This window comes from Phalacrocorax carbo, unplaced genomic scaffold (assembly GCF_963921805.1).
Source record: "Phalacrocorax carbo unplaced genomic scaffold, bPhaCar2.1 SCAFFOLD_54, whole genome shotgun sequence".
NCBI lineage: Eukaryota > Metazoa > Chordata > Aves > Suliformes > Phalacrocoracidae > Phalacrocorax > Phalacrocorax carbo.
The window spans coordinates 131812-202123 of NW_026990395.1; the positions used below are offsets into that span (position 1 = coordinate 131812).

The 70312-nt window shown below is 50.6% G+C and overlaps 3 protein-coding genes and 1 long non-coding RNA gene across 5 annotated transcripts; 3 read left to right on the forward strand and 1 right to left on the reverse strand.

Moving 5' to 3' along the window:
- Positions 1-21074: 21074 nt before the first annotated feature.
- LOC135311159 (uncharacterized) lies at positions 21075-22979 on the forward strand. Of its 2 annotated transcripts, XR_010370980.1 has the most exons (4): positions 21075-21170; positions 21652-21799; positions 21885-21994; positions 22774-22979. It is a non-coding gene; the product is annotated as an uncharacterized LOC135311159 (long non-coding RNA). The 2 variants fall into 2 exon arrangements; XR_010370979.1 differs by having other exon boundaries at positions 21885-22979.
- Positions 22980-29933: 6954 nt separating this feature from the next.
- On the forward strand, positions 29934-31791 carry LOC135311171 (olfactory receptor 14J1-like). Its single transcript, XM_064440308.1, has one exon. The coding sequence runs from the start codon at positions 30877-30879 to the stop codon at positions 31789-31791; it is 915 nt and encodes a 304-aa protein (XP_064296378.1). The 5' UTR covers positions 29934-30876.
- Positions 31792-41831: 10040 nt separating this feature from the next.
- Positions 41832-42746, forward strand: LOC135311169 (olfactory receptor 14J1-like). The gene has a single exon (XM_064440306.1). The coding sequence runs from the start codon at positions 41832-41834 to the stop codon at positions 42744-42746; it is 915 nt and encodes a 304-aa protein (XP_064296376.1).
- A 9438-nt stretch (positions 42747-52184) lies between these two features.
- On the reverse strand, positions 52185-53151 carry LOC135311177 (olfactory receptor 14J1-like). The gene has a single exon (XM_064440311.1). The coding sequence runs from the start codon at positions 53112-53114 to the stop codon at positions 52185-52187; it is 930 nt and encodes a 309-aa protein (XP_064296381.1). The 5' UTR covers positions 53115-53151.
- Positions 53152-70312: the final 17161 nt, after the last annotated feature.

Sequence of the window (70312 nt, forward strand, 5' to 3'; positions counted from 1 at the left end):
GGCGGGGAGTCAGACAGAGAAGAAAGAGGAAGGGAAAAAACAGTGATGGGCTAAAGACAGAGAGGGAGGAAATAAATAACAGGGACAGGGAACTAGATAGAGAGTGATGGGGAGAGCAAAAAGAGCAGTTCTGGGCAGCTGCCCCAGTTCTTGATCAATCTCTAGCGACTGCCTTACCAGGAACCCCAAGAAATATGCTGCTTGCAGAAGCCCTGCCCTGGGCCCAATCCTACACCCTAAAATTAGGGACAAGCATCGCCTTGCAGAGGGGCCAGGGCTGGGGAAAACAAGCCCAGCTGAGGGGAAGAAAAATCACCCAGCTGGTTTTTGCTGGTTTGCTTGTTGGTTTTGCTTCTAAAGAAACCCGAGGCTTTTCACCACTGGCAATAGCATTTCACCCAGAAGGAGGTGGTCTGCGGTGGAAATTTTGGTCTCAGATTGCCTTGTGTTCTCCCTAGCCCGTCTTCTGTGAGCAAGGTCTCTCAGCTCTCCCGTAGGAGACAGGTACAATTGAGAACAAGTGCCCGCATTTCAGATGTTACCACCCTCTTTGCTCTCCAGCCTGGCAGGGGGAGGAGGAGCCACAGCCAGGCAAGCTGAAGAAGGAGGGGGATGAGGCAAAGCTGGGCTCACAAACCCTGTGGCAAAACAACCCCACCCCTATCTGCAGCCAGTTTCTGAGGCAAAAGCAAGGCAGAAGACTGCTGCCCTAGAAGCAGTCATGCTGCGGTGACTTTGCCTCGTTAGATGCCTGAGCAAGAGGACAAGCCTGAGAGCAGTTTTTGTCTGTGCCCCGTACAGCTGTAAGCCAAGCAGCCAGCTTAGCCATGATCATGGTGGTAACTCCCTAAATGAATACTTGCAAGGCTCTGAAATACAAACAAGCATCCTCCTACCCTATAATGGAAGCAGTAGCACACGTGCACCCCTGATTTCCAAGCAGGCAGTGGATGTTCCCAACCGGCAGTAAGGAGAAAAGGCAAGCTTTTATTATCCGTTGTTACTGTGTTTGGAGATGAGGGCGTGCTAAGGCAGCAGGAAAGGCTTAGTCTGGCCAGTCACAAGAGACTTGCTTTTCAGACTTAGCCAAAAGAAAACAGGTACGTCGAGGAAGAAGTTCCCCTCTAGCCCGTGGGGGATTTGCTGCTGCACAGGTTGAATGTGAGCCTGCTTTCCAGCACTTTCTCCTGTGACTGTTTTTTGCAGAAAGAGAGGCAGGAGGGACCAGGCGCTGCATATACTGATGTCCTGGATGGTTGTGTTGGTTGCTGAGTCAGTCTTCCAGATCAGAGGAGCAACAGGTAAAGCCTGAATATACCATTGTAATTTTACCTCAAAGGTGTATATTCTGCTTGGGTGAAATGGAATAGGGCAGGAGTTAGTAGTGTTATCCTGAAAAGCGGGTTTGTTTGTTTGCTTCTGCCATGCTTTTTGCCAGAATGAATTAAATAAAATACCTCCGAACTGTGTGTAGTTTGGCATTTTGCACACTGGGTGAGGGAACCCGCTCATTGGGATAAGAGTAGAAGTTAAGAAAGGATCACAGTTAGGAGTGGAAACTAACACCTGAGAATTTTAACAAGGTAGTATCTAATGCTTAGGCCAGAGAAGAGGCTATTGTCACCTCAGACGTGTCTGTATATGTATATTATTCTTGGATGAAATAGAACAGCGCAGGAGTTATTTGTAGTTAAGGAAGAATCATAGTCAGGAGTAGAAGGTAACACCTGAGAATTTGAACAAGATAATAAACAATGCTTGGGCCAGAGAGGAGGCTATTAGCAGTGACTGCCCCATTGACAGGAACCTCCTAAAAGAACACAAATCAGTAGAACTTCAAGGACTGACAGTGGGAACATCCTGCTACAAAGAAGGGTGTGAAGGGAAGGCCCCAACTCAGTCAGCAGTGATCAAAGGGAACTTCTGGCCCCAGAAGGCCCTGAACAACTGGACATTTGCCCACGCAGAGTCACTGGGGGAGAGGTAATTCCGGCAGCGGGAGATTGCGACCCCCGACTCAACTGAGGGATGAAAGGGCTGACCCCCACCCCACTCCTCTTGAGCACGCGCAGTGAATTAAAATCACACTGTACCTTTAAACTTAAGCGGCGGAGATAGAGACCCATGGAAGAAGGGCGTGCCCGGGCAGGTCAGTGATTATGTATTAGAGAGGTGCGGTGTGTTAACTTCCATGTGTGAATGTCAGAAAGGAACTATGGCAGGTGTGCACGCTCGGAGGAATCATCCCGTTTGCCGTGCGGCAAAACGTCGGGCAAAAGCGCGTTGGTTTGGGTTTATTATTTTTTTTTTTAACTGCCGTGTCTCTCTGACGCGCCTCAGCTGGTACCAGAGTCGCTGTTTATTTTCCAAAGCTCTTTAGTGGCAGGGAGCCCCCTCCCAGCCCCCCCATCTTCGGGACTGCGTGTACCCGGCAGAAAGTTCCCACTGCTCAGGGAAGGGTTTGAAGCCTGTTTGCACAAACGTGCCAGGGGAATGAATGGTCGTGGTGGGGGCTGGGGGTGAGGGCATTACTCCCATAGCCCTTTAGGGTAAACCTGTGAATCACAGCGGGTGTTGTTTTTGTTTGCAAGGAAGTCCCAGTAAAACACCACATTCTTAGTGTAACTCGTTTGGCTCATTTTCCACAGCCAAAAGCCCTGATTTCTGGGTCACCATCTCAGCAAGTTGGTCGGAGCAGATGCGGTCGGTGAGCAGGAGGGAGCGAGCAGCCTGTGCTGGCCCCGGGGTTGGGAAGCGGCAGAACCAAAGTGTCCCCGGTTCTCCCCGTTTTAGGCTGAAGTACGTACTGACGCTGTCACTTGGGGCACAGTTGAACCCCCGGCGGGTGGGGAGCACCCTTGGCGCCTGCCTCGGCAGTCCCCTGGGTTTCACCTGCCGCTTCAGCCCAGAGCTTGGGGTTGATGCTGTGTTCGAGTGGCGCTAAACCCTTCCCGTGCTCTGAGACACCTTTGCACGTGAAGGCTTGGGGATGCTGTTTGCATCCTAACAGGTGGCGTACGCGGAGGTGGCGCTGAGGGAAGTGTCCCTGTGGAGTAATCGCTGGAGGTGATTTATAAATGAAACTTATGTTTTTAGAAAAGTTACAGCATGGAAGAAGCTGTCCGGGTGAAGTGCAGCTGCTATGTGAGGAACCCATTCCACGGAAGGTCCCCAGTAACCATAGATGTCGGCAATGCCAGGAGACCTTGGTGCCCTGACTCTAAGAGGAGTTGTCCGGAGGGTGGAGCCGTGTGGAGGCATCGCGGCCAGGCTCTGTGATAAATGGGAACTCGAGGTACTGTCACCGAAATCGGGAATGAGCCTCCTAACACCAATGTGGTGTTAAAAGGCAGGCATTCTTTATTTGCGGCGCCAGGTTTAATTGTGCCAGTTAAGTACATGCTTCATATCCATATTCATTCACTTTCTGATAAAAGACACACATATTCATTATATGCAGACATCATTTGCGCAGGCCTATCATTAGCGCATGCCTGTTGGTGTCTCCGGGTGGTCGTCAGGGGTCTCTGGATGAAGGACATACTCTTCCTCCCTGTGTCCGCTTGTTAACCCTTGTGTTTGCGCAAACTCAGTTCTGAGATTACGCACGTGCTGCCCGTGAGGGCTGCTCTGTTCTGGTTTTGTGTCTGCTCTGCAGTTCCTTATCTTTATGGCTCTGTACGTCTGCTTTTCTTCAGGCCAAATGTCATCGTGACTTTGTTTAGGTCCTTCGCATCTTGAGGCCTCTCTGACTCCCTAAAGCAACAAGGTTTTGTCACCGTGCAGGCTGTTCTTGTTTCGGCTACCTCATTATCTAGGTGCCCCTTTCCAACATGCTCACAGCTGAGGCTGCCAAGTGCCGTGGATATGATTTAGATCCCTGGATGTGTGAAGAAGGACGTTTATTCCTGTGGTGAATGGGGTATTCCTGGTGTGCTTACCCCAAAAGTATCTGCCCCTTGGCTTGAAGGACCAGGAAGTTTCTCTAATATTAAAAGCAAAAAAAGCCCTGTGAGATTCAGCTGAGTAAAACCTTTGGTAAACTTAGTAGTTAAAATGTGACTCCTTCTGCAAGGCGATACCTCCCATGAAATACCACATTTTCAGGTCCCCAGAATTTTTTATTGCTACCCTGCAAGGCTATTGACTGAAACATTTTTCTATTTTTGATTTCTACATTTCCATGAGAATAAAAATTGGCATGAGGAGAAGACAGAAGCAATACATTTTTCTGTCCTAACTATTTTACTTAATGGCCAAAGAGCAGCTTGAAACCAATGCCACGTGCTCAGGTATTCAGAGCTGCTGTAACTGTGTTTGTTTCATCATCAAATTGTAATCTATGAATATGTTGAAGCTGAAAAATTAGGATCACCTTTCCGTATCTGGTTGCTGTCAGGGATGAGCTCGGGCCACCTAGGTTTGGATCATAGGATTAGGGTCAGACCAATCTGCTTTGAATGACTTTTTGCTTGCTAATTATGTAACCTTGGCATCAAAGTGCCTTGGTCATGGAATGGGATCCTCCGTGATCCATCTTGCACCAACCAAGAGGATGGTTCTGCCTTAGGGGCATAAGCAGGCTTATGGCTGCTGATCCAGCTGGGCTGAGGGCAGGTGTGGAGGGCTAATTCTTCTTTAGGAAATGGGTCTAAAGGATGAATAAACCATCCTATGTCAGGAGTGAGTTTATGTCACTAAAGTGAGCCTGAAGGCCATCAGGCCCAAGAACGACACTTCCAACATGCCCCACGTCCCTCCATGGGGAGACTTGTGAGCTTGAACCTTTCTTTGCATCATTAGCCTATGGGAAAACAAAATCCTCCAGCCCGTGGCAGGGTTCCCTGTCGTCACTCGTGGAACAAACTGCCGCAGCTGGTAGATAAAGTGAAGAAAGAGGGATTTCCGCTTTCATGCTCAGTCTTTGGGGCTGCCCGTCTTTGCTGCCCAGAGGTGTTCATTTATTTCAGCTATTGCAGCCTGCGCCTTCGGTGCGGCCTTCCCCCCTCTTTCCTGCAGCCCACGGAGGCTGCCTTTGGGCCACCCAGGGTCACTTGGGCAATCGGGTTTATCCCCATTTCTGCTCCCTGTATCCCCTCCGTGCTGGGTCTCCCAGGGGTGGTGGACAGACTCACAGAAATAAAGAAATGGAGACCCAGAGGCTGAACTGTGCACTTTTCAGCACACGCGCATCTCTGCCAGATCAGCCCCCCGTGCAACACGGGGTGTTGCGGTGACCCCACACAGAGGCCTGTGCTGGTTGTTGTGACGCACCTGGAGGGGTGGCCATGCTTTGGTCGCTACAGGTTCAAAGCCACCCTGGTAGGTCAGCCAGAGCCCTGACTGTAGTGTGCCCGGCTGCCTGTCTGCAGTACGGCCTGCCTGGCTGCAGGCAAGGCTTCCCCCGGGCAAGGAGGAGCTCTGGGCACCTGGAAGCGTCAGCAGGGCAAATATAGGATACGTTCCTTTTTGAAATGCACTTTCATTCTCTGAGACCTGCTCTTATTTGCTCATTTCCATTTCTTTCTCCCGTTGCAGAATACTTGAGGAACGAGATGACCTTTCTGGGAGGGCTGGTGTTTGGGAGTGGAGATACCGTTGACCTTTCCTGTGACAGCCACGGCTCTTCTGTGTCTGTTTTCTGGTTTAAAGGTGGTATTGGGATCGCACCTCCCAACAGAGCTCGTGCTGGACAAAAGCTGTTGAAGATAATCAGTGTGTCATATGATGGCTCGGGGCTGTACAGCTGCAAGCCAAGGCATTCTGACGATGTCCTGGGAATCTTTACAGCCAGAGTTAGAGGTGCGTACAGAAATACAGCTGTCTCGGGGATCTTTTCTTTATTCTATTTTTAAATTTTTGCCCCTTCACATGTTCAGTACCGCCGGTGCTTTGCGGTGTTCATCGGTACTGGGCAGGCCTCTGCTCCCTGGTGACTCCTGGCAGTGATGAGACTGACAGCACAAACCGGTCGAAGCTTGCTTGCGTGCCCATACCCAATGTTAAAGCTTGACGGTAATGCTGAGAGAGGCTTAGTCACGGTGCTGGTCAGATTAAACCCCAAATCCCCGCTAACACTCAACCAGATGCAGTGTGACATGTGCCTTTGGAGTCTTTTGTGAGTGAGTGAACTGTGGCTCAGGGAGGTTGAGTGAGTGACTTTGTCTACTTCATGTGACAAATCAGTGGCAAAATTGCATGTAAAAGCTGGAGGTTCCTGAAAACTGTTTCGCTGTTGCGGCCGATAAATGTCTTCCCTCCATCCTGGTTATCACAAACTACTAGTTTGTTTTGGCAGCAGCTACTCTGTAAGCTGTGTATATCTCAAATATGTGCTTCACCAAAGGTGCTTACTGAGATTCACACGTAGCAAAGAAGCGCTGTGTCAGCAAAGCACGTGCTGTCATTTGCTTGGCCACATTGTCCATGACGAGGCCAGTGGGAGAGAGCAGCTCCAAGCTGCCCAAGCCCGGATCAGTAACCAGGGAGTGTCAGAAGGGTCTGTTGTCCCCAGGTAGCTGAGCACTGCCACTGAGCTCATCTCCCTGATTTCAGGCTGCGGCATGGGTAGAAGGGTACTCATGGCTGTGAGCAGATAGAAAGCCTCCTGATCACACAGATGAAAAGCCTGATTTTTCAGAAGAATTAAGCCACTGTGCATCCAAACTTTTGAAAACTTTCCTTGCCCTTGCGCTGTTGGAGGTTTTTCAGGCATCCCCAAACAGCAGGTCCTTGTCTCCACAAGTTGAGTTCCCTGGAAGATTAAGGGGCTCTGTCTGAAAATCTAACACAGAGATGTTTGGGATTGTAAATCCCATCCACTCCATAAAGGGCTTTCCCTTTTGTGCCAGAAATTTTGTGTAAGGGAGAGACTCAAACCATTGTGAGAATAAAAGCTTGTTTCAGCAAGAATTTTGGAGAGACAGAGTTTTGGAGACAGAATGGTGAGAAGCCTTTGCTGGTGGGGTGTTGTTTTACTGGTGTGGAGGAGAGAAGACTTGAGTTGGTCGGAGCGAGTCCCCAAACCCCTGGGCCTGTCGCGTGGGCTGCCAACGTTTCCGCAGCTCCCCTCGTCGGGCGGCTGTTTGCAAGGGGTGTGTTTGAGCACTGGGGGTTCAGCAGCCGCCGGGCCCTGGCCCTGGGCAGCCTGCTCTGGGGGACCCTGCCTGCGCAGGGGCTGGACCAGCTGCCCCCAGGGATTCCGGAAGGCCTTTCTCTCCCTTGTGACTCCGTGACTCTGGAACTGGTGCTGCGAGGGGCCAGCGCTGTGGGAGCGCTGGGAACGTTGTCTTCCCTGGGCTCTGCCTCTGTCGGGACGGCTGCGTGTGCGCTCTGCCCTGAGACACTCGGCGCCTGCGCCCGCCTGTCCAGGTACGCCAAGCAGTGTGCAACAGAGCACACTTTCAGGAGTGACGTGAGGAGCTTTTGCTAGCTTGGCCGCGTTAGAGAGGGACTGCAGCTCCTGCATGCAAGGATAGTCGTGTTAGAGAATAACTCGGTTTTTCTCCATTTCTTCTTCTTTGGCTTCTTCCCACTATTTGTCCTGTTTCCTTAGACAATGTGACCCGAGCAGTGTCAGGCAATGGTGTCCGTTCTCTGGTCACCAAGTAACGCTCCCCTGAGATCACTTTAGCTTCCACATCTGGCTGAGTGAAAGAATGGCACGCGTCAGCCTCAGCCTTTCTCAGGGAGAGAGTGAGCCCCTACGAGCAGGAGGGAGTTCAAAGGTGACTGAGTGTGCCTTGGGTGCTGCCCTTTCTAAAAGCGAAGGGGTTTCTTGCAGCTCTCCTTGCAAAGCGAGTGTGTGGTTTCACACGTGCATGAGCTAGCAGGACGGCTTACGGCCACAGAATGGAGATGGGCAAATCCCCTCTCCTGCTCCCCGGTGCAGTGTCCTGCCTCCTTCCTTGTGCCCGCTTTTATGCTTGCTGGCTCTCTCTGCAACCCCGTTTCACTCCCTAACCTGGTGGGAAACTCTCTGCTCTTGTGGGTGCGTTCCCTGTCTGCCTGGGGAGTTAATGTGGCTCCTGAGGAGCTCTAACACGTGTGCAGGTCAGGGCAAGGGAAGGCACAGGAATGCAGGAGTAGAAGTAAGGAGCAGAAGGAGAGATGGGGCGGCAGCAAGGCCTCTCTTTTGGTGGCACTGAAGTCAGCCTGGTTTGTGACATCACATCTTCAGCTGGGACTGACCGTATCTTTAGCTTTTTCTTCAGTACGCCTGTAACATTGTTGGCCTTTGATCTGACTTTCATGTACTGCATGTCAGTCAAAAGTGACATCCCAGAACTGTGATGTGGCTGTATGTGATTCTGCTCAAACATGTAATTTCTCAAGTTAATTTTTTTTTAACTATTTCCCTACTACTTTGATTTCCTGGTAATCCTTGGTTTAACTTAGCAGGATGATGCAAGTACCACACCCTCATAACCAGGTCAGTATATATAGTGTTCAAAATTCATTATAGATTCTATCTCCCTGCTTCCATACTGCCAAGCACATGCCTAGAATAAAATGTTTACGATGCCCGTGGGCTCACTCGGGGGAACCTGGGCACGCCTGATGCGCCAGCAGTTTCACCTGCTTTTATACGCAGTTAATGATGTCAGCATGATGTACTGCTGTAGTGCAGTACTTGATGTGCTGCAATGGGAACTGGTTGTGGAGCCCCTCCAGAAGTGTGGGGAGTGTCTGACAGGCCTAGAAATGGCTGTGAAATATGGCAGAGGTGTGGTAAGGACAGGCAATAGGAAGGAAAGGACTGGAATAGGGATTATGAGGCTTTAAATGTAGAAAAATGCAGTGTTTCAAAGTGCTGTGTTATGTTTCCATCACAACGGTATGGACAACTACTATGTGATTCATGAGCTATGAAAGGCTGTATTGCTTGTAAGGTGAAAATATCAAGAGCACATTTTGTGGAAGAGTTTGAGAATGAAGGTCGTTAAGAACGTCGTATTCCTTCATGCTCAAAATAAACATGCCAAAAGTGAACAAGGCATAAACGAAGTGTGAAATCTACTAGAAGACAAGGGACCATAAGGAATAAAGTATGAGATCAAGGGAAGGGACAAATGGAAAGTTCTCCCTATCACTGAGAGTGATTCTATGCATTAGTATGCCTGACACCCTTGCAAAATGCTTTTGAGGGGAAAGTAATCTTAATTCAGAGCATTTCTTTCCTGTTGAGGTGCAGTAGGACAGGATCTGTGCTCTACAGCCTTGATATTTATTAGTAGTACTTCCTAGAATGGTTAAGAGAAAGCTTGCCTGTTCTCAGAGTAGGTGAGTTACATGTAACATATGGGGTCATATGAGAATGTCTTGTCTCATGCCAGCTCATGCCAGGTCCTTTTAGAGCTCTGAAACTTTAGGAAACTTGGGCAGAACGAGGTACGATCGATTTTCTTTTTTTTTTTTTTTTTTGTGGTGGTGTGTTTGGGGCACTTCTATTTGCTTAGTGGTTTTGTTGGTTGGTTGGTTTTGTTTAGTTGGTTTTTAATTGTAGAGCTGCTCTTTGTCCACAATCCACACATCCAACTGCTGTGTTTGGAAAGACAGGATTTCAGTTAATGCTTGCTTTGAAAATGGTGGTCTCAGAGGTTCAACGCAATCCTGCTGGAGTTTCTGTAGATCTCAAAGGAGTTTGCTGACTCTGTAGGAATCTGTGATGCTAAACGCCTTGCCCACGTGCATGCCATGTCCGCCGTGTGGTTTTGCTGTTGGCTGCACTTGGTGAAGGAATGGAGGGATGTTTCGCCCATTAGACTGTGACGAGGAGAGAGGAGGAGCTGGCAGGAGCTGACGTGGTTTGAGAGAAGATTGTGACTCAGTAAGAAGTTCTCATGGCTACTCCCGAGGGATGTGCTTTCACTCTAGTGGTGTGTGCCTATAGATAACACCTCTCAAGAGAGCTTTAGCTGCTGCAACGCCATGACTTCTCTAACTTCATTGGTTCTGTAATCAAGCCATGGAGCACAGAGCTTTGCCTGCCTACGTATCGCATTATTTCAGATCTCTCTTTGTAGACAACCGTGTAGGTTTGTGAAGAAACCTTGATGTTGCAAGGAATTCTGCAAAACACATTTAGAACCAATAATGTGAGGGAAATGCTCAATTCTGAGAATGTGCAAAGCTTTTAAGGCCAAACTTTCCTGCTATGGTTTAACACTTAGTTCTCTTTGCCATCAGATTAAGCGCCTGGGAGCGATAGAGTACAATATGCATGTTGTAGTAGACATATACATTCTTTCATCCTTAGGTATAATGTCTGCTTTTATCTCAAAATGACCTTTCTCTCTCCTGTTATTTTTCCCACAGCGTTTGGCATCCTGTGTTGAAAAGTACAGTTTAGACCTCACGGGCAGAGCCTTTCCCTTGAGAGGGCAGAGCAGCAAGACCAAACTACTCAGCTGCCAGGCTGTAGAAATCTTTCCCAACCACGTTGGCAGAGAAGATAATGTTGATGAAGGTTTGTTCCTGATGTCCGTGTTTGGTGATTCTAAACGAAATGGTTGTGTAATCTAAGCAATGAATGCTGCTCTATACCCACAGCCTGAAAGTCTTCAATATCTGTGTAGACTAACTTTACACAGAGGTGTAAATTTTAAAAATTATTCTTAGTCAAGTGTTGCATTTCACGAGTGATGTAACAGAATGAAGCCAAAATAGAAAGTGATGTTTTGAAAATATCAGAGATATTGTATTTTCTCCCAATAAGAAACAATGTCTTGTCTTTCACAGTCATATCTCCTTTCACCAGTGTATCAATCTTCAGCTGGCAAGTGAATACACGCGGTCAGGGAAAGCCATCTACTTATGTGGGTGTATTTGACTTTGACTGCTGGTATCATGCTCAAATGCCAGGCTCACTGAGGTAGATTTTGACAAAGTTGTTTTCAATATCCCTCCCCATAATTCATTGGAAAGTCGGCGTTTAGCTTCTGCACTTGTTTTCTTTCAGGCCAGAAGAATCCCTTCAGGACTGCCCCTATTTTGCACGGTGGTCACTGGACACCGTCACAAGCATGACTTCTCCCAACCACATTTTGGATATTGTGGTGCAGGAGCGCAGCCTAAATTGGACAGTTCCTCCTTCTTATCCACTACCTGAGCAGTGTTTTCATCCAAGCACCTATAAATTTGGTAGGTATTTCACTGCTTTGAATAGCGATAAGCTTAAACCGAGCTCAAATGCCAAATTTTGGTTATTTTGTTCATTGGTTGTTACGCAAAAACCCAGTGAAACCAAAAACCCCCAACCCCCCACCAACCCACCTCTGATGACATTGTGGTGACAAAGCGTGTGCTATTGTGACACCTGTCTGACAGTCGGCTGAGCCTGGGGGTTGGGTGCTTCTGTAACGCAGCCCGTGAAGCGCTGCTGGCTATCAAATGAAACGACTCTGGGCTGAAGCTCAAAGCACAGCACCTCGATAGCCCCCGAGATAAAATTTCTACACTCAGCCATTATTTTTCTGAAAAAGGCTGTAAGTGATGTGATGAGGAGAACGGGTACTCAGTTGTACCTTTCCAGATGTTGCTGTGACAAAGCTGTAAACTGGTGCTACCATCACTGTGAGAGTGTGGAATGTTGTCCAACGTTCGTTGTCTCTGCAGATGGCACGTGCTTGCTGAGCTCTGGAGTTGTTCATATGACTTGCAGCGGGTTCCGGAAGGAGGTGAGCTTTTACTCTCTCTTTATTGAGAATGTCAAGAGATGGACCTTTCCTAAGCTTTCTCTGGCGCTGCTTTCAGTGTCAGAGACCATTTCATGCTCCTCCTGCCCATCCACACGCGTAACTGCAATTGTACCCTGCCAGTTGTAGGCAAATGGTAATGTTTGCGGTCCCCTCTTGGGAGTGTAAACCCACCGTTGTCTCCTGTTGCAGCACGATCAGGGCCTGAATGTCTAGAAAGGAGCTCAGCGCTGCTGTAGATGCAGGAAGAGAAAGTCGGGGAAAGCTGTTCCTTCTCTCTCCTCAATGAGTGCAACTGCCTGCGTGGTCCTGAGTTCGGGTTCTGATCCCTGATTGACTTGGCAAAGGAGGGCAGACTGGAGAAAAGGAAGCATCGTTCCCTCAGAACAACCTTCCCCCCGTCAGTTTCTCAGAGCATTAGGTTCAGTGCAGGAGCTGACAATGGGGTGTCTCACTCGGATGCGAGTGGCTGCAAACATCCGCTTGCGGCGCTGTACACGATCGTTTGCTTCCAAGGCAGTGAGCTGCGGCAAGCACTTTCTCTTGGCAGCTCTACCTGATGACTTCCCTTCATCTTCCCTTCATCGGTCAGCTTTTCTGCAGCCTCCCAAAGCAGATCTTCACCTCTGTAGCCTTTGCCTTGTGCTACAGTTGCCCAAGTTACTCCTCTTGGACTGCCCTCTTGTTGCTGCAACACCTCAAGCACCTTTAGTTCCTGACACCCACCACCTTCTCTCTGCTTTCTCCCACCGTAGTGACTTCACCCCCCTCCTTCAGAGGTTTCCCATTGCAGGGCACCAACCTTTCTCTCTCCTCTGAAGGACTTTCATGAGAGATGGAGCCTTTGTGATGAAGAACCCATCTCCACCCAGGCAGGCTCTAAGCGAAATGCTCAGCGAGCGAGTCATCAGGCAGTGGAGCACTTAGTAGGAAGGGGAGAGCGGTCTTTCCCTGCCCTCATCGTCCTGTCTACTGGATTCTCCACCAGACTGGTGGGGGTGCGTTGGGGCAAAGAGCACTTGTGCACAGTGTGGTAGCTAACATGGATTTCTTGGCAAGTGGACCTGGCCCATAGGCTGTTTGTTTTGCAAGCCTGATGTAGGCTCTTCCATTCAGATTGGGTGATCTGATGTCAGCTCCACTTTGGAAATAATTGGGAAATGAAGACATTTTTGAATACCCTTTGCTGAATTGTGCCTCTATCATTCAGAGACTTGTTAGGCATTTGGGCAGGGATTGCTTGTGACTGTTAGTAAGGCAAATTTCAGAATTTGGGACAAGAAGCTTGGTTTGGAGTTTTGTTTGCCACCATAAGTCGTACTCGGTGTGTTTCCTTGTCTGACACCAGTTTTCTGAAAAAGATGGAAATCTTTCGTGTGTATCCTCATGTGTAGAAATGGCTTTGAATGTGATGATTTTACCTAGAAGGGAAAGATACTTTTGAATGTGCTTGAAAAAGCATAGAAAGAAACTAGCAAACAAAAACCCCAGAGAAGGAAAATTTGATGAGGGATCAGTTTTGGGCCCCTCAGTACAAGAAGGGCATGGAGTTGCCGGAGTGTGTCCAAAGAAGGGCAGCAAAGCTGGGGAAGGGTCTGGAGAGCAGGTCTTATGAGGAGAGGTTGAGGCAACTGGGGTTGTTTGGCGTGGAGAAGGGGAGGCTGACGGGAGACCTTATCGCTCTCTACAACCACCTGAAAGGAGGTTGTAGTGAGGTGGGGGTTGGTCTCTTCTCCCAGTCACTAGTGATAGAACAAGAGGAAACGGCTTCAAGCTGCATCGGGGGAGGTTTAGATTGGATACTAGGAAAAACATCTTCACTGCAAGAGTGGTCAGGCATTGGAAGAGGCTGCCCAGAGAGGGGGTGGAGTCACCATCCCTGGAGGTATTTCAAAGACGTGTAGACGTGGCACTTGAGGGCATGATTTAGGAGACATGGTATTGTTGGGTTGACGGTTGCACTTGCTGATCCTAGAGGGCGTTTCCAACCTTAATGATCCTATGATTCTATGTTTCTGTGATCATTTCACGTGACAGAAGTATCAGAACAGCAGCTGCAATAAGCTACTCCTTAACAGTGCACGTCTGTGCCTGCCTGTGCATTGCCCGTCTGAAGGATGGCCACGGCCTTAACACACAGTGTTTGAAGCGCCTGAAATTGAAACCTATTAGACCGTCAATGTTTCGCTTCTTTTCTGTCATTTTAGGAAATGACAACTTAATGTTTGGGGTGTCATAACTCCTTCTTGTCTTCATAGTCTGGGAAGCTGCTTGATCTTGGCTTCACTGCTTCCATGCAAACGTTGCAGAGCTCTGTTTGTTCTGTCCCCTTCATGCACCCCTGATGGCAAACTTCTCTGCACCCCGTGTGCCATGGGCATAAGCAGGGCATGTTGCTGAGAACAGTTAATTGGAACGCAGTAAATGGAGACTATCATGCAGAGGCATGCAAGTAAAGATCAGAATTGGCCTTTGCTAAGTTGGCGTGTCAGAGGGAAGATTTCATGTGCTCCTCAAAGCAACAAGCAGCCCAGCCTGTGATGCCTGAGTGAGTGTAGAGTCAGGAACAAGCATTTACTGTTGATGGTGTCGATGTTGAAAGCAGGTAGGATTCTCCTTTTATTGTGTCTGTTACTTTCAGGAGGAGCAGTTAGACGCGGTCTTGTCAGCTGCTGCTCAGACAGGTTCTGTAGGACTTCTGACTGGCTGCATTAAGCTTTGGACATCTAAAGGTAACACTTCTTATGTTGTTTTTATGTTGCATATTTTTTTCCGTTTGGAATTCTTGATTCATTTCTTTTTTGTTGTCTTTTTTTAAAGAGCTGCCAAGTTCTGCTGCTAATTTACAGTTTGCTCTTGACTGGACGTGGAGCAAAGTGATCTATACACAACACGAACTTGACGACATCTGTGAGTACTAGTGCAGTCACTCTGCAAACATGGAATCATTCTTTCCAGCTGAGCTTATTCAGGAATCTGCTGGTAGATGATCTTGCCTGCAGATCTGGAAGTGCTTTTGGACACTCTGACCTTGCTCTGTAGGCTAACGATTTCATACTTGCTCTTGAAAAGGTGTTGCGCTGTTTGACGGCTCCTGCAGCTCCACTGACCCGCAGAGGTTACAGGCTCTGCAGCACCGCCAGTTGCTTTTGAGCAACCTTAGCACAGTCTTGAACTGTTTTCTAACAGAAGCACAAGAGCTCCCTGGAAAAGGTTTGTCATAGTTTTTGTAACTCTCTGGTATGTTTTATTAAGATTTGGAACGATGCTGGGGCTGTAATTGTGGAAAGAGGAGCTTTTGTTGGTTTTGCTGATTGGCAGAAATTCAGCTGCAGCTGGGAGAAGGGGCTTAAATGGGAGAAGTTGGGGCTGCCACTTCCCAGGCGTTGGGTTCCGGGACAGAGTTTGTTGGGGAGCCCGTGCGAGTGGGTGGGGAGGCTGCGTTCAGCAAGGAGCTGTGTAAGCAACTGGCTTGAAATTACAGCAAGGGAATGTGGCACTGTGAAAAATGCTCCCTTTGATTGTTAGCTAGCAGTGCGTGATTGCATGCAAATATTGGATTGGAAATTACTAAAACCAGAAAGGAAGCCTAAATGAGTAACATGTAAAGTGAGTTGCGTGAGTTTCTGTAGCTGTTTCTATTACAAATTGTTCTTGGCATGTTGAGGAGAAAAGAGAATGTCCCTTTGCTAGAGTAAACATCTCTGCTGCGTGAAGAACTGATGTCTTATCCATGAGTGGATTTAACAGTTCAGGCTTTACTTTTTTTTTATTTAACCTTTAGAATCTTCTTCATTGTAGGGGTTGCTTGTGATTGTGGGCTTTTCCTTCAGATAAGGACGTGATACGGAGTGAAAAATGCAAAGGCAAAGATTTCTACCGTGTTATTTTTCTACTTTCTCTCTAGTGCGATGAGGGGAGTTTTATAAAAAACCAATAGAAATTGCACACCAACAGTCCTCTTAAGCTTTTTTCATGTTTTGCAGACTTAACAAATGGCGGTGACCAGCCTCACAGCTTTGTATGCACGAGTGGTCCTCTGGTTCTGCTGGTCCCGTCTCCTGGCAGAGGGCTCAGGTAAGCCTAAACTGTCCTGCATCTGTAGCAGGAGGTGCTTCCTATGAACACGTGCTTAGCCGTGGTTTTGTCAATGTTTCATCAATACCAAGTCGTGCTGGTTCAGTGACAGCAGATGCTGAAGTTCTGCTGCTGAAATTGAGATTGTCCTGTTTTTTTCAACTACGTAGCATAGAATAATGCCAGCAGTTTCTGCCTGGGATGTTTGTCAGGAATAGCAATAAGCCTCTGACTGAAGGAGTTGCTCATGTCCACAGCTTGAAATACCTGGGATTTTAAACAAGTAACTCTTACAGCACCAACACTGGAATGCTTGATTTTACAGTAAAAGCATGACCTGCCTGTTTTGAAATTTTCATTGATTGCTTAGAGGAAAAACTTCACCTTGGAAATAGTTCACCATTTGGATGGGTGATAAATTCTATTGTCAGCCTGAATTGTCTAACCCATGTTCACCAGACATGTATAAAAACCCATTCCCTTTGAGAATTGGGGGTTTTTTAAATAACGAACTTTGGCTGACACTCCGTGTTCTGGATGTTACATCAACTGTAAGCTTGAACTGGCACTTGAGACAAGAAGGACTTGAGCCTTGTGCCTTAGGTCTCTTTTAGCAAAGGCAGAAAGAGGGTTGGCTTCATTCAAAGTCGGAGGCTTGCCTGTGCTTTTGATGCTGAGCTTGTATGTTCTTCTGTCTGTTTAGTCCAAAACTGTAGGTTGAAAATGTGATATGACTTCTTTAACTCCCTTCTTATTTATTGCCTGTAGGTGATGAGATGCGTTTCTCTAGACCTTTCTACAATTCTCCTCTGATTCAGAGCTACTACGTGGCTCATCGACAGAAACTGGAGTGTTTATCAAGGTAAGACCTACAGGAAAGCTCTGGAACAGTTCCGCTGCAAATTCAGAAGTGGCAGCGAGTGGCTTTTCCATCAACAGCTGCATTTGCTACGCTTCATGCATTTGCCGGCAGCACTCTTGACTTCAGTGATGCGCGTGTCCTGCTGAACACAGAGGTTACTTTCCTGTGTTAAAACATTGATATATCCCTCTGCTTAGTGCCCTTTGTCGGTATCATCAGTTCTTTGAAGTGCACGTAAATCATTGGCCGGTCTGCGTGATTTGTGACTACTGGAAAAGGGCATGTGATGAGGACAAGATCAGTCACGGCCAGGTCAGCAAAGCACGGCATTTGCAGAGCAATTGGTTTGGGCACAGACGAAAGCATGTTTTAAAAAACAAAACTAATCTCTCTCCTTGACGAGTAGTAGATGGCGATAAGGGTATTGGCCCAAATCTCCTGCTCACAAGCGGCTCGCTGTCATTGAAGGAGATGGGCAGAGGTCCATGACGCTGGCACAGCCAGCGCTCTCCTGGCTACTGGATAAAAGTCCCTTCCTCATGGGAACTCCCTTTCCTGGACTGGCTCCCTGGCGTATAGGTGATGTGCCTTGCATTGGATGAGAATAGATTTTCCTTTGGCACCTGCACTGTAAACTAAAGCAAGTCCTAAAGAAGCTCAGGCTGTGGCACCGTGAACAAGGTGCAGCAGGAGGAGTCCAGGTGGAAGCTGCTCTATGTCAGGTGTTGGCTTTCCAGTTCCTCTTCCTGAGCTTCCTTCTCAGGTAACTCTCGTACAGGCTCACGGGCTCCTTAGAAGCACCACCTCCAGCGTGCTGCTTCTGCTCGTCCTCCTCGGGAAATGAAAGGCTGGCGTCGCAGCCCGCAGGAGCCTGCGATGGGCTTCTGAGGAATGCAGTGTTTCACAGGCCAGCCCTCCGTCACTGTGATGGCACGTGCAGAGGCGCAAACGTGCTGCGTAAGAGGATAATGAATTTACCAGCGTGCTCACCTTTCTGAACACGACTTTTTTTCAGTAACAAAAGCGAGGTGCTGAGAACAAAGCCTGACATTTCCGTGCCGTGGTCTCACCGCTGTGTGTTGGCACCCTGCCATTGGGGGCGTTAGATTTGGGTTAGAGAATAGTCCTGCCATTCTGGTACTGTCACGTTTCCTCTGTTAGTCAGCAGGAGAGTGGCTGTTTCTGGCACTTAAAAAGCTTTGTTTACACTTCCTTTGTATTACAAGTAATGCAACAAAACAGAAAACCCAAAATCTAAAAGGTCATTGCAACTTTTCCCTTAATAAGGGAGCTTTTAGGATGGCTATTTGGGACTCCTTTAACAATTCACTATGATCTAATGAACACCCTTTATCGGACTCAGAAATGTCTTTCCAGTCGATTTCAAGTCACGATCATGCCTGTGTGTGTTTGTTCCATTCTTGGACTCGTGGGAGCTTTAGCTGGTTTTGTTTTGGCTGGAGGAAATCCGTGACACCGAGAGGCTGGAATTAGTGTTTTCCTCTGTGCAAATCCTCGCTACGTTTTGTTCCAGAGGCAAATGGGACTCTGACTGCCTGATGGTCGATGGGATGGTTTCCCAGTTCGGAGAGCAAGTTGAGGAGCTGTGGCGGGGGGATGAAGGCGGAACTGGGAAATACCCACCTCCTAGTTTACGGGTGAGTGTTGTGTTCCCTGAAAACAGCCACCACCACCACAAACCCCAGCCCCAGCCCAGCCCTCCCCCAAAGCCAATCATTTCTCAGAGAGAGCAGTTTGTAAAAGCCTTTTCCCTTTTCATTCCAGGCACTGCTGGAGCTCTATTTGCTAGAAGGCGTTGAAGAAAGCCACAAACATGCAATCGTATCCCTTGGAGGTATTTCTATGACACCTTCAGTATACGCGCATCGGTGGTCTGAAATGTCTGTCACCTACGTGTTCGATGCATTTTCTAATTTATGCTTCAACCACAATGCAAGTGAAAACACCTCCTTTAGAATGACGTCATAGAAGGAAGCATTGTTTTATTTCTTTGTATTGTGAGTTTTTTTAGGAATTTATAAAATGTTTTGTTGCAAAGCCTTTTCTGATATGAGAAAACACGTTTACTAAGCACTGTTAAAGGTAGAAAGCTCCCTGAGATCTTCTCGAAATTTAGACCCAGTTTTTCATTTTTGCAGCACCCGCACCTGTAGCAAACGGCTGCTTCCTCGAGCGATGCACTAAAAGAGAGAGAAGAGAAAAGTCATTGGGCAGAAACTGAATTTTTAAGCTGCCGAAATACACTGTGTTACTTCTGTTGTTTGTTGCCTGACCCGAGAGGGGAGCCTAGAGAGCAAGGGCTTTAAAAACTCTTGCACCCCGCAGCTCTCTGATGAGAATACATCCCTAAAAACAGCTGTCAGAAAGAGAAAGTGACACTGCCGATGAGTGACCCACGTGCTGGTTTAAACCCAGTTTTAATCATTCAGGGCTAAGCTGTGTTGTAAGGACACCGTAATTTCAACTGTTTTATATTCCCTGGAAAGGAGGGAAAAAGCCAACTGTAGAATTTGTTTGCTTTAATAATCAAGCATTGGCTGTTCGCATGTTTTGAATGTCCAGCTGTTGGCTCCAGTGACTAAAGAGGGAGCCTGAGTTTCAAATGGAACTGTTTAAATATGGAAAGGCAACCTTTCTGAATTCGTCAGAGAAATCAAAGAGTCTGTCTTTCTGGCTATTTATTCAGACTGCAATTTTGTTGTCAGGACCTGACTATCTTCAGGTTACAACAGCATAAAACGGCAAGACTAAGACATGAGTATTTTCTGAGTCCTTCCACGATTATATCCTTATTTCATTTTATGATTTATTAATATTATATCAAGAATATTAATACTATTATTTCATATGATAAATTGTTGGTCTTGCAAATTTATTAGCCTTAATTAGATACCTGATATCAGACAATTTACTTGCTGCTAGACATCACGCATTCCTCTCCAAATAAAACAGAAACTTCAGTCGACTCCTTCGCAGCCGCCTTTGCCATCCCTATGGGCCTTGTTAAGCTTATTCAAGGTTTTTGGTTTCTAGACCACAAGGATTATGACGTAAGTATGTGACAGTTGAGTTGGGCACACATTGCAATACAAAGCTAGGATCTATCAAATGATGCAAAAAACCCTAGTGCTTAGCTAATAACAGGTGATAAAGCATCGGAAGCGTTTTTTGTAATATGCTTCAGCAGCACCTTCAGCAATACGCGATGATTTGCAATTTGGTTTTAATTGCGTTGACAGGAAATGGATTAAGACAATGAAGAAGTCAAGGTTAATAGCGCTTGCCATGTGAATTGCCAAATCCCTCTGTTTGGGTTGTTTTCAGCAGAGCAGTCGAGCACTTTCTCAAAAGCAGGGGTTTAGGTACTTGAACTATTCAAACTGCCATCCTGGCAGCATGATTTGAGGTGGAAGACTGCAAAAGTGACTTTTCAATCTACTTCCTGTTCCTTCTGATGCTGGAGGCTGTTCTTTGCCTGTCACGATGTTTGTATGACCTGTTTGCCTGGGAGAATAACTTGTCTTTATGAAAGGTGATGTTTGCATACGGAGATTTGGTGATCCTAGAAAAGTGAGAATCACTCCTTTCAAAAGACTCCCTTTGTTCTGGACACTCACTGCATTGTTTTTTCTGCAGATACTTCAGGATTTCTATTTCCCTGTCCCGTATCAAGTCCTTCATTAGTCATCCTCTGAGTTTATTCCACAGACATTCACCCTTACGGAAGAAACTTTTGAATAGATTTGTTGTGTGCGTGTGTGTCTATATATCTTAATCATCCTGATCTGTAACGTCTGCAGAATTCCCTGGCCCTGCTCTTTGAACCAGCTGCAATCAAACCTGTGTCGTGGCAAGACGTGAGAATTCTTCAGTCCCTCATGTGCCAAGGAGAGCATGGGCGAGCCCTCACCTACCTGCAGATGATGAAGCCACCATTCGCAAGCAGTCGTGAAGCGCGGCTTTTCCTCACTGTGCTGTTGTCCAATAGGTAAAGAAATATATGCCACCGTTTTGGCATTCAGATACTGTGAAAGGTGGAGAACAAATACTAGAAATTCAGATCCCCTAAATTTCCTTTTAAACTTGGAATATCAATAATTGTGGGGCATCGTTTTGGGGATACCACTAATATTCCTTTACATGTGAAAAAATTAATTCTAGGTGCATGGCGGAGGCTTGGGGTCTGCTGCAGCAACACACCACTAAGATAAACGTGGAAGAGCTATGAAGAGACATGTATGACATCTGTCGGGAGATGGGACTAGTGGGAGACTTCCTGAAGCTGCCTTTCACAGACTCTGAACAAGGAAGCGTGGGCAAGAAAGAAACCTGAATCCCCTCTTTGCCAAGAGACGAGGCAGGATCATCATGTATGTTTTAAAATGTGTTATTTCTCATAGAAGGGTTTGGAGAAATTCTTACGGAATCATGAAATTGTTTTAATCCGGCATCTGCAGCGTGCCAACTGTGTGCCAGCACTACAGCTGAGCCAGGCGAGGAACGTTCATCTCATGGTAAGCGTAAAAGTCCTGCCAAGTGTGCCAGCTTCTCTCAGGGGTTACTAACTGGTTTAACAGCGCTCAATAAGAATCCTGCTTTCTTTATCACACCCTTCTTTGAACTACTTGGAATAAGCCTCTACACCTTACGTTATGGCTGAACCTAAAAGTTGAACAAAATATGTCACTACTCCAAAGCTTCCCCGTGCAGTTGGAAATTCAATGTTACAGGCTGTTGTTGACTCCACTTCAAAGAGTTTGTTTGTGTCTGAGGATGAAATAAGTACCTCTCCTGTCAGCCACTCTTACCATTCAGTTATTCAGCAACATACATTGTGTAGGGTTCGGATTATGGGAAGTTGTTTGGGTCACTGTGGAATGAAGAGTGTGTTGTATGTCATCCCTTGTACCTTGCACGCAACTCTGGGTGCCAATCCACAGGCAAAATGTACCTTGTAATTATTTACCTTCTTGCTTTACGCTTCTCGTTCATCAGACCGATTGTGATCCTCGCTGGGGACAGGGGGCAGCTGCCAGAAATTCTCTGTCAGCAAAACATGGCAAGATCCTTCCTCGAGGTCAGAGGCAGCTGGCTGTAGAGAGAGCCAAGCCTTACCATCTGCCTTCATCCGGACCAAGAGGAGGTAAATTTTCAGGGGGGAACATAACGCACAACTCCCCATCACTTTGATTACACAAGGCTGATCGTTTTTCCCTCTTGCTTGACAGCTGCAAGACCAAAGCCATTCTCAACAGTAACAGGACAAGCTAATGCAGGAGATGTGCCTCCAAGAGCACCTTTCAGCAGTCGTGTACTGGCCAAAGTTAGAGAGTTATGGGTAGGAAATGAGCAGAAACCCACCTGAGAGAGAGATTTTCTGTTATGTGGTGTTTGTTATGCAAAACACATATGTTTATATTATGGTAAATGTGTTTAGAGAATTTAAGAGAGCTGAAACTAAAACAAGGATTACCATCAAGCTATTGGTGTATGGATCTGGATAGACTTGATTGTGTGATCAAATAGTAACCTTTTCCCACTTGCTGAACATGTTTCTGCTTTGTTTCTGCCTCTTTTAATTAAAAACAGGCAGAATGATAAAGAGCAGAAAGAGGCCAGTAGTTGTCAGATGATTTTCCTACAGGTGGTATGGCCAAATCACCCTCAATTCTGGTATATTTGGACTTGAGGGCAATGAAGGTCAGTTACTGTCCTTCTCTGCTCTCCTTTTGTCACGAGAAAAGACCAAGGCCTTGGACAGGTCGTACTACAAGGACATGCCCAGCGTGCAAATCAGGCCACAGATAACTAAGCAGTTTAATCCCCCATCAGAACTTCTTCTCATGGAAGATGACTCTCAGGGTTGTCAGCGCAGTCAGTTTATTTGCTGCAATTTCATCCCTTCCCATGTAGACAACCATAAATAGCTTCTGGTGGGGAAGAAACAAGCTCCAGGCAGGAGCCAATCCATAGTTTCTTGTGAGTTGTTGGGCCCTGCCTGAAACCTCTTGGTCTAGGCCAATCGGAAAATACGATGAAAGAATAGAATTTCACGTAGTAAGATTGCCTTTGTTTCTTATGTTGTTGGTACTTTTGTCTTCTGTGCAAAACTTGCAGGTTTCCATTGCAGGAATGCTGTTTTCACCAAAGCAGTCAAGAGAATGAGTGCCTCTGCGATGCTTGGAGAGAAATGTTCTGCGGTTCCTTGTGAATTACAGCTGTTCCTCAAATAAAAAGCGTTTTCCAATGCACTGTGCTGTGTGGGTGACCCATACGTGAGGTAGAGGGAAAAATGCAAGTGGCGGTTCCTGATGTGCCTGTTGGTTCAGGTCACCCACTCCTGGGCTGTGCATCACCCGGCGTGGCTCAAGTGCAGGCTTATCCCACAGCAGCCATGGGTGTGGTGTGCCTTGCTGTTGAACTGGGTTTAAACCCAGACTAAAGCACAAATTATTAGTGAAAGCCCGACTGCTGGTAGTTTGATACTACAATTGTAATGTTAATGCACAGAAAGAGAGGGATGCAGGAAGTAGGTGTGTGATTTCTGTGAACACTGACAGCACAAGCTTAGATGACCCTAGGAATCCAGGGCACAGGAAAAGCTTTGCGTCTGATCCAGCCTATTGGTCTCAGAGGAGCTTCCTGAAGGACGAGAACGGCATGTTCATCTCCGCAGGATCCAACAGTGACGTGGGCCAGGTAAGATTGGAGTCAAAGAACCAACTGGAAGCAGCTGTCACTAATACACAGTTGTGGGTCAGTCAGTTCGTTTATCTCCCATTATTAACATTCATGTAAATGTAACGCAAATGACCGGCATTTACCACTTTCCTGGTCTGAAGCATTGGCTAGATTTTATCTACATTTGTGGCATCCTGGAACTGAGTGCTACTTTCAAGTGGGCTTGCACTTCTTGCAAGGCTGGGTGCCTGCTGTGTGCCAAGAGCTCCTCAAAGCCACCCACACTCGGGAGAACAACAAGCAGTGCCAGGTGGGATTAGCACAAAGCGACGCTAATGGAGTAAATGGGTCGCACTGATCACCCAGCGGGCTCGAGTAGGAAACCCCAGTTGCCCAGGAGTCTTGGAAGTGACCATGGACTGGCCAGAAGGCAAAGACTTTGGAATATCACCAGAGGAGGGGGTGCCACGTGCTGAAGAGGCCCCACTGTATAACAAACTGCCAGAAAATGAGAAGCAATACGCCCTGTTCACTGATGGGTCCTGTCACCTTGTGGGGAAGCACCGGAGATGGAAGGCTGCTGTATGGAGTCCTATAAGGCAAGTCACAGAAAGTGCTGAAGGAGAAGGTGAATGGAGCCAGTTTGCAGAGGTAAAGGCCATCCAGCTGGCCTTAGACATCGCTGAACGGGAAAAGTGGCCCATGCTCTCTCTCTGTACTGACTCCTGGATGGTGGCAAATGCCCTGTGGGGCTGGCTGCAGCAGTGGAAGCAGAACAACTGGCAGCGCAGAGGCAAACCCATCTGGGCTGCCGCGCTGTGGCAAGATATTGCTGCCCGTGTAGAGAACCTGGTTGTAAAGGTACGTCATGTGGATGCTCACGTCCCCAAGAGTCGGGCCACTGAAGAACGTCGAAACAACCAGCAGGTGGATCGGGCTGCCAAGATTGAAGTGGCTGAGGTGGATCGGGACTGGCAGCATAAGGGTGAACTCTTTCGAGCTCGGTGGCCCAAGTCACCATGGCAGGTGGCGAAGCCCTGCTTTCCTGGCAATGGCTAAACACCTGCCTGCTGGTGGGAAGCAGTGAATGAACTCCTTGCTTTGCGCTGCTTGCATGCGCACCTTTTGCTTGAACTATTGAACTGTCTTTATCTCCACTCACAAGTTTTCTCACTTCTACCCTTCTGATTGCCTTCCCCATCCCACTGTGAGGATGGGAGTGAGCGCCTGTGTGGTGCTCAGCTGCCTACTGGGGTTCTACCACAGCAGTGACTCCGTTAGACTCGCTCCATCCCAGCACGCTCAGGTTGTGGCGCTCTGTTTCTTCTGGTGCCCTGTCCTTGCTGCCACCTTCTGCACATTTCCACTCTGTGCTCCATGAGCAAGTCCCTGCTCCTCCATGCTGCCTGGCACAGCCCTTGCTTGACTTTCTGCCCACTGCAACGGGACATCCTTGTGACATGAGGAGGGGATCCCTGACAATCAGGCAGCTGCTTGGGGCATCCTTGTCCCTCCAGGATGGCTCCAAGGACATTCTTTAAGGAAGATCCCTGCACAAGCCCAGATCTGGTCTTCTCAAGTCCAGGATGGACTGCCACAGTTTGTTTTGCTCACTTGTATCAGAGTTTTCATCTCCATCGCCCTTTCTCTGCCCAATTCTGGCATGTCACGGCCCCTTAAGGGCCACAGTTGCCTTCACAAGGGTCTTGGGAAGGGTTGCCTGGGTCCCATGTTCTTCACTTGCAGAACAGCCTCTTTCTTCCATGAGGGCTGAGTCAGAGGCCCGAGAGGGGTAAGTTCCCTCCAAATCCACTGCTACAAGCATCAGCCCCAGAGGGCAATGAGCAGCAGGAAGGAGAAGCAATGCAGTGGAGAATCACCTGGTGAAAGGAAGAGCTCTGGGGGTCCAGTTCTTGGGGTAGGGTCTCCAGGAATGAGATACAAAAGGAGTCCCAGCCATGACTCCTTCCCAGCCTGTTCCTGCTGGCTCCCTGGTGTCCTCTTTCACCAAGGGCAACCTCACACCTTTTCTGGAAAATCATCTCTGATTTGCACAGGGGCCTGCAGACCTGCCAAACCGCAGCTTCTCACATCCAGATAAAAATTCTTTTCCAGTTCTGAGCACAAACAGTTTTATAAACAGTTGGGAAAGGCCTCAACCACCGCCTTGTTTCTCATTGCCTTCCCTGAACGCTCTCTGCCAGCCAGACATAGTGCCCGGTGCTGCCTCCCAGCTGGGAGCCAGTCACCCTTCAGAAGAGGCCTGGGGCTTCCTGAATTGTCCGTGTGTGTCCTCCCACCTCCCTGGCTCCCTCCGGAGCTCTTAGGGAGCATTATTGTTCACAATAGGAGCCATAGGACCATCTCTTCTGAAATGTTTCTCTCTTTATCTCTTCTGCGCAGGAACAATAAGCACAGAAGTGCCCCAGATACATCAGAAGAGAGAGTGACGTGCCAGTGAAAATCAGGGGAGCTTCCCTCAGGATGGAGGCTTCCTGGCAAGAAGTGTCTCTTGAGAAGGGATCCAGCTGCTACCACTCTCTGCAGAGGGAAACCAGCAGTGTCCGTGCCACCCGAGGGCTCAGGGTATGAGTCCTGCAAGACCACCCTCCAGCTGAGCCTTGCTAGAGAAGTACTTGAGGATGGGGTATCGTGCCTTCTCTTACAAACACTGATTGAGGTGGCACTGCCTGCAGTGCATTCCCAGAGTGGCTGCCAGAGATGTGTGGCCCCTGCCCTGCACCTCACAGCAGGAATGCATTGGAATCAGTGCTGCTGCCACTAATAACAGTCACCGTGCCATGTGCTTACAGATTTGGTTTTCTTCCTGATGGTGATGGTGATGGTGATGGTGAACTCCAGCTCTCTCATTTTCTTCCTGTCACTCACTCTTACTTGACAAGGCAGAGGTAGTCTGTTGCAGGCCTAAGCAGGCCGGCCTCTGGGACAGAGTGAAAATTGAGTTGTTCTCTGAAGTTTCCACTTTCTCAAACGGCTTCAATAAGACTTTGTCGACGTCCTCACCTGATTCCAGGCACTTACCTCCTACCACGATGTCGCCCCAGCTGGCCTCTCCTCTGACCCTCACGCACAAGGGCTCACGCAGCCTGTCCCCCATCCCACAGAGGCTCTCCCTTCATCCAGGCAGCGCCTTCACACTGCGGGAACCCCCTCCTGGGCTTTCCTGCCTGTCTCTTCTGAAAAGGCTGTACCCCCATTGCAGCACCCCAAGCTGCGTGACCTGTCCCACCAAACCTCAGCAGGTATCGCATCAATGCCATGGACCTGTGAGAGCACGAGGGGCTCCAGCCCCTCCTCCCCGTGCCCCACGCTGAGAACGTTGGTGCACACGTGGGCTCTGTGCCAGCAAGGCCAAGCTCAGCCTTGTCAAAGCTTGAAGGCCCGAGACCCTGTGTGAGCAAAGGCTTTCCCTCAGAGCAGAGACGTGCTGCAGCGAGTGGCAGGCGGCAAGGTCAGGGTGAAAGGGGGGGCTCACAAGGACAGCAAAGACGGGTTCCCCCAATGGCTGAGAGAAACCCAGCTGGGCTCTGCACCTCTGCCAGGAGGGGGCTTTGCTGTCTGTGGTGCCTCTTGCAGCCCCTGGGGCCTGTGGCAGATGCAAAGCTGATCTCCAGGAGGGCCAAGGGGCTGCTGAAACTGTACTTGGCGATGGGCATCCTGTGATGCAGGCACCTTGTGGAAATGCTTGGCCTGTTCCTTGAGTGTACCATCAGGGGTGTGAGCAAAGGATGGGGTGAGAAGAAGCAGCAGAGGCTAAGAGAGCTGGCACACGAGTGGAAACCCTGATGTGACGTGGCTCGTATTCCTGCGTTGCCGGCACCGACTGCACAGGCACGGGACAGACGCTGCCTCGCTGCAGTGGTGGGAACGCGTCACTTGCTGACAAGGGAGGTCTGTCACGTACCGACCGTGAACAGGGACAGCTGCCCGGTAGGGCCCGCACTGCCCTACCAGCTGCACGCTCCGGTTGTTCTGGGCAGCTTTGGTATCGAGGGAACACTACAGGCCTGTGTTTGGCCATGACATGCAGCAGCTGCACTGGGTGGGTGTAGGCACTTCAGGGAAGCCCATGAGAAACCTTCAGGTTCAGTCAGTGGAGACGGACAGCTGACAGACAAGAGGAAGGGAAAGCCTGAGCTGTCCCGGTGGCACAGGACTCCATTTGCTCCGATGAATACCTCTGTCAGCTGCCCTAAACATACTGAGGAGGGACAGGTCTCCCTGTCCTTAACACGGGCCTCTGCGGTCATTCCATTTGGGCCAAAGAATTGCCCACCAGCCCCCAAGGCGACGCCCCCAGAAGCTAACTTGTCCCTAAGAATTGCTTCCTTGCAGTTTGCAGTCACCTGCACGTGTCTTGCACCACCTCTGGCACCTCCGATGTCACCAGGAATCTGTATCTGAGCAAACCACTCCTGGCCTCCATCCCCATTAACCAGCATGGATGCTTAGAGAAGGAGTTCACAGGTGACTTGAGGCAAGAAGAATCCCACATGCTGTGGGTCCGTGGGTGTGTGTTGGAGGAGCTGAAGCCACCTCCTGCCTGAGGGCTGCTACGGAGAGCTGAGACGCCTGCATGAGCTCAGCTGGATCCCTGCCCCACACAGGGGAGGCATGACCCCCTTCCCGTCACTGCCATCATGTCCTGTCGGACAGTGGGGCAGGAACAGGGGCTTCCAAAGGGCAACATCGACACCTCCCACAGACCTGCACACCCTGGTTGGGCAACTCCTGCTGCCGGACACAGTTTGTCCAGTGCTGAGAGAGGGACAGTCGGTGCTGACATCAGTCTGCTTCCAAGTATATTCACAGCAGAGCCCCTCCTGCCCCTCAGGAGCTGTCAGCCCTGGAGCCCCAGGGACACCTGGAGGGAGCCGCGAGGGGCAGAGAAAGGGCTGCCTGGGGCTGGGCCTCTGCTGCTGAGCTGGGCTGGGCTCCTGGGACAAAGGCAGCTGCTGGCAATGAGGCAGCGCTGCCGAGAGACAGCTCTGCCCAGGAGCAGCTCCTCTGCCAAGCGCAGCAGGGCTGAGGGCACTGCCTGCAGGCACCGAGGGCAGAGGAGCCGGGCAGGGAGAGGGGAAAGGCAGCCTGGGCTGGGGGGATGCTGGGAGCTGACTGCAGGGAAGGATCTTCACAGCCCTCTGCATGGTAAGTCTCTGGGTGGAGGACAATGTTGCTGGTGTTCTGGGAGGGATATCCAAAAGCTGCTGCATCCCACAGCACAGGTGACCCTTGAGGAGGACTCTCACAGCTGCCCTTGCACAGAGGAGGAGGACGTGCTGAGGAGCAGCACTTCCCTGCGGCACTGTCAGAAGGACAGGGCACGGTGGCTGCCTTCGCCCGGGGATGCTGCAGGGCTTTGCAGGCACGTGTGCAGGCAGGGGTGCCCAGGGCTGTCCTTGCGAGCAGGGTCCCTGCGCCCCAGGGGTCTGTGTGCTGGGGCAGGGACTCTGCCGCCTGCCAGGCTCAGCACTCAGCCTGCCCGGGGAGCTCCCCACAGCGCTGTGGGGACAAGCTGTGGGTGGAAGGAGTGACCCTGGCAGGGCAGGGTCCTTCTGCTGTCCGGAGGGTGCAGCGTGGGTCAGGGCTGCTCAGGCTTCTCCATCAGCCTGAGGGCATTTGCAGAGGGTCATTTGAAAGATGGAAGTCAAGGTCGGGGGTTTCCTGAAAGGGAAGAAGTCTGTGCTTTGTGTCTTCTCTTCCTGGTTGTCTGGGTGGGCAGTGGGAGATGGGAAGTTGTTTCCCTGCTCTGGCGTAGGCACTGAGACCCCTGTTCACGTTAGGACCTGTCTGAGCTGCTCCTTAGCCCCCGCACGCACAGAGCTGTCCCTGGGCAGTGCCCTGCTGCCAGGAGGTGTCTGCAGGGCAATACTGTAGGGGGGGACCCAGGCATCTCCCTGCCATCCCCTGCAGTGCAGATGCTGTCCCTGGAGCAAACCCTTTTCTCCCCCACTCACAGAGCAGAGCCTCTGCCCTTAAGACCCTGGTGCCATGGCCAGGAGTTGCCCTTCCAGCACCCTGACCACAAAAGTGGAGAAAACCTGCAGTGCCGGCCTGGGTCTCCCTCTCCTGCCTCCCTTGGCAGGGTACTTCGGCACGTGCTCTTCTGCTCCTGGCTGCCCTTGTTATTGCTGTTATGCTCACTGGTGGTGGAGGGTGAGGATTCACGTGTAGCTCAGACACCAATGCTTGATGTATCGTTATGCACATATGTCCGTGGAGAAAAAGCATCCATGTCTCAGCCTGTTCACCTTCGGGGCTCTGGGTACTGCAGTGTGTGTGGCTGGCAATCACCTCAGCCTCTCTTCAGGACATAACAAATGTAGGCGATGGGAGTCTTGCCTTGGGAGGTGCTGCTGGGCTGCAGGCTGCCCCCCAGCAGGGCAAAGCTCTCCATGGCATCTCTGTGCTGTGCAGGAGCCCCATGGAGATGACGCCTCACTGCTGAGGCCATGGAAATGCTGCTGGGTGGCTGTATGTGGGCAGGTGTAATGAGCCCCCTGTGCCCCTGGCTGGGAGGGCAGAGCTGAGATCCTCCTCTCGTACGATGAGGTTTGGAGGGGTTTTGAGATCTGCACTCCGAAACTGGATTCCTCTGCTCCCAGCAGCATCCTGTTTCTTTTGGAGGGAACACCCGAGTGCAATAGTCCTCCAGCTGAAATACCTCATCTACTAGGTGGGTCACCTGGTCATAGAAGGAGATCAGGTTGGTGAGGCAGGACCTGCCTCTCATGAAGCCATGCTGGCTGGGCCTGATCACCTGGTTGTCCTGCACATGCATGGTGCACTCACTCAGGATGAACTGCTCCATATTCTTCCCCGGTACCAAGGTCAAGCTGACAGGCCTGTACTTCCCTGGATCCTCCTTCTGTCCCTTCGTGTGGATGGGTGTCACATCAGCAGTCCTCCAGTTGCCTGGGACCTTTCCTGTTACCCAGGACTGCTGATAAATGATGGAGAGTGGCTTGGCAAGCTCCTCGGCCAGCTCCCTCAGCGCTCTCAGGTGGATCCCATCCAGCCCATTAAACATGTGATTGTCCAGGTGGAGCAGCAGGTCATAATCTCCATCCTCCTGGATTACAGGGGGTCAGCACAGGGCAGCTGAGATCAGGGCTGATGCAAAGGCTGGCTGTCTTCACTTGGCACTAAGGGAAAGTCCTTTTGCCTCTCATCACCCACAAGATTCCACGTGTAGCAGAAATGCCAGGGATTTCTGCATTCAAAGTGCTCCTCACCTGTGGTGGGCAGCTGGAACAGAACACACAAACCAAAATCCCTGCAGCTCTGCTCTACACTCAGGTGAGTTGGGAGGGAAAATTCTAAAAAGTTCTTTGATATCATGATGGATTTAATCTGAGATCAACCCATGGTCCTATTACCCGGTTGCAGTAGGACAGGACTTACTCATGCAGAAGGGCGGTTCTGTAAGAAATGGTATAGTTTTTTCTCAAAGAAGTCTGCCCTAACCTCTCACTTCCTTTATCTCCTTGTTCAGTGCTCCACGCCCAGAGGCAGCAGATGTCCAACAGCAGCTCCATCACACAGTTCCTCCTCCTGGCGTTCACAGACACGCGGGAGCTGCAGCTCCTGCACTTCTGGCTCTCCCTGGCCATCTACCTGGCTGCCCTCCTGGGCAACGGGCTCATCGTCACCGCCATCGCCTGCGACCACCGCCTCCACACCCCCATGTACTTCTTCCTCCTCAACCTCTCCCTCCTCGACCTGGGCTCCATCTCCACCACTCTCCCCAAATCCATGGCCAATTCCCTCTGGGACACCAGGGACATCTCCTACGCAGGATGTGCTGCACAGGCCTTTCTGTTTCTCTTTTTGATATCAGCAGAGTTTTATCTCCTGACGGTCATGGCCTACGACCGCTACGTGGCCATCTGCAAACCCCTGCACTATGGGACCCTGCTGGGCAGCAGAGCTTGTGCCCACATGGCAGCAGCTGCCTGGGCCGGTGGGTTTCTCAATGCTCTGCTGCACACGGCCAGTACATTTTCACTGCCCCTCTGCCATGGCAATGCCCTGGAGCAGTTCTTCTGTGAAATCCCCCAGATCCTCAAGCTCTCCTGCTCAGACACCTACCTCAGGGAGGTCGGGCTTCTTGGGGTCAGTGCCTGTGCAGCATTTGGGTGTTTTGTTTTCATTGTGCTGTCCTATGTGCAGATCTTCAGGGCTGTGCTGAGGATCCCCTCTGAGCAGGGACGGCACAAAGCCTTTTCCACGTGCCTCCCGCACCTGGCCGTGGTCTCCCTGTTTATCATCACTGCCATGTTTGCCTACCTAAAGCCTCCTTCCATCTCCTCTCCATCGATGGACCTCGTGGTGGCAGTGCTGTACTCGGTGGTGCCTCCAGCCGTGAACCCCCTCATCTACAGCATGAGGAACCAGGAGCTCAAGGATGCAGTGTGCAAACTGATGAGCTGATTTTATTTTGAGAAACAAGAAAATGCCTGTTTTCTTCTGCATAGCATTCATAATGAAACTTGTTACAGCCTTAGCCTGCCTTGTGAGGTTTATGGTGTGGTGTCTTTCTTTTTCTTGTGATAATGTTGTGCACAACCAAATTTTATTATTCATCCCACTTCTAGTTCACTGTCTAGCAGCTGAGTTTGTCCAAGAGACTGTGAAATGAGGAATCGTGCTCCGCGTGTATTTCAACAACATAAAGGACCCTGCAGCAAGTTGCTTGTCCAAGACCCTTCCTCTGAAGCCTTCGGGAACTGCAGGGGCCGTGCCTGCGGACAGAGGTGGGGGGAGAAGCGTCCTGGCACAGCAGCACTGCCAGGGAGCAGCAGCATTTTCAGAGCTGCTCTCTTCCCACTTCCACACTCTCCCGTGTTGGTGCAAGGCCTGAGTGCTCTTGGAGCTGGGTCACACTCCTGCTGTGTTTTAGTCCTGTGGCTGCAGGAAGGGACAGGCAAGGAGCACTTCTCTGATACAGCTGACCTCCACATCACCATGTCTGTCATGGAAGGGCATGTCCTGAGCGCAGTATCTGGAGGCATATGTCTTCCTCCAGAGCTGCTCTCAAGGACATGCCCAAGGAACAGCCTCTAAAGAGGCTCATTGGTTTGCTTGGTCTCCATGGCTCAGTGTATTGAGATCATGGACCCGGTATGGGCTTCAAGGGTCTGAGGGCTGGGTCAGGTGTTGTTTGTTGGTGCCAGCACCCATGCAGGTGGCAAACGGTCTCTGATGGACCTTCCTGGGGCTCTAGGGCATGTGACAGGGCTGATGGCAGGTGAATGTTTTCCTGGAGGGACTTGGGAGCTGCCAGGAGAGCAGAGGGGATGTGCAGGGAGGGACAGCGTGTGCCAGGGAGTTAGCAGTGAATGGACCCCACCAAGCACCAGCCTGTCCAGCACGGTGTCACCCAAGGATAATACTCTAAATCTGGGTGTGAACTGGCAAACTGGAGCTCAGCAACCCCAGGGGATGCAGCAGGCACAGGGAAAGGGGTCTGGTGAATGATTTATTTGTCTTACCTTCAGTGAACTTAGATTCATAGAATGCTTTGGGATGGAAGGGACCTTTAGAGATCATCTAGTGCAACCCCCTCAGTGAGCAGGGACATCTTCAACTAGATCAGGTTGCTCAGAACCCTGTCCAACCTCAACTTGAATGTTTCTAGGGATGGGGCCTCCACAACCTCTCTTGGAAATGTGTTCCAGCACTTTAACACCCCCACTGTAAAGAATTTTTTCCTTACATCCAGTCTAAATCTAGCCTCCTTTAGTTTAAAACCATTAACCCCTTGGCCTGTCACAGTGGGCCTTACTAAAGAGGTTGCCCTCATCCTTCCTATCATCCCCCTTTAAGTACTGAAAGGCCACAGTAAGGTCTCCCCAAAGCTGTCTCTTCTCCAGGCTGAACAACCCCAACTCCCTCAGCCTCTCCTCGTAGGAGAGGGGCTCCAGCCCTCGGATCACTTCTGTGGCCCTCCTCTGGACCCTCTCCAACAGCTCCATGTCCTTCCTGTGCTGAGGGCTGCAGAGCTGGATGCAGGACTCCAGGTGGGGTCTGACCAGAGCAGAGCAGAGGGGCAGAATCACCTCCCGCGACCTGCTGGCCGTGCTGCTTTTGATGCAGCCCAGGATACAGTTGGCCTTCTGGGCTGCGAGCGCACATTGTTGGCCCATGTCCAGCTTTTTGATCACCAGCGCTCCCAAGTCCTTCTCCACAGGGCTGCTCTCAATCCCTCCATCCCCCAGCCTATATTGATATTGGGAGTTGCCCCGACCCAGGTGCAGAACCTTGCACTTGGCCTTCTTGAACCTCATGAGGTTCTCACAGGCCCACCTCTCCAGCTTGTCTAGGCCTCTTTGGATGACATCCTGCCCTTGTGGTGTGTCAGCTGCACCACTCAGCTTGGTGTCACCTGCAAACTTGCTGAGGGTGCGCTCGATCCCACTGTCTATGTCATCGATTAAGATACTGAATAGTCCCGGTCCCAGTACGGACCCCTGAGGGACCCCTCGTCACCGATCTCATCACTGATCATCGAGCCATTGACCGCCACCCTCTGGATGCCACCGACCAACCAATTCCTTATCCACCGAACTGTCCACCCATCAAACCTGTATCTCCACAGTTTAGAGAGAAGGATGCTGTGGGAGACCATGTCAAAGGCCTTACAGAAGTCCAGGTAGATGACATCCATAGCTCTTCCCTTGTCCACTGATGCAGTCACTCCATCACAGAAGGCACTAGGTTGGTCAGGCAGGACTTGCTCTTGGTGAAGCCATGCTGGTAGAGTAGACAGTCTGGATGTAGACAGTCTGGAGTGATGGGCCAATAGGAACGGCATGATGTCCAGTTAAGCTTCAACCAAAGTCCTGCTCCTAGAGTGGATGTAGGGTCTGAAACATCATAGGCCAGGCAATGCCTAGGCAGGTAGTAGCTCTGCAGGAAAGGGTCTGCAAGTGTTTGGGTTACATTAGGCAAAAAATGAGCCATCAGCAAAGATGGCCAATAACATCCTGGGCTGTAGGAGCAGCAGCAGAGCCAGGGGAAGCGTTTATCTCTTTCTGCTCAGCTCTTGTTACACCACATCCAGAATACCTGCCCAAGTTTGGGTTCCACACAATGCCAGAGAGACGAGGGCAAGCTGGAGGGCTGCAAAAGGTCAGTGGAGGGCAACAGAGATGGTCAAGGTTGGGGCACTTGTCCTCTTAGGAGAGGCTGAAGGAGCTGGTCTTGTTCACCCTGGAGAAGGGAGGGCTTTGCAGGGAGGATGTAATAGACTTGCATTTTGCATTGCCTGTGGTGAGGCCTCCAAGAAGACACTGTGGTGCAAGGCAGGAGCACAGGAGGCAATGAGCTGAAACACAAGAGGTTCAGGCTCAATATAGGGAGGAACTTTTGCAATGCGAGGACAGTCAGACTTGGGAAGCCATTTCCCAGAGAGCTTGTGCGGCCTCCATCCTTAGAAGTTTCAAAGGCCCATCTGGATAAAACCATGAGAAAGCTGGTGTGAACCTACTTCCAGCAGGATGTTTCCTACAGATGTCTGGGAAGGGCCCTTCCAGCCTGAATGAGGCGCTCATTCCTCCCCCTGAGAAATAACCATCTTGTCAAGGAAGAATGGATGGAAGGAATAACATTAAAGAAATAAAGTTTACTGTCATCAAGAAGAAGAAGAAATTATTTGAGAGCATGTTACTGCTACTGGATTTAGTGGAAGTAGAAATAAGGCAAATTACATGGTAGGTTGCCCCCAGCTGGCAGGTAAGCCCCCACCCAGCTGCTTGCTCGCTCCCCCTGAGCGGGGTGGGGGAGAGCATTGGAAGGGCAAAGTCAGAAGAACTCATGGGTCAGACTAAGGAATTAGTCTCAGTTTGCTTTCCTTCTTCGGCCTTTGCTGAGGGGACTGAATAGCCTCCTCTTTATAGAACCAGAGAGTGGTTTGGGTTGGAAGGGACCTTAGAGATCATCTAGTTCCAACCCCACTGCCTCGGGCAGGGAAAGGGGAACCCATCCCTGGGTGAGCTCAAGCCACCAGCCTTTCGGTTAACAGCCAAACGCGCTGACCAGTTGCCCCACAGAGACTCCCGACGTGAGCTATGTAGTGCTTCCCATGGGCAGGCAGGGGCTCAGCCATTCCCTGCCCCCTGCAGACCAACCACCTGCAATACAGTGCTGGGCACCAGATGAACTCCTCCTGGAGCCTTGCACAAGCACTCTGACCTCAAAGAGCACAGAGGTGCCTCGGGGAGGTCCTCCCCTCACCAAGATGAGCTTCCTCAACTGGTGTTTTTGGGGTTACATGAATGGTGACTGGAGAAACCGGGTCATCCCTTGAGGATGGAAAGCCCTGAGAGCTTCTTAGCTTCTCAGTTAGTTGTTACGATATCGTAAGTCGGCAAATATAAGAACCCTCTAAAACTCCAACTGTAGTTTTAGAAAGCAGGTGTTCTTTATTGCGACACCAGACACGCAGGGGATCGTTCGACCTAGTGTGCGCGCTGAGTTCCTCTGCTACAGGGGTTATATGCAATCAAAACATACATATTCACTGAATTTCTAGGAAATAATTACCATATTCGTACTACTGTTGGAACTGATTAATATACGCAAAATGTCCTTAATGCATGCGCATTCATGTTCACTGGTGGTCTTCCAGGGTCCTCTGGTGGTCGTCGAGTCTTCCTCACTGTGTCTGCTGGTTGAACGCAGTCTCTGGGCATGCTCAGTTCGTTTTTGGCTTGGTTACACAACCCTTACTGATAGTAAACAAGCTTATTCTAGTACCTTTCCCTTATTTATTCTACTCAAGGATATAGTGTCTCCAGACTCCCTCCTATCTAATCAGATATAGCAAGTTCTAAGACTATCTTGTTCATAAAATATTCCAAGTATTTCAAAACCTAGCTATGTTGCTCCAGTTAGAGGAGGCCGTATGTCCTTCTGAAGCCAGTATCAGGCATCACACTCCCCACACTTGGATGGGCCTCAGGAAGCCTTTCGCTGCTCTAGAGGCTGGTTCATTTTCCAGTATCTGCAGTTCAGGAACTTGGCACCAGAGGGCTCATTAACATCCAAAATGCCACTACAAGCCAAGCCGCCCTCCATAATTCCCCCTAATTCTTCAAGTCTTGTGCGGCTGATCTGAGAGATTCCAGGAGTGTAGCCAAAATGAGACGATTTCACTCATAAATTACAATAAACCAGGATTTCTTCTTTCCCATTTTTCTTTAGTTTTCAGCTTACACAACAAGTGATATCAGCCACCCCCGATTCCTACTGATCCAGAGTGTCTCCTGACAAACCCCAAACGCCGAGAAAATGTATGATCCTTTCTGTATGACACTGTGTGGGCAAACTCTGCCCCCTCCCCCCCCCGCCCCCATACCCTCTGCCATGTCTGTCATCAGCCACCTGGGACTGGCATCATGCTTTCTCAAATCTAAGCTTTTTCCACTAAAGTCTGCAGCTGAATGATTCAGCTCACCTGCGTCGTTCCCACCTGTTCTGGTTGGAAAACCAGCTGTGCACAGTCACAGAAGGATGTTTCTTACCTGCCAAGGAAAAAAAAAAAAAAAAAAAAAAAAAGGAAGAAAGGAAAAGAAAGGGATAGTTCAATAAAAAATAAAACACATTCCTCAGCTGCATCTGAAGCCCAAGTTGCCTCCACTGAAGTCCGCTTTCCACAATGGGCAACCTTAGTGGAAAACCTTCAGCGAGATACATAGGGAAGGAGAGGTATGAGCATAATTAAGGATTTGGCTAAAGGGACCATCAGGCAGGCTGCAGAAAGCTGAGATGGGGTCAGTTTAAGCAGGACGTGTGGAAAGATGTGAAAGAGTAGCGAGAGTCAGTGCAGAGGAAAGTCAATATTTCTTCTCCTGAGTGTGGTACACAGGGTGGAAATTTCCCTGCTGGCATCGTGGCATCATGTCACCCACATTAACTGTGGTGATTTACATGTATGGGGCTTTATTGATCAAAGACCCCATCCATGGGTGAGTGACTTGAGACACCACAGCTGTGAGCTGCAACTGCTCACACAGAAGTCTTTCCTAAATTGGTGTTTTGCGATCCATGGATGCTGAACGGAGAGACATGGCTATTTCTGGAAGGGGGGATGGAAAACCCTGCTGGGAAACCTGGCTGCTGCCTGGTGCAGGTCCAGGGAATCACCCTTCATGGATGCACATGATGCTCAGGAAGCTGTCCTGAACCAGACACTAACTCCAAGAGCAAGGAGTACTGTGTCCCCAGGGACCCAGCCTTTCCTTTATGCTGTCCTCAGGAAGTTCTCAATCCAGAACACTGGCTTTCCTCGTTGGTCTCTAACAGTGCTTATTTTTTGTTATCGATAGTATCACCTGTCCATCTGGAAGTTGCATTTAGGCAGACCTACTCCTCCTGTGGGACTCATCATGTAGATCTAAGACATAATATCATAGGATCATAGAATGGTTTGGGTTGGAAGGGACCTTAAAGATGGGCCATGGCCACGGGTAGGGACACCTTCCACTAGACCAGGTTGCTCAAAGGCCCAGCCAACCTGGCCTAGAACGCTTCCGGGGATGAGGCATCCACAAGTTCTCTGGGCAGCCTGTTCCAGTACCTCACCATACTCATGGTAAACAATTTCTTCCTTCTAACCTAAATCTACCCTCTTTCAGGTTAAAGCCATCACCCCTTGTCCTATCACTACACGCCCTTGTAAAAATGTCCCTCCAGCTTTCCTATAGTCCCTCTTCAGATACTGGACGGCCGCAATAAGGTCTCCCCACAGCCTTCTCTTCCCCAGGGTGAACAACCCCAACTCTCTCAGCCTGTCTTCACAGGAAAGGCACTCCAGCCCTCTGATTATCTTGGTGACCCTCCTCTGGACTTGCTCCAACAGGTCCATGTCGTCCTTTGGTTGGGGGCCCCAGAGCTGGCCACAGGATTCCAGGTGGGGTCTCACAAGAGCAGAGTAGAGGGGGAGAATCCCCTCCCTCAACCTGCTGGTCACGCTTCTTTTGATGCAGCCCAGGATACAGTTGGCTTTCTGGGCTGCAAGCACCCATTGCTGGGTCATGTTGAGCTTCTCATCCACCAACACCCCCAAGTCCTTCTCCTCAGGGCTGCCCTCAATCCATTCTCCACCCAGCCTGTATTCGTGCTTGGGATTGCCCCAACCCATGTGCAGGACCTTGCACTTGGCCTTGTTGAACTTCATGAGGTTCCCACGGGCCCACCTCTCAAGCCTCTCAAGGTCCCCCTGGATGGCATCCCTTCCCTCCAGCGTGCCGACCTCACCACACAGCTTGGAGTTGCCTGCAGCCTTGCTGAGGGTGCACTCAATCCCACTCTCCATGGCACTGACAAAGATGTCAAACAGCACTGGTCCCAACACCGACCCCTGGGGAGCGCCACTCGTCACTGGTGCTGTGCTGTCTCTGCAAGCCCTGGCATCTCACGTAGCTCCGTGGGCCTGGATTTAAACATTACATTGAGTAGATACCCTGAATTCTATAAGGCAATGAGGGGACGAACGTGAGGCAGCTGCCCATAGAGTGAGTGGAGACCTAGTAAATACAGCTGGTGGAGAAAAGAAAGAGAGACTGAGCTCCCCCTGTGGCACACGGCTCCAGCTGCTCACATGAATACCTTTAAAGGCTGCCCTGAACATAGATGAGTATGGGCAGGTTCAGTTGCCCTTATTTTGGGCATCAGCTGTCATTTCAGGTGGCCAATGCAAATTCCCAGCAGCCTCTAAAAGTATTCCCCCAGGTGTCGGCCTGTCTCTATGAACGGCTCCATTACAGCTTGCAGTTGCCTGAACATACCTTCGACCCCCACCCCCCCGACACCTTAAACGTCACCAGATGTTCTGTCTGAACAGCCCAGTCCTGCCCTCCATCTTCATTAATTGTCATGGCAGCTGGGACAAGGAGCTCACACGCAGGTGCCCATGTAGTGCCCACCTGAACGCCTGATTCAAGGGGAATCTCACCTCCTGTTGCTTTGCGTTGTGCATGGGAGGGAGCTGAGCCCACTTCGAGCCCCAGGACTGCCAGCCCACACAGGAGATGTGTCTATTTACTCAGCTGCGTCCGTTCCCTCAGCAGGGGTAAGGGAGAGCCCTCCTTGTAGCTGTCTGCTTGTCCTGTCTAGTGATGGGACAAGGAAAGGTGATCCTCATGCCCAAACCATTTCCTCATAGGAGAAATAACAGTGCTGGGAAGAAGTGTCTCCCTCCAGCTGAGGGAGGGAACCTCAGGGATTCATTCAGCCCGTTTCACAGCAGGTTCCCCTGGAGCCCCAGGGACACCTGGAGGGAGCCGCGAGGGGCAGAGAAAGGGCTGCCTGGGGCTGGGCCTCTGCTGCTGAGCTGGGCTGGGCTCCTGGGACAAAGGCAGCTGCTGGCAATGAGGCAGCGCTGCCGAGAGACAGCTCTGCCCAGGAGCAGCTCCTCTGCCAAGCGCAGCAGGGCTGAGGGCACTGCCTGCAGGCACCGAGGGCAGAGGAGCCGGGCAGGGAGAGGGGAAAGGCAGCCTGGGCTGGGGGGATGCTGGGAGCTGACTGCAGGGAAGGATCTTCACAGCCCTCTGCATGGTAAGTCTCTGGGTGGAGGACAATGTAGCTGGTGTTCTGGGAGGGATATCCAAAAGCTGCTGCATCCCACAGCATAGGTGACCCTTGAGGAGGACTCTCACAGCTGCCCTTGCACAGAGGAGGAGGACGTGATGAGGAGCAGCACTTCCCTGCGGCACTGTCAGAAGGACAGGGCACGGCGGCTGCCTTCGCCCGGGGATGCTGCAGGGCTTTGCAGGCACGTGTGCAGGCAGGGGTGCCCAGGGCTGTCCTTGCGAGCAGGGTCCCTGCGCCCCAGGGGTCTGTGTGCTGGGGCAGGGACTCTGCCGCCTGCCAGGCTCAGCACTCAGCCTGCCCGGGGAGCTCCCCACAGCGCTGTGGGGACAAGCTGTGGGTGGAAGGAGTGACCCTGGCAGGGCAGGGTCCTTCTGCTGTCCGGAGGGTGCAGCGTGGGTCAGGGCTGCTCAGGCTTCTCCATCAGCCTGAGGACATTTGCAGAGGGTCATTTGAAAGATGGCAGTCAAGGTCGGGGGTTTCCTGAAAGGGAAGAAGTCTGTGCTTTGTGTCTTCTCTTCCTGGTTGTCTGGGTGGGCAGTGGGAGATGGGAAGTTGTTTCTCTGCTCTGGCGTAGGCACTGAGACCCCTGTTCACGTTAGGACCTGTCTGAGCTGCTCCTTAGCCCCCGCACGCACAGAGCTGTGCCTGGGCAGTGCCCTGCTGCCAGGAGGTGTCTGCAGGGCAATACTGTAGGGGGGGACCCAGGCATCTCCCTGCCATCCCCTGCAGTGCAGATGCTGTCCCTGGAGCAACCCCTTGTCTCCCCCACACCCACAGAGCAGAGCCTGTGCTCTTAATACACTGGGGCCATGGCCAGGAGTTGCCCTTCCAGTAGCCTGAGCACCAAAGATTTGTATTTTGTGAGGCTGGCAGTGATCTCAGCCTCTCTTCAGGACGTAACAAATGTAGGCGATGGGAGTCTTGCCTTGGGAGGTGCTGCTGGGCTGCAGGCTGCCCCCCAGCAGGGCAAAGCTCTCCATGGCATCTCTGTGCTGTGCAGGAGCCCCATGGAGATGACGCCTCACTGCTGAGGCCATGGAAATGCTGCTGGGTGGCTGTATGTGGGCAGGTGTAATGAGCCCCCTGTGCCCCTGGCTGGGAGGGCAGAGCTGAGATCCTCCTCACGTATGATGAGGTTTGGAGGGGTTTGGAGATCTGCACTCCGAAACTGGATTCCTCTGCTCCCAGCAGCATCCTGTTTCTTTTGGAGGGAACAGCAGAGTGCAACAGTCCCACAGCTGCAAGAGCTGCCAGCACAGGGCAGCTGAGATCAGGGCCGATGGACAGACCAGTGTCCTCCACTTGGCGCGAAGGGACAGTCCCTTTGCCCCTCAGCACCCACATGATTTCACCTGCAGTGCAGCAGAAATGCCACGGATTTCTGCATTCAAAGCACTCCTCAGCTGTGGTGGGTAACTAGAAGGGAACGCAGAAAACACAACCCCCACAGCTCTGCTCTGCGCTCGGGTGAGTTGGGAGCAACAATGCTGAAAAGCTCTTTGATAACACCAGTGGATGTAGTCTGAGCTCACCCCGTGTTCCTACTTGCCTGTTGCGTTAGGGCAGGACTGACTCCTGCAGGGCCCACAGCAGAGCCACCTTCCCTCCACCAGCACCAACCAGAGCTCAACAAAAGTGTTCCTGGAAAGTGAAAGGCAGTTTCAGGGTTTCTGGAAGAAAAAGATTAGTTTTTCTCTAAAGAAGTGCACCCTAACTTCTCACTTCCTTTACCTTCTTCAACAGATCCCCACACCCCAATGCATAAAATGTGAGTGTGTGTAGTATGAGAAATGGCTTGGATTTCACCCAGAGTACTCTCCCCTAACATCTCACTGTCCTTTTCGCCTTGTTCACAGCTCCTCACCCAGAGGCAGCAGATGTCCAACAGCAGCTCCATCACACAGTTCCTCCTCCTGGCGTTCACAGACACGCGGGAGCTGCAGCTCCTGCACTTCTGGCTCTCCCTGGCCATCTACCTGGCTGCCCTCCTGGGCAACGGGCTCATCGTCACCGCCATCGCCTGCGACCACCGCCTCCACACCCCCATGTACTTCTTCCTCCTCAACCTCTCCCTCCTCGACCTGGGATGCATCTCCACCACTCTCCCCAAATCCATGGCCAATTCCCTCGGGGACACCAGGGACATCTCCTACGCAGGATGTGCTGCACAAGCCTTTCTGTTTGTCTTTTTGATGTCAGCAGAGTTTTATCTCCTGACGGTCATGGCCTACGACCGCTACGTGGCCATCTGCAAACCCCTGCACTACGGGACCCTGCTGGGCAGCAGAGCTTGTGCCCACATGGCAGCAGCTGCCTGGGCCGGTGGGTTTCTCAATGCTCTGCTGCACACGGCCAGTACATTTTCACTGCCCCTCTGCCATGGCAATGCCCTGGAGCAGTTCTTCTGTGAAATCCCCCAGATCCTCAAGCTCTCCTGCTCAGACACCTACCTCAGGGAGGTCGGGCTTCTTGGGGTTAGTGCCTGTGCAGCATTTGGGTGTTTTGTTTTCATTGTGCTGTCCTATGTGCAGATCTTCAGGGCTGTGCTGAGGATCCCCTCTGAGCAGGGACGGCACAAAGCCTTTTCCACGTGCCTCCCGCACCTGGCCGTGGTCTCCCTGTTTATCAGCACTGCCATGTTTGCCTACCTAAAGCCTCCTTCCATCTCCTCTCCATCGATGGACCTGGTGGTGGCAGTGCTGTACTCGGTGGTGCCGCCAGCCGTGAACCCCCTCATCTACAGCATGAGGAACCAGGAGCTCAAGGATGCAGTGTGCAAACTGATGAGATGATTTTATTTTGAGAAACAAGAAAATGCCTGTTTTCTTCTGCGTAGCATTCATAATGAAACTTGTTACAGCCTTAGCCTGCCTTGTGAGGTTTATGGTGTGGTGTCTTTCTTTTTCTTGTGATAATGTTGTGCACAACCAAATTTTATTATTCATCCCACTTCTAATTCACTGTCTAGCAGCTGAGTTTGTCCAAGAGACTGTGAAATGAGGAATCGTGCTCCGCGTGTATTTCAACAACATAAAGGACCCTGCAGCAAGTTGCTTGTCCAAGACCCTTCCTCTGAAGCCTTCGGGAACTGCAGGGGCCGTGCCTGCGGACAGAGGTGGGGGGAGAAGCGTCCTGGCACAGCAGCACTGCCAGGGAGCAGCAGCATTTTCAGAGCCGCTCTCTTCCCACTTCCACACTCTCCCGTGTTGGTGCAAGGCCTGAGTGCTCTTGGAGCTGGGTCACACTCCTGCTGTGTTTTAGTCCTGTGGCTGCAGGAAGGGACAGGCAAGGAGCACTTCTCTGATACAGCTGACCTCCACATCACCATGTCTGTCATGGAAGGGCATGTCCTGAGCGCAGTATCTGGAGGCATATGTCTTCCTCCAGAGCTGCTCTCAAGGACATGCCCAAGGAACAGCCTCTAAAGAGGCTCATTGGTTTGCTTGGTCTCCATGGCTCAGTGTATTGAGATCATGGACCCGGTATGGGCTTCAAGGGTCTGCGGGCTGGGTCAGGTGCTGTTTGTTGGTGCCAGCACCCATGCAGGTGGCAAACGGTCTCTGATGGACCTTCCTGGGGCTCTAGGGCATGTGACAGGGCTGATGGCAGGTGAATGTTTTCCTGGAGGGACTTGGGAGCTGCCAGGAGAGCAGAGGGGATGTGCAGGGAGGGACAGCGTGTGCCAGGGAGTTAGCAGTGAATGGACCCCACCAAGCACCAGCCTGTCCAGCACGGTGCCACCCAAGGATAATACTCTAAATCTGGGTGTGAAATGGCAAACTGGAGCTCAGCAACCCCAGGGGACGCAGCAGGCACAGAGAAAGGGGTCTGGTGAATGATTTATTTGTCTTACCTTCAGTGAACTTAGATTCATAGAATGCTTTGGGATGGAAGGGACCTTTAGAGGTCTTCTAGTGCAACCCCCTCAGTGAGCAGGGACATCTTCAACTAGATCAGGTTGCTCAGAACCCTGTCCAACCTCAACTTGAATGTTTCTAGGGATGGGGCCTCCACAACCTCTCTTGGAAATGTGTTCCAGCACTTTAACACCCCCACTGTAAAGAATTTTTTCCTTACATCCAGTCTAAATCTAGCCTCCTTTAGTTTAAATACATTAACCCCTTGGCCTGTCACAGTGGGCCTTACTAAAGATATTGCCCTCATCCTTCCTATCATCCCCCTTTAAGTACTGAAAGGCCACAGTAAGGTCTCCCCAAAGCTGTCTCTTCTCCAGGCTAAACAACCCCAACTCTCTCAGCCTCTCCTCGTAGGAGAGGGGCTCCAGCCCTCGGATCACTTCTGTGGCCCTCCCCTGGACCCTCTCCAACAGCTCCATGTCCTTCCTGTGCTGAGGGCTGCAGAGCTGGATGCAGGACTCCAGGTGGGGTCTGACCAGAGCAGAGCAGAGGGGCAGAATCACCTCCCGCGACCTGCTGGCCGTGCTGCTTTTGATGCAGCCCAGGATACAGTTGGCCTTCTGGGCTGCGAGCGCACATTGTTGGCCCATGTCCAGCTTTTTGATCACCAGCGCTCCCAAGTCCTTCTCCACAGGGCTGCTCTCAATCCCTTCATCCCCCAGCCTATATTGATACTGGGGGTTGCCCCATCCCAGGTGCAGAACCTTGCACTTGGCCTTCTTGAACCTCACGAGGCTCTCACAGGCCCACCTCTCCAGCTTGTCTAGGCCTCTTTGGATGACATCCTGCCCTTCTGGTGTGTCAGCTGCACCACTCAGCTTGGTGTCACCTGCAAACTTGCTGAGGGTGCGCTCGATCCCACTGTCTATGTCATTGATGAAGACATTAAATAGAAGCAGTCCCAGTATGGACCCCCTGAGGGACCCCACTTGTCCTAGTTCCCCACCTGGATGTTGAGCCATTGGTCACTGCCCTCTGGATGTGACCATCCAGCCAGTTCCTTATCCACCAAACAGTCCACCCATCAAATCTGTATCTCTCCATTTTAGAGAGAAGGATGCTGTGGGGAATCGTGTCTAAGGTCTTGCAGAAGTCCAGATCGATGACATCCATAGCTCTTCCCTTGTCCATTGATGCAGTCCCTCCATCATAGAAGGCCGTTAGGTTGGTCAGGCAGGACTTGCCCTTGGTGAAGCCATGCTGGCTGCCTCGGATCACCTCCCTGTCCTTACCATAGCTTCTAGCAGGATCTGTTCCACAATCTTCCCCGGCACAGAGGTGAGGCTGACAGGACAGTTGTTCCCCGGCCCCCCTTTCTACCCTTTCTAAAGATGGGCACAATGTTTCCCTTCTTCCAGTCACCAGGGACCTCACCTGGCTGCCAAGACTTTTCAAATATCATGAAGAGTGGCTTGGCAACTACGTCAGCCAGTTCCCTCAGGACTCAGATGCACCTCATCACGTCTGATACACTCGTGTATGTTCAGGCTCCTCAGGTGGTCACGAATCCAATATTCCCTTACAGTGGGAGGGGCTTTACACCCTGGTCTCCATCCTGTGGTCCATCAGCTCACGAGGGTGAGGAGAGAGGTTACCAGTGAAGGCTGCGGCAAAAAAAATTGTAGAGCACCTCGGCCTTCCCCTCATCTGTTGTTACTAGGCCATCATTCTTGTTCATCGGAGGGGTATGGTTTCTTTAACCTTCCTTTTCTGGTTGACATGCCTGTAGAAGCCCTTCTTGTTATTCTTTGCATCCCTTGCCAAATTCAGCTCCAGCTGCGCCTTGGCCCTCCTCGCCCCATCCCTACACAACCAGGCAGCGTCCCTATCCTCTTCCCAGGATACCTGTCCCTGCTTCCACTGCCTGTGCAGTTCCCTCTTGCTCTTTCGTTTAACCAGCATGTCTCGACTCAGCCTTGTCTATAGTGCTGTTAATACAAAAATTATGAAAAAAGTCATGAAAATTCCTAAAAGTCCTAGCAATGCTGGAGAGGAGGACTTTTTCAGCTATTCCATTGAGTTCTTTTCTGCAGAGGTTTCAAGAATTTCCTTCAATCTACATTCGCAGTTGGATTTGCTTCTCCACACAGAGGCTGCAAGTGCCCTGGGGTAGCTGAAGAAGCCGTGTGTGCCAAGGGATATGCTAGTCCTTCTGGAGCACGAGCTGCTCTGCAGGCAGAGTACCTCGGGGTGGTGGGGAGCATCACCTGCCTCCAGCACTGCCGGGGCGGCTGAGCCGGGACCTCTCCAGCACAGCAGCACGTTGTGCATGGCTGCTGGCTGTGAGGCCGTGTCTGCCTGGCCAGCAGTGGGGAGAGAGATACTTGGAGGTCTTCAGAGCCGTTACAATACAGCCCCCAACAAGATGAAATATTTGGGGAGGTTAGGGGAATCTGGGACCAGGGAGATGGGAGATTTGGTGGAGGGAAGAGGGTCTTGGCCAAACAAGATGAAAGACTTTGAAGAGGAAAGATCTGTTCAGGTAATTTTGATGCCACTGTGACAGTGTCTGTGAAAACATTCCTGTTAAGCCTTTCCCCTGGGCCAGCAGGAGGTGCAAGGCTGTGAGGGTGGCTGTGATTTCACATCTGTCTCTGGAGTTGATAGGCCAGCAGCAGAAATGTGGCTGGGAAAGGGACTGTGAGGTCACCTCTTCCTGAAGTAGCTGGTACGCCAGCCCTGGAATCATGGTTAGGATACATGCTTTTAGGCTCACACCTGCCAGTGTCTCTGATAGGCCAGCAAAGGCACGTGGTTGGCAAGTTGATTGTGGGAGTCCCTTTCCCTGAGTACCTGGTTGGCCCATCCAGGAAGAGGGCTTGGATACGGTTGTCACGTCCTTTGTGCCCGAGTACCTGATGGGACAGCAGCAGGCACGCGGTTTGGTTGGGTTTATCCCAGAAGCTGAAAGGCCAGCAGCAGCCATGTGGCTTTCACCAGGAGAAAAGATCATGATGAGGTTACTTCCCTCTGGACAGCTGGTGCAGCAAGTCTTGGAGATCCCATCTGTAGAAGGGTCATCCCGTTTTGCTCCTGTGAGCACTTTCAGTGTTTTCTTCAAGGGAAAATCTGTCAAGGCATCATTTCTACTGCCCGCAAAGAGGCTGTTCACATGTGAATCCGTTGTTGCAGTTTTGGATATAGGTAAGGACATGCAGGTGACCTAATGACTGGTACCAGGTGGGAGCTTCCTGCAGGCTTCTCATTACAATCAAATTCATTCTGCAAGCCAGGAGTGTGCCCAGCACAACACAGCCTGAAGGCTGAGCTGTACGTGGAGCGCGGCACAGCACAGGCCTGGGCCTGCTCAGGTTTGCTGTTACATGGCTCACTAACTTCTTGATGTACAACGCTCTTCTGGTGGGCATCCCGGAGCTGCCTGAGGAAGGCTGGGAAGGGGACTTCCATTGCGTGTAACCCCTGTAGCAGAGCAACTCGGCGCACACACTAGGTGGGACGATCCCCCGTGTGCCTGGCATAGCAATAACGAAGGCCTGCTTTCTGAAACTACAGATGGAGTTTTAGAGGGTTCCTATAGTTGCTGACTTACGGTATCAACCCGCCAGGGTGGGAATGATCTCCTGGAGATGTGTTTCACACAAAGACAGGGCAGGACTGGTGGAAGAGATGGAGGGCAGCTTCGGCCGCAGCGTGAGTGAGGTGGCAGAGTAGAAAACCCTGTGGGAAGGGAGCAAGACAAACTGTAGCAGGGCTGAGCAGGGAGGAAGGATGGCCTCCCCCACCTGCTGGCAGTGCTCTTCCTAGTGCAGCCCAGGATGTTGTTGTCTGCCTTTGCTGTAAAGCTGCAAAGGTGGGAGAAGGGAGGGCTTTGGCGAGACCTAGTAAGAGCCTTCCCATATCTTCTTGGATATCAGCAAGTAAATGGAGCCAGGTTCCTCACTGTTGTGCAGGAGGGGAGGATGAGGGCCAATAGGCATCGGTGAGACAGGTGAGGAGAAAATTTCTCCCCATCAAGACAGTCAAGCACTGAAGCAGATTTCCCAGAGAGCTTGTGTCATCTCCATCCCTGGAGCTTTTCAAGCCCCAAATGAATACAGCCATGAGTAACCTGGTCTGAGCCCATAGCTGACCCTCCTCTGAGCAGCAGGTGGGCTGAGACAGCTCACGAGATCCCTTCCAGCATAAACAATTCAGCGTTTCCTTCCACCACAGATGGTGCCTTCATGATGGGTGGCAAAGCGCTCAGGATCCCAGTGACCACTGAAGTCAGCCAGAAGGAATTTTGGTCAGATGATCTGTGGCCTTCTTGTCTCACTCCAGGCGTTGTTGCTCAGCTGCAGGGCTGCATGGCAGGTACCCCAAAAACAGCCCTGATCACTTCATTTGCTTTTCTTTCTTTTCCCCCTCTTTTCCCACTCACAATTCCTTCCCCTTGACCATCCTTGTACCAGCCCATGCAAAAAGCCCACCTCTGTTTACCCTTTCTTCCCTGTGCCTAGTTTGGCTTCCTTTGCACCCTGAGCTTGTACCTTCCTTTGTTTCTGAGCTTGTCACCACGGCAATTCCTACCTTGCTGAGCAATTCCATTAAACCAGTACCTCCTATTATTATCAGTAGTGTTTTGTAATGCCTGATAATTATTTTGTCAGAGGCACCATGTGTCAGGGTGAACCATCCGTACATGCACATCAAGAGCTGGCCCAACAGAGCTTCACTCTTAGAGGACGTTGAGAAATTCTGGGATTTGCTCAGCATAAACCTCCCAGTGTTTTACAAGGAGAAGCTGCAAGTCCTTATTGGGGGCAGGATAACCCCAAACATGGGGGCTGACTGGGACCGAACCTCTAAGCTGTGACCCTGGGGAGGGGGCCTGGGCTTTACGAGCCAGTGGTGCCTGCTCACCATGAATAAGGCCAACCCCATACAAGCCTGCATTAGGGGGACCATGGCCGCCAACACAAGGGAGCCGTTCATACCCCTTGAATCAGCAGTGGTGTGGCCACATCCAGACTAGTGTGTCTGCGTGTGAGCCTCCCGGTTCTGGAAGGAAGAGGAGGAACTGGAGAGGCTCCAGAGGCTATCTGCCAGGTGGGGTTTGGGGCCTGCATGGAGAAGCTGAGGGATCTGGCCTTCTGCAAGGGGAAAACGTGCCGGCACGGGATAGTGCAGGACAGGCTGCAGCAGAGATGGCCGAGGGCTCTGCCAAGACTGAAAGGCCCAAAGGAACCAAGGTCTTTGTCCCCTTGGCTATGGCCACTGAGGCCTTCCAGGAGAAACTTTATTTTGAGGCTCTGGACTTTGTTTCTTCCTCGTCCCTGCTTGAGGATGCCGGGACACGTTGCACAGGTTTTCCATGCTTGGCATTGCTCAGCCTCGTGTCCCACTGTCCGCAGAAAGAGCCCTGAACCACGTGTGAGGGGCAGGATCCACCTTCCCAGGGCTGGGGGTCAGGGCTTGGCCTCTCTGCTTTCTGATAAAATCAGGGTTTTTCTCTGCATTACAGCCACCTGCACAGGGCTCTTCCCTTTCTACAGCCACAGCCTCCAATTAGCTGCTCTAACGAGGCCCTAGGGAGGCTTTGCCAGTAATGGCCCTCATGGGCCTCATTGATGCTTCAGGTACTTTGGGTTTTGCTCTGACTTTGACTTCTTGAGAAGTTCGTTCAGTCTTCTCAGCATCTGAGGTTCATGGACTCACCGCTAATGCACCACGGAGCTCATTAAAATACAAAAAGCTCTAACAAGTTCTGTCTCTTCCTGTAATTTCCTTCAAGTCTTTAAGACTTGCACACCTAATTGGAGTTTTTTCATAGTGTGGTTATGGAGGAAATGTTCATACTGTACCTAATAAAAATGTTGGGGTTTTTCTGAGTTTATTTTAAAGGGTATATTCTATTGATTTTCATTTTAAAGAAGAGGGGATAGAAGCATACTCCAACTGAGACTGATCCAGATTGTCTCCTCAGGAGGTCCGGGCAGGTAGGGAAGCAGTCCCCTGAGGTCTGACACTGTAGGGACAGCTTTGCTCCTCACCTCCCCAGCCCTGCCATTTCTGTCCCTGGCCACCTGGGACTTAGATCACTTTTCCTTGCATCATACTTTTTCACTGGTCTCTGCAGCTGGATGTTACAGCTCCATTGCACCAACTCCCCCCACTCTCCTTCGAGAACTGGCTGCACACAGGCACAGAAGGGTTTTTACTATTTGTAAGGAAAGAAAATTAAAGCATGGCCAGTTTTCGTGATCAGGAAAACACACTCTGCAACCATATGCTAAGTACGAGCTGCCTCTGATGAGGCCGCCTCTCTCAAGGGATAACCTTATCAGAAATGTTTTAGCTAGGGAGATACAAAAGGTAGATATGAACATAATTAAGAGATGGCTAAAGAGCCCATTAGACTACTGAAAACTTCTAACTCCCTGAAGCTCAAAGCTGCTGCATAGGTGAGAGGTATCTGAATGACCAAAGAGTACAGGGAGGAAATAACTGGAGGGTAATGGAAAGGGCCTTTGTGCCGAGAGATGCTGCTGAAAAGATGACTTTAGGAAAGGTCGTTCTATCCTGGACAGGCTAACCCACTACAGCACCACCACATCAGGACTGCTGCGTCGAGCCTGGGGCTCACTGGCACAAGGAAGGTGCTGACAGACTGGAGCAAGTCCTGCCAAGGCCAGGAGGATGGTTGGTGCCTGGAGCACCTTCTGGACAAGGAGAGGCTGAGAGAGCTGGGTTTTTGAGAAATCCCTCAGAGACAAACACCGCAGCAAGGACCCAGGCCAGCTGGTGGGATCTCAGTCAGTGGAGATTTCCAAAATTGGTTGAGACAAGCACCTGACTGAGCTGGAGCTGCCTGAGAACAGGCTTGGCTGAGAGCCCAGCTGTGGCAAGAGCTGTGGGACTTGTCGCATAATGACTGTCAGCAGGAAACTGTTTTCCATTTTATTAATAATGGCGGTTGGAGTTGGGTGTCATGAAGGCCCAGAGGAGGATGGGGGTGACCATGCAGCAAAGGTCCCTCCTCAGAGCTGGGGTGTGCGGCCAGCGATGGAAATGGCCAGTGTGTGGGACTGGTCTGGGACAGCCTCCTGGGGCAGCTTCCCTGGGGTGTCCTGGCAACATGGCCCAGGCGAGGCCCCTTTCTTCTGCACCTCTGATGCATTGCTTTCTTCACCATGACGCCTGGCTCTGCACTGTGAGTGCTGTCTGTCCCGGCCCTGCACGCTCACACACCTTAGCTCTGCACTGAGCTCTTTCCCGGGCCCTTTCCAGCCCAGCCATGCCCCTCCCCAGCTCTCCCCACCTCCCCTGCCCTCTCCCAGCCCAGCACAGCCCAGCCGAGCAGCCCAGGCTGGGCTGGCTCCGCAGCGCTGCCCACCGCAGGGTGCTGCAGAGCTCTGGGCACTCACACCACAGCCCCAGCCCCTCTGCAGGGCACAGCAGCTGCTGGGGCAGAGCAGGGGGTTCAGGCTCCCCGTCAGCCCCAGGGCTGCTGCTGGCCACAAGGCCATGAGGAAACAGAGCCTCGTCACTCTCTGGCTCTCCTGAATTCGTACTGTAGCTGATCCCCAAGTCTGACTCAGTTTGCCCCCTTCTCTGCTCCCACCAGCCCCACTGCCCAGGGAAGCACCACACTCCTGGCCCTGGGGGTGCTCAGGCACCTCCTGCATCTCTCCTGCATCCCTCTCCTGTGCCTGCTGGGTTCCCCCTCACTCCATGGCACTGCAGAGTCCTCCTTTGTGGATACGTTGATTCAGTGCTTTACTTTTGGGGACTTCCCTTGGAGGCTGTTTCACCTTCTGAGACTCCATTCGTTTGAACCCCAGGACACATGGTGAGTCCCCACCCTCTCCTCACCCCTCCAAATTCATTTCCAGTGAGTCTGGTATCTGCCATCACTCCTGTCATCCATGAAGCAACCTGAGGAAGTAATGGGGCGCTCATGGACCATCTCCACTGCCACTGGACACCAAGAAGAGAGCCTTTAAAACCAGAACCTTTAATCCAGTGGAACCCAACGTTACCAAGACCTTAACTCCAAAACCACTCAGAACAAAAGGAGAGCAGAAACTTTAAAAGACCAATTCCTCGGGCATTTTCTCAGAAGCAGGTTTGGAGGAAGAGGCCAGCCTTCAGGCACTGCAGCCGGGAGATCCCCTTTTATTGGAGAGCTGCAAGCAGAGAGGCCACACCTGACAGGGTGTTGTGCAAGGGTCAGACACAACAGGATCAAACCTCAACAGTAGGAGTATAAACCCAGAAAATTAGAAAGTTGGATTATCACAACAGCAAAAAGCAGACTCGTGCTCTAAGATAAACTCTGAAACTGTGCAGAGGAGGGGAGGCAGGTTATATTCAGTGAAGCAGCATCCATTGGATTACTCTCCATAAAGCATCCTTGATTTCCTTGTTCCTCATGCCGTAGATGAGGGGGTTCATTGCTGGCGGCACCACCGAGTACAGCACTGCCACCACCAGGTCCAGGGGTGGGGAGGAGATGGAAGGAGGCTTTAGGTAGGCAAACATGGCAGTGCTGATAAACAGGGAGACCACGGCCAGGTGCGGGAGGCACGTGGAAAAGGCTTTGTGCCGTCCCTGCTCAGAGGGGATCCTCAGCACAGCCCTGAAGATCTGCACATAGGACAGCACAATGAAAACAAAACACCCAAATGCTGCACAGGCACTGACCCCAAGAAGCCCGACCTCCCTGAGGTAGGTGTCTGAGCAGGAGAGCTTGAGGATCTGGGGGATTTCACAGAAGAACTGCTCCAGGGCATTGCCATGGCAGAGGGGCAGTGAAAATGTACTGGCCGTGTGCAGCAGAGCATTGAGAAACCCACCGGCCCAGGCAGCTGCTGCCATGTGGGCACAAGCTCTGCTGCCCAGCAGGGTCCCGTAGTGCAGGGGTTTGCAGATGGCCACGTAGCGGTCGTAGGCCATGACCGTCAGGAGATAAAACTCTGCTGACATCAAAAAGGCAAACAGAAAGGCCTGTGCAGCACATCCTGCGTAGGAGATGCCCCTGGTGTCCCCGAGGGAATTGGCCATGGATTTGGGGAGAGTGGTGGAGATGGAGCCCAGGTCGAGGAGGGAGAGGTTGAGGAGGAAGAAGTACATGGGGGTGTGGAGGCGGTGGTCGCAGGCGATGGCGGTGACGATGAGCCCGTTGCCCAGGAGGGCAGCCAGGTAGATGGCCAGGGAGAGCCAGAAGTGCAGGAGCTGCAGCTCCCGCGTGTCTGTGAACGCCAGGAGGAGGAACTGTGTGATGGAGCTGCTGTTGGACATCTGCTGCCTCTGGGCGTGGAGCACTGAACAAGGAGATAAAGGAAGTGAGAGGTTAGGGCAGACTTCTTTGAGAAAAAACTATACCATTTCTTACAGAACCGCCCTTCTGCATGAGTAAGTCCTGTCCTACTGCAACCGGGTAATAGGACCATGGGTTGATCTCAGATTAAATCCATCATGATATCAAAGAACTTTTTAGAATTTTCCCTCCCAACTCACCTGAGTGTAGAGCAGAGCTGCAGGGATTTTGGTTTGTGTGTTCTGTTCCAGCTGCCCACCACAGGTGAGGAGCACTCTGAATGCAGAAATCCCTGGCATTTCTGCTACACGTGGAATCTTGTGGGTGATGAGAGGCAAAAGGACTTTCCCTTAGTGCCAAGTGAAGACAGCCAGCCTTTGCATCAGCCCTGATCTCAGCTGCCCTGTGCTGACCCCCCATAATCCAGGAGGATGGAGATTATGACCTGCTGCTCCACCTGGACAATCACATGTTTAATGGGCTGGATGGGATCCACCTGAGAGCGCTGAGGGAGCTGGCCGAGGAGCTTGCCAAGCCACTCTCCATCATTTATCAGCAGTCCTGGGTAACAGGAAAGGTCCCAGGTAACTGGAGGACTGCTGATGTGACACCCATCCACACGAAGGGACAGAAGGAGGATCCAGGGAAGTACAGGCCTGTCAGCTTGACCTTGGTACCGGGGAAGAATATGGAGCAGTTCATCTTGAGTGACTGCACCATGCATGTGCAGGACAACCAGGTGATCAGGCCCAGCCAGCATGGCTTCATGAGAGGCAGGTCCTGCCTCACCAACCTGATCTCCTTCTACGACCAGGTGACCCACCTAGTAGATGAGGTATTTCAGCTGGAGGACTATTGCACTCGGGTGTTCCCTCCAAAAGAAACAGGATGCTGCTGGGAGCAGAGGAATCCAGTTTCGGAGTGCAGATCTCAAAACCCCTCCAAACCCCATCGTACGTGAGAAGGATCTCAGCTCTGCCCTCCCAGCCAGGGGCACAGGGGGCTCATTACACCTGCCCACATACAGCCACCCAGCAGCATTTCCATGGCCTCAGCAGTGAGGCGTCATCTCCATGGGGCTCCTGCACAGCACAGAGATGCCATGGAGAGCTTTGCCCTGCTGGGGGGCAGCCTGCAGCCCAGCAGCACCTCCCAAGGCAAGACTCCCATCGCCTACATTTGTTACGTCCTGAAGAGAGGCTGAGATCACTGCCAGCCTCACAAAATACAAATCTTTGGTGGTCAGGCTACTGGAAGGGCAACTCCTGGTCATGGCCCCAGTGTATTAAGAGCACAGGCTCTGCTCTGTGGGTGTGGGGGAGACAAGGGGTTGCTCCAGGGACAGCATCTGCACTGCAGGGGATGGCAGGGAGATGCCTGAGTCCCTCCTCCCATGGCATTGCTGGGAAATGTTCTCTCTTTCATCCTGCCCATGCTTCTGTTGCCTAGAGCTCTCCTTGGCCAGGACCTCTTTCTCTGTCCCCACCTCTCCTCCCTGTCAGTGCTCAGAGAGCCCGTCCCACCCGCTGTGTGCTCAGCTCTGCCCTGCAGACACCTCCTGGCAGCAGGGCACTGCCCAGGGACAGCTCTGTGCGTGCGGGGGCTAAGGAGCAGCTCAGACAGGTCCTAACGTGAACAGGGGTCTCAGTGCCTACGCCAGAGCAGAGAAACAAATTCCCATCTCCCACTGCCCACCCAGACAACCAGGAAGAGAAGACACAAAGCACAGACTTCTTTCACACCCTTTCAGGAAACCCCCGACCTTGACTTCCATCTTTCAAATGACCCTCTGCTAATGTCCTCAGGCTGATGGTGAAGCCTGAGCAGCCCTGACCCACGCAGCACCCTCCGGACAGCAGAAGGACCCTGCCCTGCCAGGGTCACTCCTTCCACCCACAGCTTGTCCCCACAGCGCTGTGGGGAGCTCCCCGGGCAGGCTGAGTGCTGAGCCTGGCAGGCGGCAGAGTCCCTGCCCCAGCACACAGACCCCTGGGGCGCAGGGACCCTGCTCGCAAGGACAGCCCTGGGCACCCCTGCCTGCACACGTGCCTGCAAAGCCCTGCAGCATCCCCGGGCGAAGGCAGCCGCCGTGCCCTGTCCTTCTGACAGTGCCGCAGGGAAGTGCTGCTCCTCAGCACGTCCTCCTCCCCTGTGCAAGGGCAACTGTGAGAGTCCTCCCAAACGATCCCACAGGCTGTGAGACGTAGCGGCTTTTGGATATCCCTCCCAGAACACCAGCTACATTCTCCTCCACCCAGAGACTTACCACGCAGAGGGCTGTGAAGATCCTTCCCTGCAGTCAGCTCCCAGCATCCCCCCACCCCAAAGCTGCCTTTCCCCTCTCCCTGCCCGGCTCCTCTGCCCTCGGTGCCTGCAGGCAGTGCCCTCAGCCCTGCTGCGCTTGGCAGAGGAGCTGCTCCTGGGCAGAGCTGTCTCTCGGCAGCGCTGCCTCATTGCCAGCAGCTGCCTTTGTCCCAGGAGCCCAGCCCAGCTCAGCAGCAGAGGCCCAGCCCCAGGCAGCCCTTTCTCTGCCCCTCGCGGCTCCCTCCAGGTGTCCCTGGGGCTCCAGGGCTGACAGCTCCTGAGGGGCAGGAGGGGCTCTGCTGTGAATATACTTGGAAGCACACTGATGCCAGCACCGACTGTTCCTCTCTCAGCACTGGACAAACTGTGTCCGGCAGCAGGAGTTGCCCAACCAGGGTGTGCAGGTCTGTGGGAGGTGTCGATGTTGCCCTTTGGAAGCCCCTGTTCCTGCCCCACTCTCCGACAGGACATGATGGCAGTGACGGGAAGGGGGTCATGCCTCCCCTGTGTGGGGCAGGGATCCAGCTGAGCTCATGCAGGCGTCTCAGCTCTCCGTAGCAGCCCTCAGGCAGGAGGTGGCTTCAGCTCCTCCAACACACACCCACGGACCCACAGCATGTGGGATTCTTCTTGCCTCAAGTCACCTGTGAACTCCTTCTCTAAGCATCCATGCTGGTTAATGGGGATGGAGGCCAGGAGTGGTTTGCTCAGGTGCAGATCCCTGGTGACATCGGAGGTGCCAGAGGTGGTGCAAGACACGTGCAGGTGACTGCAAACTGCAAGGAAGCAATTCTTAGGGACAAGTTAGCTTCTGGGGGCGTCGCCTTGGGGGCTGGTGGGCAATTCTTTGGCCCAAATGGAATGACCGCAGAGGCCCGTGTTAAGGACAGGGAGACCTGTCCCTCCTCAGTATGTTTAGGGCAGCTGACAGAGGTATTCATCGGAGCAAATGGAGTCCTGTGCCACCGGGACAGCTCAGGCTTTCCCTTCCTCTTGTCTGTCAGCTGTCCGTCTCCACTGACTGAACCTGAAGGTTTCTCATGGGCTTCCCTGAAGTGCCTACACCCACCCAGTGCAGCTGCTGCATGTCATGGCCAAACACAGGCCTGTAGTGTTCCCTCGATACCAAAGCTGCCCAGAACAACCGGAGCGTGCAGCTGGTAGGGCAGTGCGGGCCCTACCGGGCAGCTGTCCCTGTTCACGGTCGGTACGTGACAGACCTCCCTTGTCAGCAAGTGACGCGTTCCCACCACTGCAGCGAGGCAGCGTCTGTCCCGTGCCTGTGCAGTCGGTGCCGGCAACGCAGGAATACGAGCCACGTCACATCAGGGTTTCCACTCGTGTGCCAGCTCTCTTAGCCTCTGCTGCTTCTTCTCACCCCATCCTTTGCTCGCACCCCTGATGGTACACTCAAGGAGCAGGCCAAGCATTTCCACAAGGTGCCTGCATCACAGGATGCCCATCGCCAAGTACAGTTTCAGCAGCCCCTTGGCCCTCCTGGAGATCAGCTTTGCATCTGCCACAGGCCCCAGGGGCTGCAAGAGGCACCACAGACAGCAAAGCCCCCTCCTGGCAGAGCTGCAGAGCCCAGCTGGGTTTCTCTCAGCCATTGGGGGAACCCGTCTTTGCTGTCCTTGTGAGCCCCCCCTTTCACCCTGACCTTGCCGCCTGCCACTCGCTGCAGCACGTCTCTGCTCTGAGGGAAAGCCTTTGCTCACACAGGGTCTCGGGCCTTCAAGCTTTGACAAGGCTGAGCTTGGCCTTGCTGGCACAGAGCCCACGTGTGCACCAACGTTCTCAGCGTGGGGCACGGGGAGGAGGGGCTGGAGCCCCTCGTGCTCTCACAGGTCCATGGCATTGATGCGATACCTGCTGAGGTTTGGTGGGACAGGTCACGCAGCTTGGGGTGCTGCAATGGGGGTACAGCCTTTTCAGAAGAGACAGGCAGGAAAGCCCAGGAGGGGGTTCCCGCAGTGTGAAGGCGCTGCCTGGATGAAGGGAGAGCCTCTGTGGGATGGGGGACAGGCTGCGTGAGCCCTTGTGCGTGAGGGTCAGAGGAGAGGCCAGCTGGGGCGACATCGTGGTAGGAGGTAAGTGCCTGGAATCAGGTGAGGACGTCGACAAAGTCTTATTGAAGCCGTTTGAGAAAGTGGAAACTTCAGAGAACAACTCAATTTTCACTCTGTCCCAGAGGCCGGCCTGCTTAGGCCTGCAACAGACTACCTCTGCCTTGTCAAGTAAGAGTGAGTGACAGGAAGAAAATGAGAGAGCTGGAGTTCACCATCACCATCACCATCACCATCAGGAAGAAAACCAAATCTGTAAGCACATGGCACGGTGACTGTTATTAGTGGCAGCAGCACTGATTCCAATGCATTCCTGCTGTGAGGTGCAGGGCAGGGGCCACACATCTCTGGCAGCCACTCTGGGAATGCACTGCAGGCAGTGCCACCTCAATCAGTGTTTGTAAGAGAAGGCACGATACCCCATCCTCAAGTACTTCTCTAGCAAGGCTCAGCTGGAGGGTGGTCTTGCAGGACTCATACCCTGAGCCCTCGGGTGGCACGGACACTGCTGGTTTCCCTCTGCAGAGAGTGGTAGCAGCTGGATCCCTTCTCAAGAGACACTTCTTGCCAGGAAGCCTCCAGCCTGAGGGAAGCTCCCCTGATTTTCACTGGCACGTCACTCTCTCTTCTGATGTATCTGGGGCGCTTCTGTGCTTATTGTTCCTGCGCAGAAGAGATAAAGAGAGAAACGTTTCAGAAGAGATGGTCCTATGGCTCCTATTGTGAACAATAATGCTCCCTAAGAGCTCCGCAGGGAGCCAGGGAGGTGGGAGGACACACACGGACAATTCAGGAAGCCCCAGGCCTCTTCTGAAGGGTGACTGGCTCCCAGCTGGGAGGCAGCACCGGGCACTATGTCTGGCTGGGAGAGAGAGTTCAGGGAAGGCAATGAGAAACAAGGCGGTGGTTGAGGCCTTTCCCAACTGTTTATAAAACTGTTTGTGCTCAGAACTGGAAAAGAATTTTTATCTGGATGTGAGAAGCTGCGGTTTGGCAGGTCTGCAGGCTCCTGTGCAAATCAGAGATGATTTTCCACAAAAGGTGTGAGGTTGCCCTTGGTGAAAGAGGACACCAGGGAGCCAGCAGGAACAGGCTGGGAAGGAGTCATGGCTGGGACTCCTTTTGTATCTCATTCCTGGAGACCCTACCCCAAGAACTGGACCCCCAGAGCTCTTCCTTTCACCAGGTGATTCTCCACTGCATTGCTTCTCCTTCCTGCTGCGCATTGCCCTCTGGGGCTGATGCTTGTAGCAGTGGATTTGGAGGGAACTTACCCCTCTCGGGCCTCTGACTCAGCCCTCATGGAAGAAAGAGGCTGTTCTGCAAGTGAAGAACATGGGACCCAGGCAACCCTTCCCAAGACCCTTGTGAAGGCAACTGTGGCCCTTAAGGGGCCGTGACATGCCAGAATTGGGCAGAGAAAGGGCGATGGAGATGAAAACTCTGATACAAGTGAGCAAAACAAACTGTGGCAGTCCATCCTGGTCTTGAGAAGACCAGATCTGGGCTTGTGCAGGGATCTTCCTTAAAGAATGTCCTTGGAGCCATCCTGGAGGGACAAGGATGCCCCAAGCAGCTGCCTGATTGTCAGGGATCCCCTCCTCATGTCACAAGAATGTCCCGTTGCAGTGGGCAGAAAGTCAAGCAAGGGCTGTGCCAGGCAGCCTGGAGGAGCAGGGACTTGCTCATGGAGCACAGAGTGGAAATGTGCAGAAGGTGGCAGCAAGGACAGGGCACCAGAAGAAACAGAGCGCCACAACCTGAGCGTGCTGGGATGGAGCGAGTCTAACGGAGTCACTGCTGTGGTAGAACCCCAGTAGGCAGCTGAGCACCACACAGGCGCTCACTCACATCCTCACAGTGGGATGGGGAAGGCAATCAGAAGGGTAGAAGTGAGAAAACTTGTGAGTGGAGATAAAGACAGTTCAATAGTTCAAGCAAAAGGTGCGCATGCAAGCAGCGCAAAGCAAGGAGTTCATTCACTGCTTCCCACCAGCAGGCAGGTGTTTAGCCATTGCCAGGAAAGCAGGGCTTCGCCACCTGCCATGGTGACTTGGGCCACCGAGCTCGAAAGAGTTCACCCTTATGCTGCCAGTCCCGATCCACCTCAGCCACTTCAATCTTGGCAGCCCGATCCACCTGCTGGTTGTTTCGACGTTCTTCAGTGGCCCGACTCTTGGGGACGTGAGCATCCACATGCCGTACCTTTACAACCAGGTTCTCTACCCGGGCAGCAATATCTTGCCACAGTGCGGCAGCCCAGATGGGTTTGCCTCTGCCCTGCCAGTTGTTCTGCTTCCACTGCTGTAGCCACCCCCACAGGGCATTTGCCACCATCCAGGAGTCAGTACAGAGAGAGAGCACGGGCCACTTTTCCCATTCAGCGATGTCTAAGGCCAGCTGGATGGCCTTTACCTCTGCACACTGGCTCCATTCACCTTCTCCTTCAGCACTTTCTGTGACTTGCCTTATAGGACTCCATACAGCAGCCTTCCATCTCCGGTGCTTCCCCACAAGGCGACAGGACCCATCAGTGAACAGGGTATATTGCTTCTCATTTTCTGGCAGTTTGTTATACAGTGGGGCCTCTTCAGCACGTGGCACCCCCTCCTCTGGTGATATTCCAAAGCCTTTGCCTTCTGGCCAGCCCATGGTCACTTCCAAGATTCCTGGGCAACTGGGGTTTCCTACTCAAGCCCGCTGGGTGATCAGTGCGACCCATTTACTCCATTAGCGTCACTTTGTGCTAATCCCACCTGGCACTGCTTGTTGTTCTCCCGAGTGTGGGTGGCTTTGAGGAGCTCTTGGCACACAGCGGGCACCCAGCCTTGCAAGAAGTGCAAGCCCACTTGGAAGTAGCACTCAGTTCCAGGATGCCACAAATGTAGATAAAATCTAGCCAATGCTTCAGACCAGGAAAGTGATAAATGCCGGTCATTTGCCTTACATTTACATGAATGTTAATAATGGGAGATAAATGAACTGACTGACCCACAACTGTGTATTACTGACAGCTGCTTCCAGCTGGGTCTTTGACTCCAATCTTACCTGGCCCACGTCACTGTTGGATCCTGCGGAGATGAGCATGCCGTTCTCGTCCTTCAGGAAGCTGCTATGAGAACAATAGGCTGGATCAGAAGCAAAGCTTTTCCTGTGCCCTGGATTCCTAGGGTCATCTACGCTTGTGCTGTCGGTGTTCACAGAAATCACACACCTACTTCCTGCATCCTTCTCTCTCTGTGCATTAACATTACAATTGTAGTATCAAACTACCAGCAGTCGGGCTTTCACTAATAAGTTGTGGTTTAGTCTGGGTTTAAACCAAGTTCAACAGCAAGGCACACCACACCCATGGCTGCTGTGGGATAAGCCTGCACTTGAGCCACGCCGGGTCATGCACAGCCCAGGAGTGAGTGACCTGAACCAACAGGCACATCAGGAACCGCCACTTGCATTTTTCCCTCTACCTCACGTATGGGTCACCCACACAGCACAGTGCATTGGGAAATGCTTTTTATTTGAGGAACAGCTGTAATTCACAAGGAACCGCAGAACATTTCTCTCCAAGAATCTCAAAGGCACTCATTCTCTTGACTGCTTTGGTGAGAACAGCATTCCTGCGATGGAAACTGCAAGTTTTGCACAGAAGACAAAAGTACCAACAACATAAGAAACAAAGGCAATCTTACTACGTGAAATTCTATTCTTTCATCGTATTTTCCGATTGGCCTAGACCAAGAGTTTTCAGGCAGGGCCCAACAACTCACAAGAAACTATGGATTGGCTCCTGCCTGGAGCTTGTTTCTTCCCCACCAGAAGCTATTTATGGTTGTCTACATGGGAAGGGATGAAATTGCAGCAAATAAACTGATTGCGCTGACAACCCTGAGAGTCATCTTCCATGAGAAGAAGTTCTGATGGGGGATTAAACTGCTTAGTTATCTGCGGCCTGATTTGCACACTGGGCATGTCCTTGTAGTATGACCTGTCCAAGGCCTTGGTCTTTTCTCGTGACAAAAGGAGAGCAGAGAAGGACAGTAAGTGACCTTCATTGCCCTCAAGTCCAAATATACCAGAATTGAGGGTGATTTGGCCATACCACCTGTAGGAAACTCATCTGACAACTACTGGCCTCTTTTCTGCTCTTTATCATTCTGCCTGTGGTTACGAAAAAGAGGCAGAAACAAAGCAGAAACATGTTCAGCAAGTGGGAAAAGGTTACTATTTGATCACACAATCAAGTCTATCCAGATCCATACACCAATAGCTTGATGGTAATCCTTGTTTTAGTTTCAGCTCTCTTAAATTCTCTAAACACATTTAACATAATATAAACGTATGTATTTTGCATAACAAACACCATAACAGAAAATATCTCTCTCTCAGGTGGGTTTCTGCTCATTTCCTACCCATAACTCTCTAACTTTGGCCAGTACACGACTGCTGAAAGGTGCTCTGGGAGGCACATCTCCTGCATTAGCTTGTCCTGTTACTGTCGAGAATGGCTTTGGTCTTGCGGCTGTCAAGCAAGAGGGAAAAACGATCAGCCTTGTGTAATCAAAGTGATGGGGAGTTGTGCGTTATATTCCCCCCCGAAAATTTACCTCCTCTTGGTCCGGATGAAGGCAGATGGTAAGGCTTGGCTCTCTCTACAGCCAGCTGCCTCTGACCTCGAGGAAGGATCTTGCCATGTTTTGCTGACAGAGAATTTCTGGCAGCTGCCCCCTGTCCCCAGCGAGGATCACAATCGGTCTGATGAACGAGAAGCGTAAAGCAAGAAGGTAAATAATTACAAGCAGTTCATTGCACGGAACTCTCGGTGCTGTTTCCAATTAGTGAATACGTTTCCTCTACAGGTGCAGTAAAATACACCCACGGCACAGAGCGGCAGCCAGTTCTGCCCATCCGCGCACACCAGCTCCACCCGGTATTTTGAGCCAAGTGGAAGGAAGACTAGAATAATAACAGAAGCTACAACTTTAAGTTAAAACCATGCCGGCACTCTGCAGAACCTGAGCCTGACCCACCTGTCAGCACCCACAAGTTTCACGTGGCTGACAAAACAGCAGCCTTTCCCTTGTTTTTCCCGAAACGCCACTGCCCCAGGTGACTGAATCTCCAGGGCAATGGCAGGTTACGTTGGACAAAAGGAAGTGAGGATTAAAACAGGGAAGAGAAAGCCCCCTACACACCCCTTCCCCCTGGATGGAAGCTTTCAATTGCAGGCCCTAAACCTTCCAAACCCACCCCATAACTTTGCTTCCCTGGAAAACTCTGGTTCCACAAACCACCCAATGGATCACAGAACCACAACAGAAGTTCCCATAAATCAGAATTTGACCTGCCTATTTTGAGATACAGAAGTTAGGTAAGATTTTCAGTCCTAAAAGTGGTAAAATGAAAGTTGTGGAATTGCAGAGCTCATGCTATAACTTGAGCAAATAATATAAAGAACAACCCATAGTGTACATTTTGCCTGTGGATTGGCACCCAGAGTTGCGTGCAAGGTACAAGGGATGACATACAACACACTCTTCATTCCACAGTGACCCAAACAACTTCCAATAATCCGAACCTTACACAATGTATGTCGCTGAATAACTGAATGCTAAGCGTGGCTGACAGGAAAGATACTTATTTAATCCTCAGACACAAACAAACTCTTTGAAGTGGAGTCAACAACAGCCTGGAACATTGAATTTCCAACTGCACGGGGAAGCTTTGGAGTAGTGACATATTTTGTTCAACTTTTAGGTTCAGCCGTAACGTAAGGTGTAGAGGCTTATTCCAAGTAGTTCAAAGAAGGGTGTGATAAAGAAAGCAGGATTCTTATTGAGTGCTGTTAAACCAGTTAGTAACCCCTGAGAGAAGCTGGCACTCTTGGCAGGACTTTTACGCTTACCATGAGATGAACGTTCCTCGCCTGGCTCAGCTGTAGTGCTGGCACACAGTTGGCACGCTGCAGATGCCGGACTAGAAGAATTTCATGATTCCGTAAAAATTTCTCCAAACACTTCTATGAGAAATAACACATTTTAAAACCTACATGATGATCCTGCCTCGTCTCTTGGCAAAGAGGGGATTCAGGTTTCTTTCTTGCCCACGCTTCCTTGTTCAGAGTCTGTGAAAGGCAGCTTCAGGAAGTCTCCCACTAGTCCCATCTCCCGACAGATGTCATACATGTCTCTTCATAGCTCTTCCACGTTTATCTTAGTGGTGCGTTGCTGCAGCAGACCCCAAGCCTCCGCCATGCACCTAGAATTAATTTTTTCACATGTAAAGGAATATTAGTGGTATCCCCAAAACTATGCCCCACAATTATTGATATTCCAAGTTTAAAGGAAATTTAGGGGATCTGAATTTCTAGTATTTGTTCTCCACCTTTCACAGTATCTGAATGCCAAAACGGTGGCATATATTTCTTTACCTATTGGACAACAGCACAGTGAGGAAAAGCCGCACTTCACGACTGCTTGCGAATGGTGGCTTCATCATCTGCAGGTAGGTGAGGGCTCGCCCATGCTCTCCTTGGCACATGAGGGACTGAAGAATCTTGCCACGTCTTGCCACGACACAGGTTTGATTGCAGCTGGTTCAAAGAGCAGGGCCAGGGAATTCTGCAGACGTTACAGATCAGGTTGATTAAGATATATAGACACACACGCACACAACAAATCTATTCAAAAGTTTCTTCCGTAAGGGTGAATGTCTGTGGAATAAACTCAGAGGATGACTAATGAAGGACTTGATACGGGACAGGGAAATAGAAATCCTGAAGTATCTGCAGAAAAAACAATGCAGTGAGTGTCCAGAACAAAGGGAGTCTTTTGAAAGGAGCGATTCTCACTTTTCTAGGATCACCAAATCTCCGTATGCAAACATCACCTTTCATAAAGACAAGTTATTCTCCCAGGCAAACAGGTCATACAAACATCGTGACAGGCAAAGAACAGCCTCCAGCATCAGAAGGAACAGGAAGTAGCTTGAAAAGTCACTTTTGCAGCCTTCCACCTCAAATCATGCTGCCAGGATGGCAGTTTGAATAGTTCAAGTACCTAAACCCCTGCTTTTGAGAAAGTGCTCGACTGCTCTGCTGAAAACAACCCAAACAGAGGGATTTGGCAATTCACATGGCAAGCGCTATTAACCTTGAATTCTTCATTGTCTTAATCCATTTCCTGTCAACGCAATTAAAACCAAATTGCAAATCATCACGTATTGCTGAAGGTGCTGCTGAAGCATATTTCAAAAAACGCTTCCGATGCTTTATCACCTGTTATTAGCTAAGCACCAGGGGTTTTTGCATCATTGGATAGATCATAGCTTTGTATTGCAATGTGTGCCCAACTCAACTGTCACATACTTACGTCATAATCCTTGTGGTCCAGAAGCCAAAAAACTTGAATAAGCTTAAGAAGGCCCGAAGGGATGGCAAAGGCGGCTGCGAAGGAGTCGACTGAAGTTTCTGTTTTATTCCAAGAAAAACATGTGATGTCAAGCAGCAAGTAAATTGTCTGATATCAAGTATCTAATTAAGGCTAATAAATTTGCAAGACCAACAATTTATCACATGACATAATCACATGACATAATAGTATTAATATTCTTGATATAATATTAATAAATAATAAAATAAGAATATAATCGCGGTAGGACTCAGAAAATACTCATGTCTTAGTCTTGCCATTTTATGCTGTTGTAACCTGAAGATAGTCAGGTCCTGACAACAAAATTGCAGTCTGAATAAATACCCAGAAAGACAGACTCTTTGATTTCTCTCAGGCGTTCAGAAAGGTTGCCTTTCCATATTTAAACAGTTCCATTTGAAACTCAGGCTCCCTCTTTAGTCACTGGAGCCACCAGCTGGACATTCAAAACATGCGAACAGCCGATGCTTGATTATTAAAGCAAACAAATTCTACAGTTGGCTTTTTCCCTCCTTTCCAGGGAATATAAAACAGTTGAAATTACGGTGTCCTTACAGCACAGCTTAGCCCTGAATGATTAAAACTGGGTTTAAACCAGCACGTGGGTCACTCATCGGCAGTGTCACTTTCTCTTTCTGACAGCTGTTTTTAGGGATGTATTCTCATCAGAGAGCTGCGGGGTGCAAGAGTTTTTAAAGCCCTTGCTCTCTAGGCTCCCCTCTCGGGTCAGGCAACAAACAACCAAAGCAAATCTGTGTATTTCGGCAGCTTAAAAATTCAGTTTCTGCCCAATGACTTTTCTCTTCTCTCTCTTTTAGTGCATCGCTCGAGGAAGCAGCCGTTTGCTACAGGTGCGGGTGCTGCAAAAATGAAAATCTGGGTCTAAATTTTGAGAAGATCTCAGGGAGCTTTCTACCTTTAACACTGCTTAGTAAACCTGTTTTCTCATATCAGAAAAGACTTTGCAACAAAACATTTTATAAATTCCTAAAAAACCTCACAGTACAAAGAAATAAAACAATGCTTCCATCTATGACGTCATTCTAAAGGAGGTGTTTTCACTTGCATTGTGGTTGAAGCATAAATTAGAAAATGTATCGAACACGTAGGTGACAGACATTTCAGAACACCGATGCGCGTATACTGAAGGTGTCATAGAAATACCTCCAAGGGGTACGATTGCATGTTTGTGGCTTTCTTCAACGCCTTCTAGCAAATAGAGCTCCAGCAGTGCCTGGAATGAAAAGGGAAAAGGCTTTTACAAACTCCTCTCTCTGAGAAATGATTGGCTTTGGGGGAGGGCTGGGCTGGGGCTGGGGCTTGTGGTGGTGGTGGCTGTTTTCAGGGAACACAACACTCACCCGTAAACTAGGAGGTGGGTATTTCCCAGTTCCGCCTTCATCCCCCCGCCACAGCTCCTCAACTTGCTCTCCGAACTGGGAAACCATCCCATCGACCATCAGGCAGTCAGAATCCCATTTGCCTCTGGAACAAAACGTAGCGAGGATTTGCACAGAGGAAAACACTAATTCCAGCCTCTCAGTGTCACGGATTTCCTCCAGCCAAAACAAAACCAGCTAAAGCTCCCACGAGTCCAAGAACGGAACAAACACACATAGGCATGATCGTGACTTGAAATCGACTGGAAAGACATTTCTGAGTCCGATAAAGGGTGTTCATTAGATCATAGTGAATTGTTAAAGGAGTCCCAAATAGACATCCTAAAAGCTCCCTTATTAAGGGAAAAGTTGCAATGACCTTTTAGATTTTGGGTTTTCTTTTTTGTTGCATTACTTGTAATACAAAGGAAGTGTAAACAAAGCTTTTTAAGTGCCAGAAACAGCCACGCTCCTACTGACTAACAGAGGAAACGTCACAGTACCAGAATGCCAGGACTATTCTCTAACCCAAATCTAACGCCTCCAATGGCATTGTTCCATTGGCATTCCATTCCAGTAGCAAATACAACTGTTGATGGAAAAGCCACTCGCTGCCACTTCTGAATTTGCAGCGGAACTGTTCCAGAGCTTTCCTGTAGGTCTTACCTTGATAAACACTCCAGTTTCTGTCGATGAGCCACGTAGTAGCTCTGAATCAGAAGAGAATTGTAGAACGGTCTAGAGAAACGCATCTCATCACCTACAGGCAATAAATAAGGAGGAAGTTAAAGAAGTCATATCACATTTTCAACCTACACTTTTGGACTAAACAGACAGAAGAACATACAAGCTCAGCATCAAAAGCACAGGCAAGCCTCCGACTTTGAATGAAGCCAACCCTCTTTCTGCCTTTGCTAAAAGAGACCTAAGGCAGAAGGCTCAAGTCCTTCTTGTCTCAAGTGCCAGTTCAAGCTTACAGTTGATGTAACATCCAGAACACGGAGTGTCAGCCAAAGTTCGTTATTTAAAAAAAACCCCAATTCTCAAAGGGAATGGGTTTTTATATATGTCATGTGAACATGGGTTAGACAATTCAGGCTGACAATAGAATTTATCACCCATCCAAATGGTGAACTATTTCCAAGGTGAAGTTTTTCCTCTAAGCAATCAATGAAAAATTCGAAACAGGCAGGTCATGCTTTTACTGTAAAATCAAGCATTCCAGTGTTGGTGCTGTAAGAGTTACTTGTTTAAAATCCCAGGTATTTCAAGCTGTGGACATGAGCAACTCCTTCAGTCAGAGGCTTATTGCTATTTCTGACAAACATCCCAGACAGAAACTGCTGGCATTATTCTATGCTACGTAGTTGAAAAAAACAGGACAATCTCAATTTCAGCAGCAGAACTTCAGCATCTGCTGTCACTGAACCAGCACGACTTGGTATTGATGAAACATTGACAAAACCACGGCTAAGCACGTGTTCATAGGAAGCACCTCCTGCTACAGATGCAGGACAGTTTAGGCTTACCTGAGCCCTCTGCCAGGAGACGGGACCAGCAGAACCAGAGGACCACTCGTGCATACAAAGCTGTGAGGCTGGTCACCGCCAGCTTATTTGTCAAGTCTGCAAAACATGAAAAAAGCCTGAGAGGACTGTTGGTATGCAATTTCTATTGGTTTTTTATAAAAATCCCCTCATCGCACTAGTGAGAAAGTCGAAAAATAACACCTTTACAGCCTTTTTCAGAAAAATAATGGCTGAGTGTAGAAATTTTATCTCGGGGGCTACCGAGGTGCTGTGCTTTGAGCTTCAGCCCAGAGTCGTTTCATTTGATAGCCAGCACCACTTCACGGGCTGCGTTACAGAAGCACCCAACCCCCAGGCTCAGCCGACTGTCAGACAGGTGTCACAACAGCACACGCTTTGTCACCACAATGTCATCAGAGGTGGGTTGGTGGGGGGTTGGGGGTTTTTGGTTTCCCTGGGTTTTTGCGTGACAACCAATGAACAAGAGAACCAATAAATGGCATTTGAGCTTGGTTTAAGGTTATCGCTATTCAAAGCAGTGAAATACCTACCAAATTTATAGGTGCTTGGATGAAAACACTGCTCAGGTAGTGGATAAGGAGGAGGAACTGTCCAATTTAGGCTGCGCTCCTGCACCACAATATCCAAAATGTGGTTGGGAGAAGTCATGCTTGTGACGGTGTCCAGTGACCACCGTGCAAAATAGGGGCAGTCCTGAAGGGATTCTTCTGGCCTGAAAGAAAACAAGTGCAGAAGCTAAACACCGACTTTCCAATGAATTATGGGTAGGGATATTGAAAACAACTTTGTCAAAATCTACCTTAGTGAGCCTGGCATTTGAGCATGATACCAGCAGTCAAAGTCAAATACACCCACATAAGTAGATGGCTTTCCCTGACCGCGTGTATTCACTTGCCAGCTGAAGACTGATACACTGGTGTCAGGAGATATGACTGTGAAAGACAAGACATTGTTTCTTATTGGGAGAAAATACAATATCTCTGATATTTTCAAAACATCACTTTCTATTTTGGCTTCATTCTGTTACATCACTCGTGAAACGCAACACTTGACTAAGAATAATTTTTAAAATTTACACCTCTGTGTAAAGTTAGTCTACACAGATATTGAAGACTTTCAGGCTGTGGGTATAGAACAGCATTCATTGCTTAGATTCCAAAACCCATTTCGTTTAGAATCACCAAACACGGACATCAGGAACAAACCTTCATCAACACTATCTTCTCTGCCAACGTGGTTGGGAAAGATTTCTACAGCCTGGCAGCTGAGTAGTTTGGTCTTGCTGCTCTGCCCTCTCAAGGGAAAGGCTCTGCCCGTGAGATCTAAACTGTACTTTTCAACACAGGATGCCAAACGCTGTGGAAAAAATAACAGGAGAGAGAAAGGTAATTTTGAGATAGAAGCAGACATTATACCTAACGATGAAAGAAGTATATGTCTACTACAACATGCATATTGTACTCTATCTCTCCCAGGCGCTTAATCTGATGGCAAAGAGAACTAAGTGTCAAACTGTAACGGGTAAGTTTGGCCTTAAAAGCTTTGCACATTCTCAAAATTGAGCATTTCCCTCACCATATTGGTTCTAAATGTGTTTTGCAGAATTCCGTGCAACATCAAGGTTTCTTCACAAACCTACATAGTTGTCTACAAAGAGAGATCTGAAATAATGCGATACATAGGCAGGCAAAGCTCTGTGCTCCATGGCTTGATTACAGAACCAATGAAGTTAGAGAAGTCATGGCGTTGCAGCAGCTAAAGCTCTCTTGAGAGGTGTTATCTATAGGCACACACCACTAGAGTGAAAGCACATCCCTCGGGAGTAGCCATGAGAACTTCTTACTGAGTCACAATCTTCTCTCAAACCACGTCAGCTCCTGCCAGCTCCTCCTCTCACCTCGTCAGAGTCTAATGGGTGAAACATCCCTCCATTCCTTCACCAAGTGCAGCCAACAGCAAAACCACACAGTGGACATGGCATGCACGTGGGCAAGGCGTTTAGCATCACAGATTCCTGCAGAGTCAGCAAACTACTTTGAGATCTACAGAAACTCCAGCAGGATTGCGTTGAACCTCTGAGACCACCATTTTCAAAGCAAGCATTAACCGAAATACTGTCTTTCCAAACACAGCAGTTGGATGTGTGGATTGTGGACAAATAGCAGCTCTATGATTAAAAACCAACTAAACAAAACCAACCAACCAACAAAACCACTAAGCAAATAAAGGTCCCCAAATACACCACCACAAAAAAAAAATAAGAAAAGAAAATCGATTGGACCTCGTTCTGCCCAAGTTTCCTAAAGTTTCAGAGCTCTAAAAGGACCTGGCATGAGCTGGCATGAGACAAGACATTCTCATATGACCTCATATGTTACATGTAACTCACCTACTCTGAGAACAGGCAAGCTTTCTCTTAACCATTCTAGGAAGTACTACTAATAAATATCAAG

What these genes read in the sequence shown, in the direction of transcription:
- LOC135311171 (XM_064440308.1), top strand. Translation starts at nt 30,877, where the DNA reads ATGTCCAACAGCAGCTCCATCACACAGTTCCTCCTCCTGGCGTTCACA.
- LOC135311169 (XM_064440306.1), top strand. Translation starts at nt 41,832, where the DNA reads ATGTCCAACAGCAGCTCCATCACACAGTTCCTCCTCCTGGCGTTCACA.
- LOC135311177 (XM_064440311.1), bottom strand. Translation starts at nt 53,114, where the DNA reads ATGTCCAACAGCAGCTCCATCACACAGTTCCTCCTCCTGGCGTTCACA.